Source organism: Anabrus simplex, chromosome 1 (genome assembly GCF_040414725.1).
Source record: "Anabrus simplex isolate iqAnaSimp1 chromosome 1, ASM4041472v1, whole genome shotgun sequence".
NCBI lineage: Eukaryota > Metazoa > Arthropoda > Insecta > Orthoptera > Tettigoniidae > Anabrus > Anabrus simplex.
The window spans coordinates 682,903,928-682,976,016 of record NC_090265.1 but is presented as its reverse complement, the minus strand read 5'-3'; the positions used below and the strand labels follow the sequence as shown (position 1 = coordinate 682,976,016).

Below are 72,089 nucleotides of genomic sequence, written 5' to 3'. Positions count from 1 at the left end.
AAAATATTTGTATTGCTATACATTGAAGTTTCAGCAAGGTGCAGTGATCTCGTTTTTCTTTCTTGACGTTTAAGGATGCTGTCCTTTATGATGTAACTTTTGTGAGTATGGTAAACAAAGTGAAAATTTCTTACTCAGAAAAGCACATAACCTAATAATTCTACCCTGGACAGCCATATATAATTTAAAACTTTAACTTTAGATCAAGAGTTCATTAGTACAAAAGACTGAAAAATGTGATCAGCATTTGTAAAAATATGAATGAGAATGATTTAGGCTTCAGCTTGGAAACTGTTGTAGAAAAGAAATTCAGAACATTTGAAATATGCATAGTAATTTTATTAATGTGAAAATACAGTGAAACCTGTCAAGAAGTCTATTTCAAAGAAGTTTTAAAAATCTGTAAGGACAATTTATCTACCTCCTCACCTGATCAGAAGCCGGTCATTTCCAAGATCATCCTGTCTTAAAGAGACCAGTTATTGATAGAAATTTATACAGTGTCATTCACCTCTATCAGGGTAAAACTATATATAGGGAGCCCTATCATGAATGATTTTGAAAGGTAAATCATTATCATTATTACTCCAACCCGGCGGTCAAGATTTTCACACCCACGCAACGACTGTAGTTTGACTTTAACACCCGCGGAACGATTGTCGTTTGTTTACACGCTCGCAGCCTTCTCGGGGAGGATGTTGTCAAACAGTGCTCAGTGCTGACAACATCTGTACTTAGGAACAAATGAGCGAGTGGTGCTTCGATAGGTGGAGGGGCAAGCAAAGGGGTTCTGGGGCCCCTACTTTCGTGTGGAAACACGATTGGTCTGGACTGGTTCTTGCCGTGCGGATGGTTAGGATAGGACCTGGACAAGAGCACTGGTCAGGTTTGGTAATGGATTATGATTAATATTATTGACGGGAACGAGTTCACGTGCCACTTCATATTGGTCAATAGAAACGTAAGTAGGTACTTCAGAAATGAAATTGGCATATAACAGTCTTCATTAGGTTATGAAAGTAAATGTACTTCTTTGGGCGGGATGGTGGGTTCCTGGGCATCGCAGTGAACACATCTCTCCTCTGAAATGCTCTCCAAGTAAGATTTCATTAATTTCCACTTAATATAACATTACAAATAAGATGACAGCCAGGCTGGAATCTTGCCTCATATTACTTTTAGAAGAGTAATGTGTTCATTGCCTAGACTTGGGACCCACCACCCCGTTATTAGAAACGTTTTTACTTAAATAAGAAAATATTATACATCGTGCAACATTGGTTTTCATTCCACCTGTGTCAAGAGTCTGTGTCATTGGCTGAAATTTATATCAGAATGGTGCCACTTGCTGAATTCAATAGGGATGGGTGTGATGTGAAACTGGGATTACTGGATTGGTCAAGACATTCAAATGAAGCATGGCTCTCAGTTGCCAGGGTGACTCTTAGTATGCACCCGTAACCATTTAGGCCAATGGAATGTTACGGTACTACAAGCCAAGTCTGTCCAGGTCAATTGAGTAGCCATCTCGTCAACAGTTTGTATTGTGACTTGTAATCTGAAGCTATTATTTGTATTGTGACTCTTAATCAGATGCTATTAAGTAAGCTGCTAGATACAGAACAACATCGAGCTGTGGGACTTTGCAGTACTCTCGGTGGAACTTTGTATTGTATAGTTCAGCCTTTAAGAGTTCTAGGTTATACTGATACTTGAAAAAAGATCATTATGTTGAGGTTAAATAAATGAAGTCCTTAACTACATTCTTTGAAAAGATAAGGTCTGGGTAAAACTTTACTATTTTGGGTGCAAAGGAGAGGTTAGGAATCCAACATGCTGCAGGTCACAAGACAACACTACACAATGCTGCCAATTTAGGTGCAGCTAGTGACAAGACCATTGGTTAGGTTTGATTAGGTTAGACCTATTGGTTAGGGACAATAACATTGGTGTTGATTGGTTAGGCTAGTTAGGCCCACAGGCCTCTAGTATTCCCTGCAGTATTGACCAGCGACAAAAACGTGAGATCACCACATTCTATTTTCCACAGTGGACGAAACAATTCATGAATACTGACTTGCCCTCAATGGTGGGGGATAAAATATGTTCACTGCTAGTAGAAATTCAACTTCGGTCTGTGTGTAGCCTTCTTGACCAAGCGCTTGAACTTGCAGGGAGGTTTCTGGCACATGATTTAATATACTTCGCTACATCCAGACACTTTACTAACCTGTGACTAACTAAAGAATTGGTGTATTTCACTTGTTACGGATACTGCATCTGACACACTCCTTGACAAGCCGCTTTCATAAATATGTGTCTACATTATTTTCACGGAATGTGGCAGCTGTGAGCCGTACATGATGCAAGCATTTATCAGAACACAGAAAGTGGTCGCATTTCATAGATTGACATAGTCTCTGTTTTAATTTTTCGATACAAGTATTGATACTTCTAAGAGTAGGTTTGTGGGTCCCTGGCGAGCATAAAGGAAGGATCTCTCCTCTCTGCTACTTAAGGTGCAAGTTTTACATGATTTTCTCCTTCCTTAATATGCACTCCTCCAGTAGTACATGGTAACCAAGGTATGCATCTAGTTTCAATTACTAATTACTAAAGAATGTAATAAGCCGTTCAGGATTTTCTTCCATCTAAGTATGACGGGTACTACACTCAGGAAGGAGACTCGTTGGTCCTATAAAATCATCAATTTACGGTGATCATGTTAGTGCATTCCACGTCAGAGTAGTTTCAATACTTCTCGTGCATTGAAAATAAAGTAGTGGAAAAATTAAATGTGGAAGAGCGCTCATCAGTTCAGATTTTAAAATCTGAAAGTACACTCATGAGCAGGTAAATTAGAGACACCTGGCTAGCAGCATGTAGCACCTGCTTTTGCCTTGATGGCAGCAGTGATGCACGCGGCATGGACTCCTGAAGATACCAGAAGTGTACTGGAGCCATTCTAATCCATAATCGTTACAATCTACAAAGATTGATCGAAGCAGGGTCCAGGGCACACACATACCTCTCGGCAGCATCCCAGGTGTACTTACTGAGATGGAGATCAGGGCTCCTTGGCACAAGGCAAGCATTGTCATATCTGTGGAGTGCTCATTGAACCAGTCTGCCACAATTTGGGAGCGATAGGCTAGAGCAGTCATTGTCTTGCTGTAGGTAACTGTTGCCTGCCGGGTGTTGCAAGCGAATAAAGGGGTGAACATAACCTGCCAGCAGGTTCCTTAACGTTCCGGCCTCCACCGGGATCCATTGCCTCGTGGTTGACAGTGAACTCGTACCAGGTCATCAGCATGTATCAAATGGTACCTAGACTCATCTGTGCAGGCAACCTTTTTCCATGCTTCAAGTGTCCAATAGTGGTGTTCCTTTTGCACATGTTAGCAGTTGTGTCTAGTGACTGGTTTTGGACAGGGGTATCCTTGTTTCTGTCACCCATTGCGAGAAGATGGTTTTGGGCAGAGGTATCCTCGTTTCTGTCACCCATCGCGAGAAGATGGTTTTAGATGGTATGGCTGTTCACACGTCGTTCAGCATTGAATTTTGACGAGTGTTCTTCTGCACTGTGGCGTGTCCATCCGCTCTTACAAACCGAGCTAGCCGACAGCGACCCCTCTCAACAATATGACAGTTGACCATGGCATCGGTGGCTTTGCCCGAGTCTAATTTTTCATGATGCACTCTGATATGTGGCCCTTGGAAAGCCCAGTGACTGCAAGACTTGAGATGGAATGGCCAATACATACAGTGCTGATAATTTGGCTAGAATGAAATGTGCGGAGGTCTCTTGTCTCCTGTCGTCAACTGTTACTCATTCAATCTGTAGGAGTTCTGATGTCCTCACTGCTACATGCCACACTCTATTACATTTGCTGGTCTGGACAGAGTATAGCATAGCAACATTTCTCCATTATGCCAGCTATCTCTAATTCAGGTGCTCCTGAGTGTATTATAAGCAAATAAAATTCTGGTCTTAACTCATGTTTGTGTATTTACTTTCTATTAGAGTCCACCTTCTAAAATCAGTGGTTGTTTAATACAGGTTTCACTGTTTATGTGAAGAAAACTCAACTTCAACCTATATGAAGACTTGATTTAAGAGAACAAAGGTATTCTTCTTTGAACCAGTATAAAATTAAAATTATACTTCTGTTGTAGAAGCTTCTTTGTAAGTAACTCCCAGTAATTTATATTACTTGTGAAGCTCTCAAAATATGTATAGCCCCTAATTTATTAATGTTTCTGTACCTAGTATGAGCTCTGTATGTGTTGGGCATTGTTGAATGACTTGGACAATCAATAATGGTCAAGTTATTTCTGTGATCAAAATGAAGACTACAAATTAGGTAGAGAACAGAAAGCAGAGTCAACGGGGTCAGAAGGAAAGTTGAAACATGACATGGCTTTGCGTTTTGTGATTGCCATCCATATACTTGCTAGTGATGAGTCTCCTAGAGGTATTTTAAGACAGAAAATGTTTAATTTGTATGTATTGAAGTCTTTTGAATGCTCTCTGTGATATCTTCACTAATTTAGGTAAAACTTCCGTACAAGAGGGCCAGCATAACAGTGTGAAATGAGACAGCATTTGTTGTTCCTTTACAACCATTGCAAACAACAATGTTCACCAGAGTCTGTTGCAGACCTTTGGTGATAAATTAAAACCCAGTGCCTCAGAGACTGATGTTGAGTTAAGAAAAGGGCCATGAAAAGGTGAAATGAAAGGCTTTCAAAGCCTCAGATTCCGACAGAGAAAGAGAGTCGCCCAGAGTGATTAAACTAAAATGATGTATTTGACAGTAGGTAGTAAGTATTCAAGCTTATGTATGTAAATAAGGTAAATGTTTCTACTGAGATACTTCCAGCCTTCTTTTCTTGAAGGATCATTTTATTTCACATTCTCTTTAGTTATTTCTTCCTATGGTATGTTTGTCTTTGAACATCACAGAGATGGATCTGCTGTAGTTTTCATCTCATCTTTTATAACTCTGGCAATGTAGGATTTTAGTTAGGAATTTTAAATTATTAAATCCCATTCCACTACCCTGGCTGAATCTTGTGTACTACTCCATAGCTCAAGTCGTGCCCTAAGGAGATATGCCCTAATATTTGTGATCTACAATACCTCTGAAAATTATTTTTTACACATATTTTATTTCACACTTTTGTTGTTTCCTGTTGGAGAGGTGAGGATATTTTGGTTAACACACCTGGGTAATTTGGATCTATGATTGTGCTTACAGTCTGTGTGTTTAAATTATGGCACTATTCCATCATATCCCTGGAGTTGGTAGGATAGAGAGATAATTATGATGGTGGTGGTGATGATTATTATTATTTATAAGGGGAATTACAAGATAACCATCCCCTCATTCTGAGCAGCTGTTATTGATTTGCTTATAGCTGGACTATGAAAGCAAGGTGCTTATATTAAGCACATCAGTATATTGAATGGGCAATTTATAAGTCAGTAGAACAGTAGCAGAACTGAGTGTTGAACTTGTTCTATATTGTGTGGCTGCTGTGACTTGGTTTTCTAAACTATTTTTTTGTAATTAACTTGGACATCTGGTTGTGAAATGGATGTGAAGTGTGTTTGAAAATATTAAAACTGTTATGCTAGACAGTTTTTTCATTCATAAACTAGTGTTTCAAAAATAATAGATATCTAACATTTGATATATTGTATTAAATAGGCCTGTCTGTCCTTGTAAAAAAACAGTGTGTTTTATATGAAATATTTATAACTAGTCAGTTTTTGCTGGTATTATTTAGTTTGTTTTTAGGAAAAAGTCTTAAATGTTGTGGAAGTTCTGATTCTTTATCAGACAGTATACAATACACAGACATGCCCAAAGTCATGGCTTACCTGTATTTGTTGGGCGGGCCCTTTTTATTCTTAAGTGCAGCAACTTGACAAGACCTGTGGAAAGACGTTTAAAAGTAATTCCCACAGTTCCCTGGCTTTCGTTGGTGCAAGATCTATGTCTTGGCAAATTATTGCCCTTGCCATTCATTTGTTTGAATTCCTCACATTGATCTTCAAATCAGTTCTGGACAGCCTCAACCCTACAAGGCTATATCATCCCATTGGAAGACCTTGCCACTCTTGGCAAACATGACTGCATAAAGGGTTGTAAATCGCCACAACAAAAGACTTCTTAGCGGTCGCCATGTGACAAGAATATTTGACGGACCAATAGACCCAACCCACATGATGAACAAACTGCACACCAGTGTGACCTCATTGGGTTTTTGGCAAACCCAAATCGTGATACCAGACTGTAACAGCTTTTATCTTAACTGGGTTGCCAGCCTGAGTGTCTCAAGATGGTTGAGGCGCTGGCCTTCTGACCCCAATTTGGCAGGTTCAGTCCTGGCTCAGTCCATTGGTATTTGAAGATGCTCAAAAACATCAGCCTTGTGTCAGATTTATTGGCACATAAAATAACTCCTGCAGGACTAAATTCCAGCACCTCAGCATCTCCAAAAACCACAAAAGTAGTAAAGCAACTAACATTATCTCGATTGAGCAAACCATGCTGCTAATTTTCAGTGCCCTAGTCTTAATCAGTTATGTCACAGGCCAGGTGGAGTATATTTCCTAGTATTATATTAACAGGTGCTACTTTGGGTCTTCCCCTAAAGTGCATGTATCTACTTAATATACATTGAGCCAGAGTTGCTGTTCTGGTATCACTGATACACTGATGATCATGATCATTTAAGCAAGTGTGGATAGCCACTGTGCTCTCCATGGTGTATTGTAGTGCCTTAAGTGAGGTATTCCTTGAACTCAGATAACTCATTTTGCTTGGTTGTGAGCAACATGTTGATGTTCAGCTTGCACAATATGATACCTCTTCAACTGAAAAAGGTTTGGTCATTTCAAGGTTGATGTGGCACGGTTGGTCACTCGACTGCTACTCCAGGACTTTGTCATGTCGGTGTATATCCCTGGCTTATAGATTTTGTTTTGATACAAAAACGGGTTGTTCTCATGGCTTTGAATTTAATTTAACAGCTGCTGTAATGTTAGTATTATATGTATTTAATATAATTGACTGAACAGCAGGAATTCTCTATTCTTCTTTATAAGAAGTCTCTTTGGGATCCAGCACATGAAAAAAAATCACCACACTTGTTGCTGTTTATACTCGATGAATTTAACTTCTCTTCAAGCAATTCAAAAGAAAGTGCACATTCATTTATCAATGCAAAATTAATATATCTATATAATAAGTGATAGCTGTTAAGTACAAACATTGGTCAGTTGGTAAATATGACCAGTATCTTCTTAAGACAGCGACTGGTGATACAATAATACTGAATTGTGATTTTAAATAAGGTAGACTAGTAGATTTGATACAGAAAGCATCTGTCACTGTGCAAACGAGTTTTTTGTGAGAGTATTGTAAGGTCATTCAAATGCTCCTGGATTGCTTGAAGTTAAGTTGTTGTTGTTGTTGTTAATACTAGACTGTTTTAAGATATAAAATTGTCAGTTATGGCTCTTTGAATAAAATATGAATTTTATTCTTGAGTGTTATTGATTGCACCTATCTTTATAATTGTTGGAGCTCTTGATTTTTCAGTTATACAGCAGAGAAAACTCTCTGCAAGCATTTCTTCAATTGGGCTAATAAGTGCCATGTCCATGCATACTCGTGCAAGGGTTTTTAATGTGTTGCATGCATAAAAAGCTTGTTCTAAATCATTTCCCAGTATGTATTTTTCGAGCCGTCCTTATGCTAACAAACCTACATGGATCTATTTTGTCTTGAAATTACTAATCAAGAGTATTTTTGAATAGTACATTATCTCTTATATTATGCAAGAATATTTGTGGACATCCATGGTGCTGATAAACCTAGACGACTAGCCCCTTAAAACCACAAACTTGTTATAAAACCTCTAGCAGTGTTACATTGACATAAATAGTCTGAAATGTAGAGAACAAATAGTGTTAGGTAGAAGGGAAAAAATTGCATCATCAAAGTTAACACAGTCATGAAAACTTAAATTTTTATTGATATCTCTGCACATCCATATTCTTTTCATTGATTTTGGTATATGTATCCTCACCCAACATTGCCAAGGCTTTGACTTCATGCAGTATATTCTTTACTACCTACTTGTAAAAAAAAAAAAAAAAAAAATAGTGTAGGATAGACATTTTAAGATGATTGATATTGGTTGTATAGGTTTTCACCCTAAAACGAATAGCAGACCAGAAAAATAACTGCTAAGTCTTCTTGTATACATCTAGTCTATTTTGTGATTCAAAACTACAGTTCGGAAAGCACCACACAATATTTCACTGGTGTAAAAAGGAAAACTTTTACACAGGAAAACAGTGGAAGATTTACCTTTGGGTGGTGCAAAAAGCTCCTGTCTCTAAATAGGAAGTTAATTACAGATAAGAGATCCATTTCACAAATTGGTTAAAACCCACAAAATAATGTGGGGAAATTTTAATGCGATCAAAAAAGCTCACTACATCTAAACTAAAAGTGAACTAATTTGCTGTGGCCAACTATTACTCCTGCAGCAGCATTCAGTATGGATCAACATATACTGCTGTCAGTTTTCTGGGTTGCACAATTCAGCTTTCCTGCAGGCTCAAGCTAAACTATTCAATGGGTGGTCCCGGTTGGCCTGTTCATTATGCAACATAAAGGCAACCTGATTGCTGAAATATCTCTTTCGATACATTCTACTAAGTAATTGAACTGTTACAACTGGCTTGACATTTAGCAAATTACAGGGTGCAAAAAAATTAATTTCACCTGTGAATACCATATTTGCTTAGTATTCCCCTTAGACAAAATCAGACAATTACGAATTGTTTTCATTTAATCCTTTTCCATCAAGTTCAGACACCCTGGAAAGAATCCTGAACAACCTTCGACTATCATGAAGTGCCAGTGGAAACGTGTAATTTGGTGGTAAGTGTAAATATTAATACAGCTGACTATTAACATATTTTTTTTTTCCTTTATACTAATATGTAAATTAGAAATTAAGACTACATCAGCCTAGATCAATTCAAGTAACTTGACAAGACAGAAAAGCAAGTCTGAACTTGTATCAGTGAATGCTCATACAGCAGAAGTGGTTGCACAAATTTACAACATTTTTCAGAGGGAATATATATATATATGTTTTTGCTATTTGCTTTACCGTCACACCGACACAGATAGGTCTTACGGCGACGATGGGACAGGAATGGCAAGGAAGCGGCCGTGGCCTTAATTAAGGTACAGCCCCGGCATTTGCCTGGTGTGAAAATGGGAAACCACGGAAAACCATCTTCCAAGGCTGCCGACAGTGGGATTCGAACCCACCATCTCTCGGATGTGAGCTCACAGCTGTGTGCCCCTAAACGCACGGCCAACTCGCCCGATCAGAGGGAATGAAGAAGCCTATATTAGTAATGCGATACATTTCAAATACTTTATGTTAATATTTGTCACAACTTGATAATGCTAATCATTTATCAATTGTCAAAACCCAAGGATCTTGTTAATAAGAACAGACAAATTTATGAGAATTGCTGGGCATATACACAGTTCAAAAAAAATTAGGGGAGCATGATTTGTAACATCTGGTATGTGAACGTTAATTTGGTAGATGGGGTCCTAATGGTCTCACAGTATACCTTGAGACCTTAGCTACTCAGGGTATGTCAGATCGAAGTTGTACTCCATCTGTAGGCGTAGCCATGCATGAAACTGTCGGGTGACTCCTCAAAACAAAGTGAATAGCGGTGCGTCCGTGTGTTGTGAGGTACACAAACTACTGCGGTCATTTGAGCACATACGTAAACCAGCACATCCCATGAGACATCTTAACAAGGTTGAAGTCGCAAGGGCAGTCACTTTGATCTAGCAAGGATGAACTTTTCGTCATGTTGCTGTGGATCTCGGTGTTCCTCCGTCAGTTATTCAACGTTTGTGGAATTGCTACAGTGAGACTGGCCAGTTCACAAGGAGGGTTGGACAACGTTGTGGACGCATGGCAATCCCATAGGATGACCGATATCTGACCATCTGTGCGTTGCGGCGTCGTTCAGCAACTGCCAAAGAACTGCAAGACCTCAGGAGGGTCACTGGAGTCACGGTGTCGGACCAGACAGTAAGGAACAGGTTAAGAGAAGTGTCCTTACGACCCAGATGTACTGTTCGAGTGCCCTGTTTAATGCAGCAACATCGCGCAGCTCGCCTTCTGTTCGCCCGTACCCATGTCAACTGGCAACTTCGCCAATGAAGACCTGTGTTGTTCACAGACTAGTCCAGATTTCGCGACACAGCATGATGGACGTCAACGTGTATGGAGACGTTGTGGTAAGCAGTACATGCCAAATGTTGTCCAGGAAGGCGACCGATTTGTACAAGGCTCTGTGATAGTGTGGGGTGGCATCAGTATTGATGGCCGTACGGATCTTGTCGTCCATGGTAATCTTACAACTGCGGGGTACATCGAGCAGATATTGCTACAGCATGTGTTGGTTGCTGCATACGGTGTTGGCCCTGAATTTGTACTCGTGCACGACAATGCCAGAGCTGTCTTGCGAGAAGTGGACATTCAAGAGTTAGAATGGCCAGCAGTGAGTCCCGACCTTAATCCCATCGAGCAGGTGTGGGATAGGCTTGACAGAAATGTTCGTAGGCGTCCTGTTCCATCACACTCTCTCCAAGACCTTGAACAGGCTCTCATTGAAGAATGGGACCTGATACCGCAACGTAACCTCCATCAACTTATATGGAGCATGCCACTTAGGTGCCAAGCTGTGATAAATGCTTATGGAGGACATACACCATACTGAAGTTCTCCAACTGTGATAAAAATCCACCTTGGAGGACTGTTATCACTTTGTTTTTTCTCCTACAAATTGGACATTTTCGTTTATGTTCTTAAAATGAACACAAATTCATCTATGTTCTTTGAATTTTAACACTTTCTTTGGGCTGAGCTCATGAAATGGACTGAAAAGGATTTTTTTTTTACTCTATTCTTTACCTGGTTCAGATATTAAAAGGTAATTGACAAACACAGAGAAATTGGGCCAAACACACTCCTACATTAAACTGACACCTCTTTTCATGGACATAATTTGAAAGAACCACTATAATGTACTAGACATAAAATACTCCTCGTTCAAGTGGATTCCTCAAACCCCAGACAGTGAACACCCTGAATTATAGGGATGGTAAATGAGAGCTCATGTCTCAAAAACTTCTCAGTGTCTTGCAAAGTAGATGCATCTCGTGGTACTCTTGAAAAAAAAAACCAGACGTATGAAGAAAGTTGGTCTGATTTACCCAAGTCAATGCACGATGCGGTTAGCAGAACGTAATTTTGTTTGTGTCCGAGCTTTTGATTTATGGTGGGTGGGAAAGATTGTGCCCTTCTATTTGTAATTTGAATGCAATATTTTAAGCGCATAATTATGCCTAAGAGGAGGAAGTCATGGACTTGGGAGTATTTCACAGAAGTTTCAGAAAATAAAGTGCAATGCAATATTTGTTCTTGGTTTCAAAAGTAAAAGTAGTGATGGGCAACGCTCTCGCTCGAGAATCTCGAGACCGATCCTCCTGTAGCGCAAGCTGTGCGACGTACCAGTAACTACGACTGTAAACTTGATAGTATATCATTGGCAGTCATTGCGTGAAATAACGCGCTCATATGAAAACGTGTGAGCCAATATATTTTTTCAAAAGCCTGGAAAAGTGCTGCATGTACAACTATGAACCCTTTAATACCATTAACTAAAGTGGAAACAGAATGTTCACGACTTATTTGGGGTGGACACCTTAGGTGAATAACATGTGTAATGGGGGTTGCGTATGTAGCAAAGCACATCTTTCCCGTCTCAGGTTCGAATAATGCACGCCTCTAGTATTCAAGTAGGTGTTTCTGAATAACTGTAGATAGGATGGGCTTTCCTAGGATTTTGACCAAATTTATCGTCACACACGTTTCCATGTGAGAACTGCTGATGATAACTATCAAGCTTACACTCGTAGTTACTGGGACGTCGCACAGCTCGCAGCACACGAGAATCGGTCTCCAGAGCGTTGCCCATCACCCCTGCTGAAAGAATTTGAGAAAAGTCGGGCATTTTAGATTACACGTTCCACTCATGTGTAATGGGGGTTGCGTATGTAGCAAAGCAAGTTTACCGCCTATAATCTCAGCCACCCTACCGCAACAATGACTTTTTTTCAACTAATCATAAGGATATTGGAACATTATACTTCATCTTTGGTGCTTGAGCTCCTTAATACCATTAACGAAAGTGAATACAGAATGCCAGTATATTAAACAATTCACAAGTTATGTCAGGTGGACTTCTTAGCTGAATAACCTGTATAATTTGTTAATTGTTATTAGGATATAAACCTACCTGAATGTCTCACAATCGTTGTCGGCAGGGTAGTTCCTTGTGATTCAGACCGAGCCGGCGGTGTTCTGTGACGATTCCTCTTCATTGATGTTATGCGTTTGTAAGTGCCGGATCATCCCAGAAGTATGTCTGCCGATGTATTTTAATTCTTTTGAATAAGCAACACAGTGGGCTGTGCTATGTGACATCTCTTAAAAATAACCGACATCCACGACTTACGTTGCGTTTCGGACATCGTCTTCAAGTTGTCGCGTACAATTAGACGCCGTTCACATTGCACCGTCATATATCGAAGTACCTACTTAATTATGACGCGAATACTCTATAGCATTGTAAGTAATTATTTCCTTCGTCACCAAAATATCGGTAAACACACGCAGTAGTCATATGTTATTGAATGCGGGGTCTGATAACGATGTACACCTGCCTGTCGGAAGAATTGGAGCAAACTGAAGCAATTTAGATTGCACATTCCACTCATGCGTAATGGTGGATGCATATGTAGTAAGGCGCATCTTGGCTCGTCCCGAGTTCGAATAATGCACGCCTCTGGTATCCAGTTACGTGTACCTACAGTAGCCGTCAGGTTCTGTACTTACCACCACTCATTCGTGTACCTACCAGTGCATACAATGCCCGAATGCGTATCCTTTATAATTATACTGCGTCAAAATAGACCTCGGTAGAAATGAACGCCCTAGTCGCTTGTTGAAACGTATTAATGAAAATGAGAAGGCCCGTGGTTGGCTATTCGCACATTCAGAACAAACAACATTCAGCTCCGACTACCTGTAGGCTGGCCGCACAATGTGGGGAGAACTCTCTCGAGATTTCTCGCGAGAAATAATGCCTGCGCTAGTCTCGAGAAATCTCGAGACCTCGTCTCAGACTGCCCATCACTAAGTAAAAACACAAGTCATATTTCAAGGTAGTCAAGCATAAGCTAGTGCTCTTCTACTTTGCAGGCGGCATTGTATGCATTTCTTGTAAACAAGTAGCTGTAATTTTATGGTTAAATATGAAAAGAACAACTCTAAATTTTGATTGAACTGTAAACAATATTTTGTCATAGTTACTAAACTGGGTTTTATTCTATTTAATTTCTTTCTACAAATAAACAGTTTAACTAAGACATTCCAATTGTGGTATTCCGAGGGCAAGAAATCGAACACCGGGCGAGTTGGCCGTCCGATTAGGAGCGCTCAGCTGTGAGCTTGCATCCGGGAGATAGTGGGTTCAAAACCCACTGTCGGCAGCCCTGAAGATGGTTTTCCGTAGTTTCCCATTTTCACATCAGGCAAATGCTGGGGCTGTACCTTCACTAAGACCATGGCCGTTTACTTTTACATCATTTTAAGTTTATATGTATTCTTTGCATACTTTTACACTTGTTTTTTTTCTTTTTCTTATTGTACAGTTAATGTCAACAGGGCTACATTTTAAACTCATTTTAACGACACATTTCTGTGGAATTAAATTTAAATTGTAACACTGATGATGGGACCTTAGTGTCCGAAAACCGGTTATCTTTTAAAAAAGTGTGCGCTGATATCATCCTCCGTATAGCTTCCGCACTCGAAAAAGCATTTAGGTGGTCAGCGCCATGACTATGATGACCTAAAAACGACCATGTTGCAGTGGCTGGCACATTAGGCGACAGATTTCTATGAAGATGGAATTCAGAAGCTGGTTTCACGGTATGACAAGTGCCTTAATATGCTTGGAAGGCAGTGGCTGGCTGGTGTGAAAATGGGGAAACCAAGGAAAACCATCTTCAGGACTGCCAACAGTGTGATTCGAACCCACCATCTCCCGAATGCAAGCTCACAGCTATTATTATTATTATTATTTCTACTTTGCTGTGGAACATTAAAATAATCTTAAATTGACAAAGAAGTATCATTCACTTCTTCATACCGTGAAAGCCTAAATGCGAATGTACTGTTTTGTTACAGATAAGAAAACATATCATATATATATATATAAAATAAGAATTTTGTTGCTCAGAATTTAAAAAGAATGGTATTTCTGTGTCAGTCGTGTCCATAGTAACAAGGAAATGCACTTCTTAATTTTCAGTCATCTCTGTATGCATGCACATCACGAGAATATGGCTGAAGAGAATTTAATGAAATTCAGTATGTAAAGTCGGGGAATGAGCCACTACAGTCTAGGCTATAAATACTTTTATTCACGCTGAATAAAATGGTAGTTTAGGCGAAGGCCTAAAATTTAATTCTCAAATATTTATGTTATTAGCGGTCCTATTGATAAATACTACTTAACTAACGTTGTATAGAATTAAATTTCCGATCATTTATGTCTTATACATTTTTACCGTACCAGCTATAACAGAGGTTATCATTCATGAATTTGTATTTTTGTTGCTAAGTCCATGTCAGTGCCTAGCCACGAGAGAATGGGTACACAGAATTTAATGTAAATTGGTATGCAGAGTCAGGTAATAAAGAACTATAGTCTAGGCTGTAAATAATTTTATTGAACCTGTATGAAATGGTAGTTTAGGGGAAGGTGCCTAAAATTAAATTTTTAAATACTTAGGTTACTGATTCTATCGAGAAATACTATATAACAAATTTATAGAGAATACAATTTCTGATCATTTATGTCTTCAGTTGTACTGTACTGACAAGTATAAGAGTGGTATCACAGAGTTGGAAGAAAACTAAATGTGAAGGCCTACAATAACGAAAGCTTGTAAAACTGATCATCAATAACATTACATTGACCATTGTTTGTTGCAATATTCTATGCCTCTACTGTTGCCACTCATCTTCGATAGATGGGATTATTGCTGCGTACCAAGTGTAACAGCCTGTGTGAATACTGGCAGGAAGTAACTGGGGAGTTGGAGAACTTTCTTCTTTAGCATGCCATTCCTAGGGACGTTCCGATCAGTGGCGTATACTGAGGGCTACCAAGGCTATCAGTGAAGCCCAAACCTCAGATGCGAATGATTGAAATCTAAAGCACATTATAATGTAAGCATATGACACAACTTTCCAAATACAAACCTTGAAAGCAATGAGAAAAAAACGTCACACATATTTCTGAGAACAAGGCTTCGGAGACTGATATTGCATCCCAGACTCTCGTACCTCTCCCCTTGACTCCCTCATGCCGCTTGCTGCTGTATGCCTGATAGGTGCGGAGACCGGAGGGGATTGGTGTGCTAGGCTTCAATCTGTCAGATTGCCACTGCTAACTATTGATGCGTCACTCATCGTTTATACTTACTCACCTCATCCTTCTGACTTGTTTATATAGATAACAGAGTGCTGGTATTTCACTCCCGTTTACTTCTACATCCTTGTAGGAAGACACCGCAGGGCTGCTGTTATAGGAGTAATATAGTTTTATTTTTATAGGTAGATGTGCTAAAATGATATGCAATCTTTCAGGTTTAGTGTTCTCTTTTGTTGGTTTGAATCAAACCCGTGATCATGGGTCGGATACCACCACTGATTTCCCGAGGAAGCTAATTAACCAGTGAACAATGGGTACGACCACTGTAAAATTCAGCCTTTTTATTTAATAATAATAATAATAATAATAATAATAATAATAATAATAATAATAATGGTGCACGGTATCAGTGTAGGCTTGGTGGTGACCTAATGAGGATAAAATGAATGGCGAATAAGTCAAACACCCAGTCCCCAAGCCAGGGAAATTAACAGTATGAGGGGATTGATTCTGAAAATTGAACCAGGGCCATTGGATCAAAGGCAAGCATTCTATCCATTTAGCCACAAAGCTGGAGTTCAAATTGCTAAACCTTAAGCTGCCATTTCCACTGATCAGGTGCTGAATATTGGCAGAGGCCAGGGCGCTAGCTTGTGAAGCAGCCTTGACAACACAGCAGGCTTCTCCGTTGGCTATTGGCTGCAGCTCAAAAAGCTTAAAGGCTTGACGTTCACTAAACCAACTATCGAAAAGGGGTAACCTAAGTCTAGTGGTAGCCCATGTCTTGATCCCAGCATGTGCCACTGGTTCTGATATACTGATATATCGATATCAATTGATATATTTTCCAAAACAAGTAAGGATTTTATATTATAAAGTACCGTACATCAAATCTGGGATCACAGGAGTTCCACGAAATACAAAATAATTAATATAATCAAATACAAAATAAAGCACACTGAGGTTATACTTTTTATCCTGATTAAAAATATAATTGGATTTCGGCATGCAAAACATGAACAAACAAAAACACTTGGAACTTCACTGTAGCCTACTATTTAGAAAAATATGCCTAATTAAATCTTACAATGAGGCTCAAGGGAGATATGGTCACCTTCCCTATTCCTCCACTTGAGTAATTGCTGTCTGGCACGTCCACGTCGCGGGGGTGGGCACCCTACACTTCAGTAGGCTGGAGTGATAGGATGGCTGAGTTCAGTCGAGGACCCAGTCCTGTGGGGTATAACACAGAACCCAAGCCCAGGGATACGGGTGAAGACCTCAACGGCAGTGAAGGCGGAAGTGAAAATTACTGGTACGGCGGATCTGGCAATATCTGAGATCTGACTCAGGGCCTTCTGCCTTGCAGGTTGATAGGGGACTATTAAAGGCTAAGGGAGATAACCCCGACAGAAAAATCTTCAGAAGTGATAGGCCCAGCAAGCCAGCTTCTGAATAATTTGGAATTGCTTTCAAAACTAAACGAGGCCTCTGATGGAAATATTGTAATCACCAGAATAATGACTCTAGTTCCCTCATTGGTAATGATATTAATGACGGTTCAATACCCGATGCTCTATCACACACAAAACTCGATATGAGACTGAAATCAAAATTGCCACGCTAAACATTCTGACACTAACTGGAAAAATAGAGGAATGTGTAGACTTAATGAAAACAAGGAACATAAACATACTGGGACTCAGTGAAACCAAGTGGAAGGGAAAAGGATCAAAGGAACTCAGAGAGGGATACCATTTATTTTGGTCAGGTGGAGAGCAAGCAAAAAATGGAGTTGGTGTTGTTATGGATCATGAAAGATCATGTAGTAGAAGTAAAATATGTTTCTGATCGGATTTTTCACATAATGCTGGAATTGGATTCTTCCCAGAACATCAAAATCATTCAGTGCTATGCACCACAGACTGGTTGTGAAGATGAAGAAAAAGAATATTTTGAAGAAGACATAGAGGAAAGAAGAGGAGATGGAACAATTATCATAGGTGATATGAATGCTCAAGTAGGAACTGTGAGAGATGGATATGAAAGTATTCTAGGAGCACATGGATGGGGTCCACGAAACCCAGAAGGAACTAGACTACTTGACCTCTGCCTGAGGAACAACCTTATAATAGGGAACTCATGGTATCAAAAACAAAAAAAGCCATAAGCCACAAGATATGGATGGGATGGAAAAAGTGAATATCTTATAGATTACTTTTTGATCGAGAAACAACTACAAAATAGACTGTTAGATGTAAAAGTGATTCCTAGTGTCTCCTTGGAAAGTGATCATAGACTCCTCATTGGACACTTAAAAGTTTAACAAGTTAAAAGAAGTAAGAACCACACAGGTAAAGAAACGCAAGACCTGGAAGCTGAAGGACAATGATTAGAATAATAGAGTTCCAAGAAAACATCAAAACAGTGATACCAAAGACAGATGAAAGAACAGTTGAGGAGGAATGGAAGGATCTGAAAGAAAATCTACTAATGATAACTGAGAAGGTTTGTGGACAAACCAGTGGCACAAGAAGATGGAAGGAAACTCCATGGTGGAATGACAGAACAAGAACTGCTCTGCTGTCCTGAACAAGAACAACATATTCAGAAAATATTTCAAGAACTGGACTGTTCATAATAAGGAACTATACAGGGTTGCTAAAAAACAAGCAAACAAAGTTGTTACAGAAGAACGAGAGAAGTGGTTGAACAAGTGGAGCGATGAAAAAGGATGTTAATGGTAATAAGAAAATGTTATATGGGATGATGAAAAATAGAAAAAGAGATAAAGAACACTCCAAATACCTAAGAGATGATAATGAAAATCTGATCACTGAAGATGAGAAGATCAAAGAGACTTGGAGGACTTACTTTGATGAATTACTAAATGTGAATTGCATGCAGCCTACACAAAAAGACAGTACCGGTACTACCTCCTGCAAGTCTACCTCTGACAACAGGTTAGAATTAACATGGAATGATGTAGAATATGCCTGGGAATACATCAAAACTGGAAAATCAGCAGGGACTGATGAAATTAATGGAGAAATGATCAAGGCAATGGACATTTCTGGAAAACATTGGATCTACAGACTCTTTCATAAGATCTGGAAAGAAGGGGACATACCAGTCGATTGGAAAACAGGCATCATAATTACAATCTTCAAGAAAGGAGACAGAAAGAAATGTTCCAACTATAGAGGCATCACTTTAACATCTCAAGTTGGTAAACTATATGAAAGAATTGTAGAGCGTAAAATCAGACCCCTTATTGAAGAGAACCTCTTCGAAGAACAGTATGGATTCAGGAAGGGGAGATCAACTGATTTAATCTTTACAGTCCGTCAGTTAATGGAAAAATACTATGAACACAACTGAGATTTGTGGTTAGCCTTTCTGGATATCAAGAAAGCATTTGATGCAGTGAATAGAGAGAAGGTGTGGGAAGCACTGAAGAAAATTGGAATACAGGATGACATGATACACCGGATCAAGAATTTGTATGAAGATACCCGAAGTAAAGTCAAAACACCTGTAGGAATGACTGAAACCTTTGATATAAAATCTGGGTTAAGACAGGGTGGTGTTCTGTCTCCTCTTCTTTTCATCACTGTGATGAACGAGATTCAGAGAAAAGTTCACCAAACCATTGGAGGTAAGAAAATGAGTTATATTGTTCGCGGATGATATATACTTATGGGGAGACTCTAAAGAAGATCTTCAAGGACAAATAAACTCCTGGGCAGAATCTGCTAAAGAATATGGACTCATCTTCAGCCAAGAGAAAAGTGAGGTTATGGTCATGAAGAGATACGGGCAACCAATGGGACACATTGAAATGGAGGGGAAACAGCTACAGATGAACCATAAATTCAAATATCTTGGAAGTGTTCTCTGATACTGGTTCTATAGATAAGGAAATTTCCCACAGAATTCAGGCAGGTAGCAACCTTTACAAAATAGTTAGACATAATATGGAACAAGAAAATACCAACAAAATGTAAGAGAGTCATATCTGAAACTTATTACGTACCAATCCTGACCTATGGTTGCGAAACATGGACCATGAGAAACAAAGATGTTAGTAGAATCCAGGCAGCAGAAATGAAATTTGTCCGTAGCATGATCGGCAAAACACGGAGGGACAGAGTCCGTAATGAGGAAATCCGCAAGCAGGCTCAAGTTGTAAGGCTGCAGGACAAAATAACAGTGCAGCGACTGAGATGGTATGGACATATGCGACGCATGGGTGATAACAGATTACCAAAAAAAAATGTACGATCTAAAACAAAAGACCAAGAGGGCGACCAAGACTCGGGTACAAGGACATGGTGAAGATTGACATTCAACAGAGAGGACATACTTTGGAAAGCACTGAAGGAGAGAAGTTCAGGGACCGCAACTGGTGGAGAAGCCTCGTTTGCCGACCCATCGCTTAAGATGGAACGACGTGGGATATGTATGTATGCCTAATTAAATGCCTTTGCTGGCAAGATGTAGTGTTTACAGTGCACTATGTCTTCTGGTATGGGCTATATCAAATTTGTTACTTTCATTGACCTGTCTCAGTCTCATCCTTGGCTTTGACAATATGAAAGTGACTGAGGTATGAGTGATGCTAGTAATACCATTCCTTACGCAGCCAGTCCCTGTTATGAATGGTGTGAAAATATCACTCATAGGGTCGGTTGTTACACAGCATATGGAGGAAGAGAAATGAACATGATGTTATTTGCAGATGATATTGCGATTTGGGGAGAAGACAGGAAGGTTCAAGAACAGTTGAATGTGGTGAATGGGAAGATCGAAGAATGTGGATTGAAAATAATTGTAGAAAAGAGTAAAACTCTTGTTATGACTAGAGGGGAGAAAGAAGGGAAAGGTCAGATTAGACTTGCAGACAAGCCCCTGGAAGTAGTGGAAACATTTAAATACCTGGGGAGTGAATTAATGGAGAATGCTCGACTGGATGCTGAGATTAGTAAAAGGATTCAAGCTGGAAGTTGTTTCTATCATAGTGTAAGAAATATGTTATGGGACAAAGATGTGCCAATGGAAGCAAAGGATACTATGTACAAGATGTATTACGTACCCATAACAACTTACGGAGCAGAAACTTGGACAATGACAAAGAAGGATGAGAGTTAAATACAGGCGGCCGAAATGAAATTCTTGAGGAGTATGATACAGAAGAGTAGAAGAGACAAAATAAGGAATGAGAAAATCCAGGAAGAAATTGGAGTGGAAAAAATGAATGATAGAATAGAGAAGAGCCGACTAAGATGGTTTGGGCACATAAAGTGGATGAGCGACGAAAGAATGCCAAAAAAGGTGATGGAAATGCAAATCCAAGGAAGGCGAGGCCATGGACAACCACGATTGAGATGGAAGGATACCATCCAACGCAGCATTATAGAAAGAAACCTGGACTGGGACACAGTGTTGGAGGAGTGGTGGAAAGACCGAAGAAAGTGGAGAGGAACCATATTTGCCCCTACCCGGCTACAGCTGGATAAAGGAAAATAGCAACAGCTGGCTCGGTGAGGAAAGCAACGGGAAATGACCTCGTTTCCCTAGTACACCTCTTCAGTGACGCCTAGGCTATTTATGACAGCTGTTGGTGGAGTTGCAGAGGATCAAACCAGACTTCGGGCTGAATACCCAACATACAACATGCCTAATCATGGATAACTATAATAAAATACTAAATGAAGCATAATGATATGCTTTCATGTTGAATAACATACATTAGTAGACCTTTGATACTCAAAATATGAGCCAACTAAAACACTTGGAACCATTCATTGTCTGGTACATTACTTAGAAAAATAATCTTGTCCAAGTATTTTCGGGAGAGACTATTTCGCAATGGAGTGATCGCAGCACCAGCCTTCGAGAACAGGCATTCATTGCAAGTGACTAATCTCATGTTTTAATCCGTATTGAAATCTGTTGATATACAATAATAAAGTTTTATTTTGAATCCACCTGTTCAATACATTATAATGTTGTTACATTTAAAATAACTTCATTAGTTAAAAAGTTATATATGGGACATGTTTCGCTCCCTTACAGAGCATCATCAGCCAAATCTGAATCTCAAATAATTGTTATTTACGTAAATAAAGACTTAAGAACTATTAGAACATTTTTGACAAACTTAAAACTTATTCTATTAGAAAAATCATAAAATATAAAATCTTTGTATACATGGTTTAATTACATGTGCTTAATAGGAAGATACATTAAAATTATGGAAGAGAGAGTACTAAAATATAAAATAAATAATATATATATTATGTCACAAAATCCTAGAAAGATGTGAAAAACAATCTTAGGAGCTAAATTTGAGGATTTTCTTGGCAATGAGATCTGGTAAAAAAAAGTTATTTATCCCTTGTGGATAAGAGTCTATAAAGATTCAAATTTATCGTCAATTTGATGATTGAACTTATAACAGGATAAATGTTGGTATTCAAGAAATTTAAATGCTTGTTGTCATGTGACCTCGGCGAATGCTGTTGAAAAGATATGTTCTTATAGATGTCGAGGACCGTTCGTTGAACTAATGGATTTGATAAGGATGATTGAAAGGGACGTAAATCAACGTTTGTATTGAAAGCTGCTGCTTGGTTTATCTTGTTGAATGTCTCAAGAGAGTTTTCCTGCGATGACTCTGGCTCGGTTAACTCTGATTTAACTTCTTCTTTCAGAGCTATCACTTCTGATACATGTTCAAAATTTTCAAGTGATGCAGTTGTTTTTCCTTCAAGCCAGGCTGGTTCCTCTTTGATTTTTGCTTCTAGGTCCATTTTGCACTGCAAACTGAAGTAGTTAGAAGGTACTGGGAAGGTTGATTACTTCCACTGACCTTACATTAATAAGCTGTAGAATTGGCTAATACGCGCCTTATATAACGACATCCAGCCACTTCGAAACAAAACCAGGTATTTGAATGTTGTTTAATCACTTAAAACAAACTCTTGAAGAACAAATTTGATTTGTAACAGTCAGTAAAACAGGCTGAATTTAGGAAAGGATGTATTACTAGTGATCTTGTCTTGTCTTGCGGATATTTATTTGGGATTCAATAAAGTCTTTCCCAGTCACGAGACCATTAATATATTACACTTATATCACAAAAGCACACGATTACATCACTAATGCCTGATTTTAGCATGATCACACGTAGATAGATGCACTTAAAGAAGCAATATTATATCGGGTATAAGTAGGTTCATGGAAGTATTACATGCGGTACTGAGCAGAGACACAAATAACTTAGTAAGCTGGAATAGGAGTAACGTGTTACACTGTACAAGATCGGAAAGTAATTTAATGTAATTAAGCCATGTATACAAAGATTTTATATTTTATGATTTTTCTAATAGAATAAGTTTGTCAAAAATGTTCTAATAGTTCTTAAGTGTTTATTTACGTAAATAACAATTATTTGAGATTCAGATTTGGCTGATGATGCTCTGTAAGGGAGCGAAACATGTCCCATATATAACTTTTTAACTAATGAAGTTATTTTAAATGTAACAACATTATAATGTATTGAACAGGTGGATTCATAATAAAACTTTATTACTGTATATCAACAGGCATTCACACGGTACTGACGTAGTCACTGAACGAGCCTGCTTGTAGAGTCCTGGGAAGATGGTTTTCACATCTTCCCATTGCATTAGAGAATTGCTGTTCAAGGAACGTACAGGATTAGACAAGAAAACAGAGTTCATAATTCAACAACTGCAATGTTTTCTGACCGTACCATGAGCTAATTGTTTATGAGCATTCCGAAAGTCATAACCAGTGGTATTTGTTGTATCTTCTTCTGATTCACTTGAACATGAGCCTGCAGAAGATAGTCTTCCTTTATAGCAGCTCAAATTTTCGTCATGGTTTTGGCACTTACACCAGGATCTTGCAAATGTATGTTTTTTAATCCAGGATCGAAGATGGTGGAGATCGCAACAATGGACAAAATGTTCAATTTGACTGAATCGTTTTTTTAAAGTCCTTTAGGAAACAGTCCTTCATGGATTGGATACCTGGTATTTTAATTGAAAAGTCAATCTGTGATGATAAACAATTGGGCATACAAATGACCTTTGAAAGGGTCACATACTGCTCCCCTGAAATTTTTCTCGTTACAAACGGTTTAAGGAGATGGAGTTGTTTTAAAATTTCTATCTCTGATGACAACAGCATTTCAGGACTCGAAGCATCATCAATTAAGACTTCAGCAATGGTTGTCTGAAGTTCCAAAAATCTCTCAATCATACAGAACGTTAAGTTCCATCTCGTTTCGACATCGAGTATTAACTTTCTTAGGTCACCTTCTGCAATGTTGTTGCCGATTTGGATGCTCCTGACCCGCTCAGAGTCGTTTACACCATTCTTCATGAATTTCACAATGTCTCTTACTTTGGATATCGACACACTAATGCGTCATGGATGTAGCCCCTTCTGTATCCAAATTTAGGGTATGAGCCAAACGTGGAAGCCGACGATTTTCGAACGACTTCTTCATACCTGCCACCATATTAGAACCGTTATGTCACAACACTCATGATTGTCCCGTATAAAACCCCAGTCCTTCAACATAGACAAAAGAGCATTGTTTGTATTCTCAGAGGTATGCGGTGACTGCATGTGTTGTTTTGAAATATCAATGGAGAGAAACTGAGTACCCTCTATAAAATGCACAGTAACACCAAGGAAACTTCTCTCGGCCATAGTTACTGTCCACAAGCCACAAGTTAGGCACAGATTAGGGGCCGCTGCGATCCTTAACTTGAAAATTGTTTTAGAGAAGTTCATAATTCAAATGTAATTGCTTTTTGAAATAAGAAACACAAGGCACTTTGAATTAAAGAGCCAGAAGTTTCATCAATCGTTTGAACCCCTTTCCCTTATTATTGCAGTATGTCTGAGTCCTCCTACAAAATACTGAGATGCTTTTTTCAAATGTTTGGGTAATTGTGGAGAATGATTTCTTTAGTTGAAGATCGGTGCCACTGTCAGCATTACTTTTATAATAGAAGGATAAAACCTTGAAGTGGATGGTGATAAAGATAACGAAGGTTCATTTGACTGTGTGAAGTACAATGCCACATTTTTCCTGTCTGTTTTGCACAACATGGCCAAAGCTGGGTGATGATAAGATAGGTGCTTGAACAAGTTTGTCGTATTTCCACCAAATTTTGCGTGTTTAGAACATTGTTTACATTGTGTCACTTTACTGTCTTTTTTTTAAAAGTACATCCACACTGTACTGGTCGGTGGAGCCATCTTCACAATTGAAAGTACCTTTCACGAGAAAACCAATGCAGAAACGTTACGTGCGAATAAAAATTCACATTTATTCACAAAGTACAGAATGTCAACAATATGCAACAGGCCAACAGTACTAACGCAAGGCACACGCATAAAAATGAATGGATAGCCAACAATATAAGGAGAATAATATCCTCGTTACCAGATAAATTTTCTGATACTACTGGTTCATGGCTGTCTGCGGCCTGGTCATTCCAACTCCGGAACAATGGACTGTTAGATCGGCAGCATAGCACTGTTCTTTTTAAAAGTGAGAAAAAGTGTGGTTTTTTTATTTGATAAAGTATTTCATATGATAGCACTGCTTTTAATTGCGACATTCCTGCTGGTCGTTATAATAACCTATGTTGATTTCAGTTGGGAAAAACTAAGAAAGTATTTCCAAGGATGTAAAAAGGCAGGTGAAGAGGGAGTGTCTGCCATTACAATGGAAGTTCCCTCACTCACCATTCAAAATAAGGCCCATATTTCTTCTTTATCTTAGCTACAATCATTGTTTTGAGGGACGTGCTTCCCTTTAATTGATGTGGCTGCATGATGCTCCCGAAGGCAAGATGTTACATATGGCAGCGCGTTCCATTTAAGTATTTTTACAATTTGCTCTATGTAGCACCAACAATGATAGCGAAAGGAAAGGGCTAGGAGTGGGGAGGAATCAGCCACGACCTTGATTTATGTACAGCACCAGTTAAGTAAAGGGGGTTCATTTAAGTTAATGAACATCAAAGATGACAGATGTGAAAATGTCATTCTGTTCCATTTATCTGTTAAAATCTTGTTCACTGAACCAAATCCATGCTCGCATTCAGAGGAACCACACGGAAGTAAAATGATATAGTCCATCAGTGGCTTCAATTGAGTTGGGTATTTATTTCCACCGTTCTCTAAATACTCCTGGGTAACTCTTTGCTAAAAAAACTAGTCTACAGTTTAAAAACATTTCATTGTGGAAATTCAGATGCCAACACATGAAAATCCCTATTGTAACTACACTGCAATTTTAGCTCTTGCTGAGCCCAAACACAACTCAGTATTGACTGGTCTGTCCGATAATGTGTCTTGGTAAGGGTTACAACCTGACAATGATTACCCAATAGGTTGCCAGTCTGGTGTTTATTGCTACAAGCCTACACAGGGAAATCACTTGACCTGCAATATCCACATTCCTCTTCAGTTTGAGATAGAGAGCATAGTAAGTCACTTGATTGAATGTGTCTGAGCATAAATTATATTTTCACTTATCTAAAAGTGCCCTGGTACTGCCAGGACTGAAACACATCAATGGGTGCACAGCTATGTATATATTTTTCTGATTTTGGGATTCACAAATTCATTATTCCACCGTCCCCTCTTCCATTGCACTACAGGACGATCGGTCTCGAGAGTCTCGAGTAAGAGGGTTGCCCATCACTAGTGCTGGGAGTGTCTGAGGACATGTTCGGCTTGCCTGGTGCAGCCCTTGAAAGGCAGATCCTCAACTCTGGTGGGAGGCATCTACCGTGTATGGGAACTGCTTGTTTTTGTTTGTAGGATAGGGTGGTGGTCTATTCGCAGGAATGTTGGGGACAATACAAACCCAGTTCCTGAGCCAGGGGAAGTACCCGTTTAAGGTTAAAATCTCTGACCTGGCGGGGAATCAAACCCAGGGCGCTCTGAACCAAAGGCGACTACACTGTCCATTCAGCCAAGAAGGTGGACAAAGTATGGAATGACACAAACTAAAGGAGAACAATAAAACTTTGATTTCCACCTATTCAATACATTAAAATTTTAAAGTATTGAATAGGTGGAAATCAAAGTTTTATTGTTCTCCTTTAACTGACTTTCAATATGGAAAAATGAGGATAGTATCCTCCAATGACAAACTTGAAAATACTTATAGCCTTTTTTTTAAAAAAAGAAATGCTTTTAATCTCAATAACAGTTCAATTACAAAAATACAGCAGTGTTTCCAAAGCATTGTTCCCTGTATTTATTCAGTAGCTACATCCACCACCAATGTAACTAACTTGAAAGTAGAGGGCAGATTTATATGAACTGAAGTCACATTTATGCACTAAAAATGAAATTGGCACAAAGTAATTTGTTTTGCTGTGTGGTTTGTCTGGACATTTTCTGCTATTTATACATTTTTTTTTAGTAAGGAATATTTTTCAAACTTTTCCTACAGGGAGAAATTAATTTTGCTGTTGATTCACAGACAGAAATTTTATGTTTAAACTGCCTTTTAACATAGTCACTCAGATTTCTGAGAAAGTGTGCTGGATAATATCATGGTATGTAATGCCATAGATATTTGAAATAGAATACTATCTCATTTCAAGTGCACTGAGGAAAATCTCATAACTGTCTCAAAGCCTCCATGATCTAGGATCAATCACTCAACTGTCTTACCAAGTTTATCAAGAAATGTGGATCAAAAATAATTTCAGTAAGGGGAGGTTCTCAACACTTGAATTCACAAGACTGTAATAAGTGCTTTCTTAATTTTTAATTCTTCCAGACTTTCCCACTAGTACTTCACTGAAGAAATGATTTATGCCAGGGTTCTTTAGAGAGGGGCTGAGCTTTTATCTGGGTAAGAGCAGTTAAAGGATGTAACAACTATTTTAAATCATTCTTCCCCATTCTTTGTTCACACCTGTTAACTGATAATTTTAAGCCCTCTAGTAAAAACATTCTTCCTTTGGGCACTCTTCAAGAAAGAATGTATTGCAAATAGTGTAAAATTAACTACTGAATATAAGACAGAAAAGGTCAATGTAAAGTTTAAGAGATTGTTTTATATTTCTTAATAACTGTTAGGTTTTTCAGTCTGCTGAAACTGAAAAGAGATGGCTTCAGATATTACAAAGTTTAAGAGAAGCAAACCCTTTCAAAGTTGGTACTTACAGTGTCTGGAAATGATCATTCACAAAGGACAGAAAGGGGAAGAATGGAAATTTCTCTTTCTTAAAGAACTTATGGTCTAGTCTTTGGGATAGGTCAAATATCAACTTACTCCATATACATTTATAATAATTAATAACATTTTAATTATGAGGTTGGGAACTAAATGAGGTCACAAAGCTAGTTGCAAATAGAGGAAAATGGAGGTGGTTAGTTATTTCACAGAAACTTTGCACACTGGATGCTGAAAAGGCATAACAATCTGTAATTAAGATGTATTTAATGTATGTAAACTCTGAGGTTTCACTATAGCCAATCAAATTTTACTATGTGCATAGGATAAATCACGTAGATATACAACAATCTGCCCTCTACTTATAACACAGTCAACTGCTACCCTTATATATATTCTCTGAATGGACTGCACATAATAGTTTAATGCAATGTACAGAAATTGAAAAGTATTTTCTTTTTCAGTCAGTAACAGTTAAGTTCAATCAGCAAGAAAGAAGTAAATTTCTTATGGTACATATTTTCAAGTATACCTTCCAACTACTTCAGGGTGTTTCGAGATTTGCAGCAGCTTCGTCTAACGGGCCGGTTCTGAGAGAAATACAGTACAGTCTTTGATTAGTCCACACTTGTGTGAAGTTTTGTTGAATGGAGTAGAGTGACTTAATAGGTACTTAAAAAACACACATTAAAAAAATTATTGTGCTATGCTTCCAGAAGCTGCATCTTTCCTCTTCTTTTTAATACTTTGTTGAATGTACATTGTGGCTTACCATGTGATATAACTACTACACAAGGTGTATCAAACCTCAGGAATTAATTCTTCATACGGAGAGAAGAGTTAAAAAGGGTACGATAACATGGGTTCGGAAATACGAAACTGTACAGTTATCTGATCTTTGCTCTCCTGACTTAAACCCCAGGAATGTTTATATTTCTCTGTTGTGTTGATGAACCAACTCTTGCGACGCACGAAGTGGCAGCCTGTCAGAGATTATGTACTATAGCAGCATTTTTTGATTGTATTCGGCACTCAATGCAGAGAAGAGCAGAGGCATGTATTCAAGCAGGAGGAGGTCATTTTGAATATTTCACACTAACATTACTAAACTCTGCATTGATATTGGCTATGTAGCTCAGACTGGTAGAAGTTTTACTATCAGGTATCAAGGACACCTTAATGCCAAGAAATATAGTAAATTTTCTGCCATGAGTACCCACGACACATTTTAACCATTCTTTTTCTTCCCTATGTTAGGAACTCAGCATTTTATGCATCAAAAACAAGGGCAAACTTTTAAACATTTATGAAAATATTTTTATTCATTTTGATCAAAGATTCAACTCGAGAAATCTGAATCAAATTTCAGAAAAATCATAACATCCTTTTTGATGAATTATTTGAAATCATTAAGAAGAAAGATATGAATTCTAATGCAAATATTACCACAAAAACTACTAGCTCTACTCTTGCCCTGCCTACAGCAGTCCCTCTCTCCTCCTTCCCGGTTACACAGCTATCAGTTGAGCACAAGCGGTACAGCAGGGAACAGTGCATCCAAAGGGGCAAGCGGGGAGTAAGCAGTTAATTTTTGCATCGTTTAATTTAATCTTTCTTTGCAGTTCCTGTTTCAATATGTTCTTTCCTCTTCTTTTTTTAACTCCTTATTCAAGCCCGGTGAACACTGTTTCACATTTACCGGAGTTTAGTGTTTTTAGAACTGGGCCTTTCAATCCGTGCCATTATAAGATTATTCCAGAACTTTGCATACTTTCATTTATGAGAGATGTTCCCCACTAACTGGAACCTCGCATATTATAAGTCTGCACAATAATTGGCTATTTTAATGCGACTACCTGGCGAGGTGGCCATGCGGTTTGGGGCACACAGCTGTGGGCTTGCATCCGGGAGATAGCAGGTTTCTGACCCCACTCTCGGCAGCCATTAAGATGGTTTTCCGCCGTTTCCCATTTTCACACTAGGCAAATGCTGGGGCTGTACCTTACTTAAAGCCAAGTCGATTCCTTCCCACTCCTACACCTTTCCTATCCCATTGTCACCATAAAAGCTATCAGTGTCAGTCCGACACTAAGCAAATTGTTAAAATTGAATGTGAATTTGACACAACATTAATAATCAATTGAATTTAAAAGTTTTTAAATGTGTTTACATAACTGTAACAGTACTGCATTTTATTGAGGATTTTTTTTACAATTTGTTTCTTGTTGCACCGACACAGATTGGTCTTGTGGCGACGATGGGATGGGAAGGGCCTGGGAGTTGGAAGGAAGCAGTCGTGGCCTTAAGGTGTGAAAATGGGAAACCACAGAAAACCATCTTCAGGGCTGCCGACAGTAGGGTTCGAACCCACTATCTCTCGGATGCAAACTCTCAGCTGCGCGCCCATAACCGCATGGCCAACTTGCCCGGTTTATTGAGGATTGTCGAACATATTGTTACTCAATGTTTTTAAGACTACAGAGAGTTTCTTAATTACCCACTTCAATCAAACAATCAATCAATCCATCCATCTATCCAACACTGGTCTGCATTTAGGGCTATCACCCAGGTGGCCGATTACCCATCTGTTGTTTCCCTAATCTTTATTTACATGATTGCAAAGAATTTGGTAATTTATTGAATAACTCCCTTGGTAAATGATTCCACCAATCCCTAACTCCTTTTCCTATAACCAGATATTTGCCCCAATTTGTCCACTTGAATATCAAATTTATCTTCTTTCCTACTTTTAAGAACACCGCTCAAACTTATTCATCTACGAATGTCATTACATGTCATCTCTCCACTGACAGCTCTGAACATACCACTAAGTCAAGCAGCTTGTCTCCTTTCTCCTAAGTCTTTCCAGTCCAAATTTTGCAACATCTTCATAACTCTACTCTTGTCGGAAATCACTCAGAACAAATCGAGCTGCTTTTCTTTGGATTTTTTCAGTTCTCAAATCAAATAATCCTGGTTAGGGTCCCATACACTGTAGCCATACTCTAGTTGGGGTCTTTTAATGTGTTCATTTAATTATTTATTTTCAGGACTTATATGTGTATGCAGGACCACGCGGTCCCATTCACTGTATGGAGTGGCAGCATTTAATGATATACTAACAATTTGTTGGTTATTTTGATCCACCTTTTCAATACAAATTACAGTTTGTGTTGCTAAGTTGTAATGTTACAACACTAATTTACCGGGACATGTTTCGCTTTTATTCACAAGCATCATCAGCCTATACTATTGCCTCAAGGTTTGTCATTTTGGGTTGTTACAAATTTCATTACATTGAATGTAAATCTGATTTCAGTGATAACAATATTTAAAACAAGAATAATATACACATTAAAAATTATGACAATATGATTTGAAATGTTAAAATGGATTAACTCTTAATTCTAAAACACATTGACGTCCAAAACACAGTTTTTAAATTTGGCTAAAAATTGTTTGCAATGTTAAAATAAAATTGATTCAACTATAATTTGGCATTAAAAATTGAGTCATAAATATAAATATAAATATTGGATGTTAATATATAGGAGCCATAGTTTCTGAAGTGCGTTGGTTTCTAGAATACAGTAACATTTCAGTATTGAGAATTATAGTTAAGAATTGTGCTCTCTAAATAATGTTATTTAAAAAGACTGTAATTTTGCATTATGCGTGATTAGTCATGATGATAATCTAGAATTGAAGTCTTGAGTTCGTTGGAAAATGGCTTCTAGATTTGATGAGGCTTGCTGCTGCAGTTTGGCAATTTGATCAGAGGAAGTATTGACATATTTAATTCTTGTTTGTAGCGACCAGACTCTCCGTTGGAAGTTGATTGTTTTGATGTAAGTTATGGTTAAAAGGTGCTTCAATCCAAATTTTGAGTACTAGTATCTGATTATGTTTCTTTCGATTTATGGAATGGAAGAAGCATCTGGAACAAATGGAAATGAACTTAAGCAATATTGTGTGTGTTGTGCTTATAATGTGAGTGTTGATGTTGCATTATCACTTGCCCCTTTGTCTGCTGCTACAGAATCTTGTGGGCCTTATTGCGTTACAGACAACAGTCACAGTACTAAATCTCAATCAGATGAATGGGTTTCCTTGTTAGTGATCCAATGTATCACAATTTGTACTGAAAAGGTTCTTTTAATACACCTCTTAATAAGTGAATAACGATCACATAACTAATTACCTTTGCATTTCTGGACACATGCTGTCATACCCTCTTTTTTTTTTTTCCTGGATGAAAAATCCATTCCTGAAGTTCTGCTATTGAGTTCTGATACATCCTGTATAAGCTCTCAAGGGCTGGAAGTACAGTAGTAAATTTAAGAGAAGCAAACCTTCATAGCCTACAATAACTTTCTCACTTGCTTTCAGTTAAGAAAGTAACAATATTATTCTAAAAACTTACAACCAAATAAACCAGTCTATTAACCAAAAGACATGAGAAATGATCCCGTTTCTAGAGATTTTATGCTACCAAAGGCACTTTTACTGATACATTATGTTGGCAAAGGTGAAGGTTAGTACTTTTTCCTCATTTTTTTCCTCTTCAGACCCCAGGTCCACAAATACATTTTATTCTGTGACTAACAATGAAATTTGAATTTCCCTCCAATCAGGGTGTGTTCTCAAAGACTCTATAATGTTCACTGTTTCTCAACATTTGATGTAACCTCCTTGGTAACATTACACAAGATGGCAGGAAATGAAGAAATGGATATCACGTACGACAGCCAACTTTCAGGAAAATACGTGTTTATACTTAATTTATGGGCTTGTCTGATAAACTCTTAGTTTTTTGTACTCAAATACCCAAACTAATGAATAATGCAGAAATACATTGGTGTTTATATTTAGTGTCTCATATGTGCATGCAAATTATTTTGTCAATGCTTGTGGACATTACGTCTCTATAGCAATAGCTGGGTATTTGGTCTTACCAGCAATAAGTTGCTCAAGGTAAATACAGAGACCATGTTGCCACAGCACCTAATTTAACTAAATCTACATTAATCTAGACCACACAGAAGCTCTCATAAATAAATATACCTTTTTATTTACACAATCAGTTATGTTCCTAGATTTATCAGTGAGGCAACAACTAAGAACTGAAGGACTTTGTTGAAGAAGGGCCTATCCATCGAAAGGATGTTTTTTAAAGTTAGCAGCTGACACCATCTAGTGTTTTCCAAAAGTTCTTGGTTATAGGATAGGCTCAACCTAATTATTTTTCTAATCCAGGAAGTGAAAAACCAATTCACCATTCATGTCTTGGTGGAAGAAGGCTCTATCCCACATTAGCAACACTGAATTTTGTAAGTGGGAAATAGGCTCAATATGACTGGCTGAAAGGATGTCATCTTTCCGCTTAGCTCCAATTATACTTTTACTTGTTCACATGTTCCAATAAATAAACACAGCTGACTCAGAAAGTGATCCTGTGTGTCCTGGCAGAAATAACTTGGATAACAGTGATATAAGCAGCGTTTTGTGTGAATAGTCACAAAAAAGGCAGACATCCTGTGGAGTGGATGGGCAATAAAAGAAAAATGACACAAGCTGAAGGGAAACAGTACCAGTACACAAATAGAAAAGGTAAGACTGTACAGAAGTAGGTTTATAGTGAAAATGAACAGTGTTGTTCATTGGAATGGTGTGGATTCAAAACAATAACGAATGAAGAGAGGGAACATATATTCCAGGAGTACTGTAAACTTTGTGATCTTAACAGTCAGTTGTTTTGATTAACGAAGAAACAAATGTAAATGAGTGTATAGAAAGGAGAGGATTATAGCACACATATCTAGGCATACAAGAAGTCTCGATTACAATATTAGACATCCTAATAGTGGTTCAGATGCTAGGTTACACAAGACTGCATTTTGTAATATGTCTAATATTTCTGAAAAACTGGCGCTACATATTGCAAAAGGTTCAAATGATCTGTAACGCACTCCAAAAGTGGAAGGGGCAACCATACCAACAGAGTCCATGCAATTAAGGATGCTTAAGCAGTAGAACAACATTGTCACTGCATTGTCCTACACAAGTCTTGCAGTGGTGTCTCAACGGTGCACTAGCTGCGAACATCTTGGAAAGGTGTAGCAATCCAACTGATGAGCCCACTGCTACACTGGGGTGAAACGCGCTGGTGATTTCACGATTGATAAGACCTAAAGAGCTTAATTGTTAACATTTTCACCATTTATAAATTAATTTATCATAAATATAATTTTACTGGTCTTTTTATTGATTTAATTTCAGTATTTTTTATCCAGTTTACTTGAATATTTGTAGCCATGCAGATAGCCTGATATGTTAAGAACATGTTCCCAAAATATAAAATGTCTACGACGACTCAACATTTTCCTTCCCTAAAACTCAAGAAACTTTGCTTTTGTGCAGTTCATGTCGTAAACGCTGATGATATCACTGATCAAGAGAAACACTGGACAAACTTTGTAAAGTTAGACCTATTATCACAAGATTTCATGCTGGTATTTTGAAAATAACCAGGGAGAAGGACGTAAGCGTGGACGAACAAATTATACCATTTACAGGTCATGTAGCTATACAACCATATGTTCCATGAAAACCTGACTCCACAGGTATAAAGAATTATGTTCTGGAAGGGAAGGGAGGTAAAATTCTTGACTTTGAAGTGTACCAAGGAGAAACTACTAGACTTCCTAATGAAGTTCAAGGTAACCTTAAAACAACTGCACGGGGACGAGAAGTCCTTTGCCTAAGTGAAATGTGTCCTCTGGGAACAAATATGTATTTAGATAGCCTCTTCACGGGTACAGATTTATTGGACACATTAAAAAGCAAAGGGAATCTCAGAAACTGGAACTACCATAACTGCAAGATTTCCAAATGCTGGCTTAGACAGCTCCTAAATTCAGGGCGAGGATCCTACGACAATAAAGTATGCGAAGATGAGCACATCCTATTGATGCAGTGGGCTGACAAAGTAGTTAATGATGTCCTCGATAAACCACGGTATTGATCCTGTATGTTACGCTCGGAGGTATTCAAGAACAGAGAGGATGTGTTCTTATAGTGCACAAGTACAATGACTTTATGGGTGGGGTTGACCTATTGAAACTGCCTAACTGCCCATTACAGGTCGTATCACAAAAAAGGCCTGTATAATTTTTTTAAACATTTTCTGGACACAGTATGTGTAAATAGTTGGATCCAATACAGAGAAGATAATTTGGTCCAATGGGTAAAAAAATTCTGAAATTTTCAATCTGCATTACTTTAAGGTGCTACTTGCCCAACAACTTATTTACAGAACACAAACTCGTAAATGTTCCAAAGCCGAGTCCACCAATGAAGAAAATGAACAGGAGCCACCTGGAAAGAAACCAGTTGGATGACCAGGAAATGGTTTTACTCCCAATCACTGAAACAAGAAGAAACTCCACTGATCATCTTCTCCAAGGCATAGAGAGAGGCCAAAATCCTGGCTGCAAGGCAAAAAGTTGCATTCTTGGCATAAAATGCAAAATCTTCTGTATATTCTTAAAGCTACAAATTGTTTTATGCATTTACACAAGTAAAAAGACAGACAAAACTAACAGTATGTTATTAAAATAACAATTACTTTATGTTTCTTTTTACGTGTACCGGTCTTTTATAACACTCTATGTCACCTGATTCATATTAGTACAATACATTAACAATTTATCGAAGTTGACTAACTCATTATAACCCTTGAAATAATAGCGGATTTCATCATTATTCCATACATGTGAACATGAGGCACAGATGTAATACAGACCTAACTAATTATATTGAAATGTTTGCGACAGTATAAAATGACACACATTGTTCCATTTAGGAATATCCAACATCAGAAATATGAATTTCATTATGGCTGTCCACTTATACGGACGTTGGGTCTGAAGATTATGAGGAATCCATTCCTCAATTTTTGACACACACAGTATACACTCTCAAGGGCTGGAAGTACAGTAATAGGTTTGAAGGGAAGCAAACCTTCATAGCCTACAATCACTTTTTCACTTGCTTTCAGTTAGGAAACTAGCAATATTATTCTAAAGTTTTAACTATATAAACAGTCAATTCACCAAAAGACTAGACATTCTAAGGTACTGGATAAGAAGAAGTTCTACCAAAGGCACTGTTGTTGATACAGTAGGTTTGCAAAAGTAAAGAAAGGTTAGTACTTCTCTCCCCATTTTTTACTACTATATAGAAAAATAGTATTGCCAACATTCTGAATTATCTGACTGGAAAATATCTAAGGGGAGTACATAGAGGTTACTATTACTCAAATCTATAAGTGAGGATACCTTAACCCTTCTTTCATTTTTGGATTATACAGTAGCTTTCCTTCAATGTGGTATTCACCCTTGAAATCTTGACCTTTCAGTAATTGGTTCTAATTAAGATTTTGATCTAAAACACATCACAATTTGATAAAAACACATCACAATTTGATAAAAACACATCACAATTTGATAAAAACACATCACAATTTGATAAAAACACATCACATGCTTGTAGTGCCTCATTATGAATGAATTTGGAACATTTCCAAATGTCTGCACTTCACCCCAAAGAAATAGATCCTATCAAAGTAATAACACAAATACAATTTCTGCCACGATGAATACTTCTGTAACACACTTTATCTCAAAAACCCTAAGATCACAAGCATGGAGGGAAAATTTACCAACATAAGATTTTTAGCATACCTGTTTTCAAGTAGCACAAAATCTGAATGGAAGTTTTTAGTAGAAAATGCATCAAACTTCAACATATCAAGTCCTGCGAACACTCAAAATATCTCGACTTCTACCTTCAGACACTTGGCGTTCACAGCAATGTACAAACAGAGAAGACAGCTTGTAATAGAGTAGCCATTGAATGATCCATTTCACAGCACTAGTTTTCATCCTTCCGTGCAACAGAACATATCAGTTCTTCTTAAAGTAGAAAATACCTCCAAGAATAACTGCTAGGGCTGCCACAACACCAATACCTATGATAAGAGGAGTCTGCATCTGGAACAAAGTTTTGAGATGGAAGAGGGTTGATGGGACAGCCTTCTTGAAAGAATCTCGAAGCTGAACACGGCGGTAGTAATTTGACACATGAGGTTTCTTCCCTGAGCCCCAGAAGTAATTGTCTAATCCTAATCGATATAACCGATCCAGAAGAATGGTCAAGGCGATATCAGCAACAGTAAATCGGTCTGAGCACAGCCACCAATCACCTAAAACAAGAAAGCATAAGAAAATTACTGTACTCTTCATATGAAGATTAGGCAAGTCTCAGTTTTAACAAATGTTAACACATTAATGATGGGCTACGTTAATTAACGTAGTTTTGAGTTGGTGCGCGGGCGACCGGCTACGTAAATTTACGTTTTCTCACATTGCTTCATTCTTGTGTGATTTTATCCTTTCCGCCGTTTATTAATCGAAATATTTCATGTTGTTTACAAACTAAAGTCTTTGTTGATACGAATGTAGGTAGATATATTCTTTCCTTGACTATGCTTTCGGCATAGGAAGTGTGGTTTCATAATACTCAGTACCGCGTGCCCGAGTGTATTGTCAGGTGTCAGCATGGCGCACCGTAGCAAAGACAGCTTGAACGATGATGAAATATTTGGAGATTTGCATGGTGATAGTTTATCTGATGTCTCTATTGATCGCGAAAATGTATTAGTGATTGTGAAGATGTGTGTCCGTCAACATCAAAACATATGCACAGAAGTGAAAGTGCGACATTCAGTTCAGACGAGTCTGTTGACGGCGACGACAATACGAGTGAAGATGCCAGTGATAGTGACAGTGAGGTTGATGGATGGACAAATAAGGATGAAAACAGAGTCCTAGAACCATTTCTATGTTTTATAGGCCTCACTTATACGGCCAGTAAATCCGCGAGCATCCTGGAGGTATCCAGCTTCTTGTGGAACAACCAAATATCTATTAAGAACAAAATTCCAGGAAGTATTAAACCTCCCCCAAATCCCAGACATGTAAATATATAAATATGGTAGAAGGAAAAAGTACCTTCAGAAACCCTGCAGAGTACGCGCTGTGCACAAGGAACGCAAGGACACAAGGTACATCTGTTCGGCTTGTCAAGTTCCTTTGCACAAGTGCAGCTGCTTCACGCAATACCACACTAAAATCAAGTACTAGAATCACTGGTAAGTGCCCCCCCCACAGGTGATACTCGACACAGAGGTAGGCTGCATTTGTCACATTCACATTTTATCTGAATCCCTGCAAAAAATAATCACGTGATTTTGGAAGTGGAATGATGCCCATGCACATACGATTTTAATTCATCTTAATTCATTTTAATTCAAGTGTCTTCCCATTCTGTATCTGTTTTACCAGAATGTGCCTGTTTGAATGTTTCATTGATATACATGCAATAGGCTATGTCAATGAATATTCTGTCTCCTCCTAACATACGTAAAAACAATTGTTTCTCATAATACTCTCTCCGAATTACAGACAGGTTCAACATCATCCATATAATCATTCAGAGTAACGAAACGAAATGTTTGTTGTTACCTGAATTGCCGCGGTATCGAGTCCGAATTCTCGATATTCGTTTTCACTTATATCACTATTATCACTAAAATTTACTTCATTGATATGTTATTCACTCATTAAAAATTCACCTCCACCCCTACCGAACGATTCTGTATCACTCTCTTCGCCTATATTCAGCTCAGTTTCAATATCCGCAGTATTCAATCCCGCCAGGTTTACGAACGAAACAACTGAACCGCGCTTGCGTAAGTTCAAGCCCGTTGCCTAGGCAACGTCAAGACAGATAATCAGTCTTTTATTTCATAAGCCTTGTAGATTGTACTGCTTGTTCATAAATGCCTTATAAAAACATCACTACCGAAAAAAATTAAAAACTATTGCACAGATCGCAGGTGTGTGCAGATAATGCAGCCGGGCACTTTCGGGCGCTAAGGACCGGAAGGCTAAGTGAACAGTCGGGCGCTTTCGGGCACTAAGGGCCGAAAAGGGTTAAATAACTAGAAATTCAGACATTTTGGATAAAATTTGCAGATGCAAAGGATTTTGTCAATTAGAGTTTCTTTTTGTTTGTTGCTGTAAGGAGAGTTGGGTAATCTTATGCACATGTAATTTCTTCATTAGCCTGTCAGGAAAGCATTATAGCATCAAAATAATCATGATTATCATGTACATGGAAACTATTTGAATTAATTTCACAAGACTATCACTAACATAGTGTGTGTATGGTTTTAAAAGCAGTTCACCCTATAGTCCTATCCTTGATGTAACTCTTAATGGATCGGTTAAGGAACTCAGAATGGCATGACTCAAAAGCAGTGCTGATGATCTCATCTGAATTTTTAATTTTTTTTACAATTTGCTTTACGGTGCATCGACGCAGATAGCTCTTATGGCGACTATGGGATAGGAAAGGGCTAGGAGTGGAAAGAAGCCTTAATTACGGTACAGCCCCCAGGATTTGCCTGATGTGAAAATGGGAAACAGTGGAAAACCATCTTCAGGGCTGCTGACAGTGGGGCTCGAACCTATTATCTCCCAAATGCAAGCCAACAGTTATGCAACAATCCTTTTGCCACGACAGTGCCTTTATTGCTTACTTGATTTACACATGCATTACTCTGTTGAAGCTGATAGCTGACATTTGATTTGTTGACTGTGACCCAAAGAGATTAAATGCAAAAATAAAACAGTACCTAAGTTTCCGTGCTGAAAGTTTCGTTCTCTGTATAGGCTATAAATACCAATGTATTTGACTTTTTATATTTATACACTTTTATTATTATTTCATTTTGTTGTTATTCACTAGTCAAAATAAATACAGTAAGAGTAAGAAGGACAGCAAAACATTACTTCCCCCCTCATGGCCAAACAGCCCCGAAGAGCTTTGGCCTACCAAGCGACCGCTGCCCAGCCCGAAGGCCTGCATATTACGAGGTGTCTTGTGGTCAGCATGACGAATCCTCACGGCCATTATTCTTGGCTATCTAGACTGAGGCCACCATCTCACCCTCAGATAGCTCCTCAATTGTAATCTCACAGGCTGAGTGGACCTCGACCAAGCCCTTAGATCCAGGTAAAAGTCCCTGACCTGGCCGGGAATCGAACCTGGGGCCTCTGGGTAAGAGGCACCCATGCTACCCCTAATCCGCAGGGCCTGCTGCAAAACATTTCTGGTGCCACTTAACACGTTCACTGCGTATTAGCAGAGCGTGACATACCCGCCAACCTGAGCAAAATATTTGTGTGGGACTCTCTAAAAGTTGTAATTATCGAAGTTTTGTACGTTGGTAGGACAAGTTTTATCGAACTCGTGGACTTATCCCACTCGCGCCTGGTGCGTGACCCGCACGCCCCTGGTTGAAATCGAGAAGTAATACTGGTCACCAGACAGATTGGTAGATTACTGTGCATTCTTTACCACGGATAGCAAACAAATGCATAAAGTATGTTACAGACATAAATATATTCATATTTACACATCTCTATTACAGAATTTGACAAACAAAAATGAAATACTTTGGCTTATTGGGTGGGTCTCGTTATGTTGAAGGAACGACATTGTCGGCCATCAGAAAAAAATATAAATAAAATGATAACATAAGCATCACGACGCAGTCAAAAATGATTACTGCACGTTCTTTCAAGTTACTTATAAATGTGATGAGGAATAAATAACAATTAGAAGTTCCTTTGTGTTATACACATATATGATGCAAGAATAAACGACAGTTACAAGTTCAGTTCTTTTACTGAACATATTGCAGTAGTGGAAATTATTTATTTCCAAAGTGGAACCACTCGTAATTCTCCTGAAGAATTGAAAATGAAAATGCAGTGTCTTAGCCCGCACTGAAGTGGTCTTGCTGCTCAAAGATCGCATAAATGAATGATGACGTATGACGGCAACTCTGGAGAGGAAATACGCGAGAAACGGAATACGCATGCACAAATATGGCTACGGACGAATCTGCTAATAGACTGGACTTACACGATGTGCGGGATGACAATTAGAGCCTTTCTTACCATGCGGGAAACCTGTGATTTACATTTCCTAGCAACCGTCAGATGATGCGCTAGGCGCGTGCTCCGCACCTGCTTATAAAGTAGCGTCACGCGCCCAGTGCGTGATCCGCATTGAACGTGTTAATCAACCTCTAAAAGGAACCTGTATTTATACTACTAGTCATGTAAGCACGTACACACTCCTTCTATATTAATACTGAAGATAGTGATTTATAGTTATTTTCTAACTGTTGGGTTTGATTCAATATCACTAACCATACTATTTAGAAACCCTACTTGTGGATACGATATCTTACAGTTACCATTCATCTCGCATGTTGGCACTATGTAGTCATAATTGTCGTGACTTGCAAGATTATACATAATGCCCCTGCCATGTTGTGAAAAGTCACTGCTATTACACTTGCGAGAAGAAATAATGCACATTTTCTTTTTCTGTAGATTTTAAATAAATATGGATAATACCAGATAAACAGAACTATGGCATGTTCGAAAAATTCATTTAATAACGTAGTTGGTGTGAAATGATGAACACACAAATTTATGAATAATGGTCCTATTTTGTCCAGTTCCTGTGTAGAATTTAATTGCGTTATCCAAGCAGTAAGGAAAATCTGCAAGAACTTCTCTGAAAACAGAACAGACGTCATCTCGTTTACAAAACTCTCTTCAGAAGACTATCGTAAATATCTATGAGGAATTGAAAAAGGAAGACATAGCAAACAGACATATACTGCAGTGATAGGGCAATGATAACAAGAGTTGCAACATTATCAGAGGTAAGAATGTATTTTAAACTCATTTCTGTGATAAGTTTCTGACATGAGAATCAGTTGAAATGAAGGAAATTTCATTATGAACCTAACATAACCTAACCCAACCTTTTAATAACTTCATGATGTTACTGTTTGCAGAGTTAGTCTTTATGTAGTCTGACTTACAGCATACGCATATGTAAAATATATGCTTTGTTTATTATTACAGTGTGGTTTCACTTCAGTCCAAAGATTAATAAATTTGAAGAAGGAATCACCCACATACTACTAGAATCCGAATAAAAGCAGAAATACAAAGTTCAAAAAAGTAGGGAAACATTTTTTTGAATGTATACCATGCTCCACAAAAACAATACCTTGCACCCAGGTATATTACTAACTAAACCTTTATTCTTCACCGTTGCAGTATACAAAAGAACAATGATGGATTCGCGTTCTTCAGAACACAAACGGAAATGTCCAAATATGGGCGAAAACAAAGTGATAACAGTCCTCCAGGGTGGATTTTTATCACAGTTTAAGAGCTTCATTATGGTGTATGTCCTCAATGAGCATTTATCACAGCTTGGCACCTATGTGGCATGCTCCGTATAAGTTGACATAGGTCACATTGCGGTATCAGTTCCCGTTCTTCAATGAGAGCCTGTTCAAGGTCTTGGAGAGTCTGTGGTGGAACAGGACACCCACAAACACTTCTGTCAAGCCTATCCTATACATGCTCGATGGAATTAAGGTTGGGACTCACTGCTGGCCATTCCATCTCTTGAATGTCCAATTCTCGTAGGACAGCTCTGGTGATGCGCGCTACATGAGCCCTGGCATTGTCTTGCATGTGTACGAATTCAGGGCCAACACCGTATGCAGCGACTAACATGTGCTATAGGCACCGTGCAGATAGCTCGAAATGCTACTACTAGTGCTACACAATGGCCCGTTCTGAAACAAGAGGTGAGGCGCAGTGCGAGAGTCTCAGTACAACGTGTGTAACATTCGAACAAGTTGCGGGTTTAAAGCGATTCAGTTCGGGGATCAAAGTGAATCATCATGCAATAAAGGAAGAAACCTTGTTGTCAGTGGCCACGTGAACGGCGTTGAAGAGTTAATTTTGAATGGTTTCGGATATATCACTGGAAAAGTCACCCGACAAACGTCTGCCAATTTGCCGTCTTATATCGTGAAACTTGAGGTAGGCAAGGTGTAGTTAGGTAAAAATTTATATAGTTTATTTAGTAAGGATTAATTGACGCATGTTTGCTAAGTTGTATGCATTTTTATTTTGTGTTCAGGTTGACCAGAATCGTAATGCCTCTACCAGCGAATGTTCCTGTCCTGCCGGCGCCAGAAGAACTTGCAAACGCGTAGCTGCGGTAGTGTATTATAAAAATAATGAAAGTGTTGTCTCCAAAATAGACCGTCCGCAACAGTAGGGAAAACCGAGCCCGAAAACAATGTCAACAGAAAAATATAGAAAAGGCAAACGCGTAGAAGAACTGTTCGGTAAAAAGACTGTGAGGACATCTCTTCCCCCCTTCGAATTAACTGAGGATATTTTAAAACACATCTCTTTCAGTCTCGTACAAAGCATCGAGCAGAAGCAAGTACTGAAATCGAACAATCGTGCAGGGCCGTAGTCACCTCATTGATAGACATGGTAGTGAATGATGTGGAGAGAGAAGAATGTGAGGAAATTGTGACACAGCTATTACATTTACAAGTCTCTAACGACGTGCGCTTGCCAGACAAATACACCTTTCGCACTGTGAGCGACGAAATGTTTTTTACCAACAAAGTGCAGGTTGATACAGATCATATAATTAAAATCTCCCTGGACACTCTATCTCAATCAGGAAGCCCTCGATGGTTTCAAGAAAAACAGATAAGAATATCTGCTAGCACGAAAGCAAATCGGATCAAAACTAGGCGACATAACTTTGATACTTTTGCTCTCGCATTTCTAAATGAATCTCCAATTGGGGGAGCTGCTTTGAACATTCTTACGGAAGTGAAATGGAAAGTTAAGCAAAAGAATGCTATGGAAGTTCATTTGTTGTTCGTGTTATTCGATGAAGTTGCAAATTCATTAACACGCAACACATAGACGATGTCATCCACGTGTGGAAAAAGTTCTGTTACCGAACTCGATAGCTGCAGTCGCTTAAGTGCGGCCAGTATCCAGTATTCGGGAGATAGTAGGTTTGAATCCCACTGTCGGCAGCCCTGAAAATGGTTTTCCGTGGTTTCCCATTTTCACACCAGGCAAATGCTGGGGCTGTACCTTAATTAAGGCCACGGACGCTTCCTTCCCACTCCTAGGCCTTCCCTGTCCCATTGTCGCCGTAAGACCTATCTGTGTCGGTGCGACGTAAAGCAACTAGAAAAAAAAAGTTCTGTTAGCAATTTCTGTAATATATTGTATATTTTGATTCTTTGAATACACCTTTCTACGTGAATTCTAACACTCGCAATATTGTAAGTACTCTCAACTTCCTCAGCTGTTAATCTCCCGTCATGTAAGAACGGTGGTGTCACGATTATGATACTGCGGCCAGATAAGTTAGTTCTGATGCCTAAATCCTTTATCAGACATGACCTCATCGCCAGGTTGAAGGAAAGTAAACCACTGACGGCTGTTATGAATGAGTCGCTAGCTCTTCCACCGTAACATTTAGATTTAAAGCGATCATACCATTAGGCGTGATCGCAATTAAAAATTTTGTAGTGGAGCAACCCTTGTATTGAGAATAGAAATACAATCTCTTGATCTACTTGGGGAGGCTGTTCAACCCTAAATTCCATGCAGTCAATAATGACTCGACAATTACCGTAATTTCTTTTAAATGCTGGAGACATTGTTTCTTGAACATTTTCCTTACTAGGCCAGAATATGAAATGTTTCGTACGCAGTGCCAGTTGCATAAGCACGGTCGTAAAATACGTGGAATTGTTGTCCTGTGAACACTCTCAAAGCAGAATAGGACAGTCCGATTTTCATTTTCATTAGGAAAAGGAATAATCTGGTTTCTCTACATAATTTCGAAACGTTACAGTTTGGTAATAACGCAAGGCAAAGACGTCGAAGTTCACACCTGTTAAATCACGCATTTGTATATTGTTCCTTATGGAAGTGTATCCTTGGAAACTTGGACCCTGATCGTCTTCCGTTCCACACATTTTATCATGTTTCGTAATGTCCCCTCCCAGACCGAAATTAAGTGGAATACATGCTTGTGTATTTACGTCGTTTTCATTTATTGAACAAGAAAACATGAAGTCTGAACAATGAAATTCAGATACATCTGTTCCCACGTATGCATCCTTGGTTATGTTACTTGGGCAAACTGTACTTGAAAATTTTCCGTCTGATTCTTCCTTTTTTAATCGCTTGAGTTGTCAGTGCAAGCACTGTAAGCTGGGTCGCAGCCACACATTCCTCTTCTTGTACTCATCCGGAAATATTGTCGGAACATAGGCTGGACTTAGTGGGTGTCCAGATCTTTTGTTTCCGATGAAATGTGCACTACATATTCTTGAGTAAGTCGTAGGTTGCCAAAGTGATCCATCAGTGCTAAAAATTAAATTAAATCGGATCAACTGAACTTATTGCAAACATGTGCAGTACGTATGCGTAGGCCTACTTACTTCGTTCGGTTAACGCCTTGTATTATCCATCGCCTCCTTCGGTCCACATCTATCGGTCGTTTTGGAAAACAATTAATTTGTACTTCACTTCTCGCATTTGCGTAAGTATTGGAACATCTGACAACACAGCCATTACATTTCCTTGATCTCCTTTTTTCTGTCATTATCATCGAAGTAACTACACGGTCAATCATAACAGAACAGCTACTGCGAGTCTGGAGTCTGCCTCACGTGTTGTTCTCCGCCCGGCCGCTAGAGCGACGCGTACGGTGCCTATAGCAGTATCTGCTCGATGTACCCCGCAGCAGTAAGATTACCACGGACGACGACAAGATCTGTACGGCCATCAATACTGATACCACCCCACACCATCACAGAACATTGTCCGAATCAGTCGCATTTCTGGACAACATTTGGCATGTACTGCTCTCCATGGCATCTCCATACACGTTGACGTCCATCACGCTGTGTCAGGGGAAATCTGGACTCTTCTGTGAACAACACAGGTCTCCATTGGCGAAGTTGCCATGGGTACGGGCAAACAGAAGGCGAGCTGCGCGATATTGCTGCGTTAAACGGGGCACTCGAACAGGACGTCTGGTATAGTAGAGTCTCAGGGTGGAACATCCCTCAAATTCAATTATATTAGTTATACGTCAACACGGAAATGAAAATAACCTATGACAGGACATCTGGGTTGTAAGAACACTTCTCTTAACCTGTTCCTTACTGTCTGATCAGACACTGTGCCTCCAGTGACCCTCCTGAGGTCTAGTTGCAGTTCTCTGGCAGTTGCTGAACGATGCCGCAATGCACAGATGGTCAGATATCAGTCATCCTGTGGAGTTGTCATGCTTCCACAACCTTGTGCAACCCTCCTTGTGAACTATCCCGTCTCATTGTGGTGATTCCACAAGCATTGAATAACTGACAGAGACATTGAGATCCACAGCAACATGACGAAAAGTTCATCCTTCCTGGATCAAAGTGATGGCCCTTGCAGCTTGAACCCCATTAAGACACCTCATGGGATGTGCTGGTTTACGTACAACGTGCTCAAATGACCGCAGTAGTCTGTGTACCTCACGACACACGGACGCACCGCTATTCACTTTGTTTTGAGGGGTCACCTGACAGTTTAATGCATGGCTACATCTACAGATTGAGAACATTTCATCTACATGAATCTCTATAAGCTAATATGAGCTAAAAAGTGTTTTTGAAGAAAGGTAAGCCAGTAACTATGCAAATCAAGGCACCTGAAATATCGTCTCTGCCACTGGAGCCCCATCTACCAAATTAACGTTTACATACCAGATGTTACAAAACAAGTTCCCCTAATTTTTTAGAACTGTGTATATAACATTAAATTGAGTGTGAATGAGATTGTGTGTTTATTTTCTAAATACCTCACCAAATTTGGAAACCGACTTAACTATGAATATATTTATTTCATCTTTTATCATTTACTTGGGTAAGTAATGAGTCAAAAACAAAGATATTCGTTCTTTAGAGTACAGCCTTACGTGCCAAGTATTATAGACGAATGCATGTAGTATGTACGCACTTAACAAGGTAAAGTGTTTCAGAACGTTTCATCTACATTAATCTCTATCATGGACGTAGCAGCTGATGACCTGACTGTCAATATGAGAACGCGACTCTGATTCTGAAGACTATTCAGCCTCAGATCGCTCTTGTACAGATGCTAGTGAATGAAGTTCCAGTACGTAACATATTTCAATATTTTATTATTAGGTCATAGTTTTACCAGAAATAGTCATAATGTTAATGTTTGATTTAACTGTTTCAAGATGGTTACTTTTCTTAAATTTGTTTCCCTTGCTAAATAGAAATATGAAGTTTCCATTGAGATTTTTTTGTCCTACGATTGGCAGCATTACCTTAGAGACATGACATCTGTTTCCTCTCCCCGCACCTCCATAGCTTTGAGACGTCTTTAAAACATGAGTGTCCTATAGCATCATCATTCCCCAGTGGCCCTCCATTTATGGGATAACAATAACATAGCACTGATGGAAAAGCTTTGCCTTTGCTATGTAATCATGCAAAATATAAAATACAATATCAAAATACATGCCGAGTGCTAGGAAGACACGATTTCCAAATAAATATGAATACAAAAATAAAATTAACTAAGTCACAATTGGAGTTGCAAGATCTCAGGTAGTGTCCAATGACTCAGGAATCAAATTACAGTGGGAGAGTAAAAAGTGCTTTTGAAGAAAGGTAAACCAGTAACTATGCAAATCAAGGCACCTGAAATATCGTCTCTACAATTTATACAAACATAACAAAACATGAATAATAACCTATTTAAAAAAAATAAGCACACCAGATTTGATTTGATTCAATGTAATGCATTATCTTTCTAACACACGCTGTAACAATTTTGAACTAAAATTAGAACTTAACTCGCAGGTTGATTGCTGTTTCTCAACTCGACAATCTCATTCTAAAATGCTGAATGCTAGGTTTGATACTGTGTGCATGGGTTATTTCAAAATAACAACAAGTTTTATAAATACTGCAGCAGGTTATCAGGATCCTTGAAACTTAAATCATTATACAAAGAGGTAGCATGTTTTATGATCCACTAAATATACTGAACTACTATTTACAGTTAATTACAAGTTAATTGGTGTTTGAGGTTTCCACTCGACACAATGTTTACTCACAATTGCGGTTGAAAATACTACCGCATCAAACTCCTGTTCTCGACGTGGCTTCTTAGAGCGTGGTGTCATTCCAGAACAGTTCACAACTAACAAGCCTCATTGAACTCTGCATAGCCATCTGATGAACTCACTCCCGACGGATGACTTGTCGCGGACTAGCAACCACCCACTGATGCCCCGTCCACATTGTTGCCTCTGCACCAGCCCCACACCCCTGCATTCTCGGCCTTCATTACTACAACATTACATGCCGTATTTAAGCGAATTAAAAAAAAAAAAAAATTGAGGCATGAAATTGGGATACAGGTTTTATTTGTGTCAAGATTGGCAACACGCTCCTGGTTCACGTAGTTTTCGATGTTGGGTGTATAGTTATGCTTTGTGTAACCGCAGATGGAAGAAAACTGCCTCCATGTCATATTTAAACAGAAAACAATTCAGACTTTTAATTCAAAACTGCCTTTACATTTTTTTTTAAATATTATTTTACAGAGTAATTTAAATTCAAATTTTCTCGGCATCACGACAGAATACGTCTTCCGGAACTTTCGCTCGCTCGCTTCGGTGTGTCTACAGTGTTTCATAGTCGCTAAGTTTGAATGAAATCGTAATTTGTTTGTATTCAGCGTTTTAAGGAATGCCACAACATCACGTAGCAGGCAGTATGTGTAGAAGCAGAATCCCTGAACACTGGCGATGCCGACAGTTGGCGAAAAAGCGTGGCTCATAATTATAATCAATTCATACGGACCGAACAATATTGTCAATGCTGATGAAACTGCATTTTTTTTTCATGCCGAGACTCAATGGACTTATGGTTTTGAAGATCAGGTCACTGTACTGTGTTGCAATGCAGACAGAAGCGAAAGATTTCCTCCCCTCGTCATAAGAAAGTTCAATAAGCCACGATGTTTCCGTGCAAGTACAATGCATCTACAAATGCAAACATTACAGTAATCTAAAAAATAAGGCACATGCACAGGGGAGCCAGCATAATTTGCCCTTGTCTTTGAATATCTTTTTTTTCCCTTTCACTGCATGAGGTTATGTTTGCCAATCATTTATCCAAGTGCTTTATTTTAATAATATAAATTCACCTTGTTGGATACATTTTGGAAATAGTCTTTTTCTATGGCATTTGAAAGGTTTAAACTGTGAATCAATGTTAATTGCTTGCAGTTAATGGGTCTTAGAATATTTTGTGACGCGCCAAGGGTTGACATTTCTGAATTACAAGTTGGCGGTTAATTCGAAATCACACTTTTTCCGTCCCTACGATTTCCAATTAATGAGGTTTTACTGTATCGCAAAACTAACAAACGAGTTCGCAGGTGTGTCTGTTTCAAGTGTTTATATTGCACGAAAAGAATTACCCACCACTGGTCGTGTTACTATACAAGAAAAAAGAGACCGCGTGTGAGAAGTGTTTTAGACATGGAGTGTGACGAATTTATAAGTAATTTAAGAGAGGATTCTGGTGATGCAAGAGACAAAGAATCTTCCGATCTACAGTGAATTGAGCCTATTGCATGTTCAGATTAATGAAAAATCTGTCATGTACGAAGGCCTACCTGCTAATTTTCATGGCAAATATGTTCAAGCAAAGTAGCTATATCCGTCATGTTGATATTTGCATAAATACCACGTGGAACTCGAGGAGTGATATGAAATGTTTGTTTATGCGTATGTTACTCTTCCAATGGAAGGAATTTTAGTCCATTTCATTTTTTTCAAAATGGTCCTTCCTAAAATTAGGGTGCAGGGATTATTCACGCAAATACAGTATTTTAAATGCGACCAACTGTTTGCTCTCACTGATTAAGATCTGACTGAAGCTTTTGTATTGGATTTTCCAGATAAGACAAAGCTAAGTCACCATATCTGATGACACACATTCAGATTCTGCAGTATGTTGCCACACTACCAGCCTGTAGTGTGATGATGGAATGCAGGAGGACTTTTCTTGAGTGAATACTTGAATGAAACCAGTTCCTCACAACACCTAGGAAGGTTATGATTCAACGTTCTGGAAGAAATTAATTCCATAGCGTCCCCATGACAGCTTCTTATATGCTAATATCACTGACACATCCAAAATCCATGCCACACCAACACAGTTCCAAGAATCCTAACCCAAGCCAAGCTATCCAAACAGTTCCAAGAAATCCTATCCACCAATATGCTACAAATGGCAAGGAATAACCCCTTACACATTTCCCATCCTTGTCTTTTAACACTTTCTCTTTTTTTTTGGTATTTGCTTTACGTTGCACTGACACAGATATGTCTTATGGCGACGATGAGATAGGAAATGCCTAGGAAGTGGAAGGAAGCGGCCGTGACCTTAATTAAGGTACAGCCCCGGCATTTGCCTGGTGTGAAAATGGGAAACCACGGAAAACCATCTTCAGGGCTGCCGACAGTGGCGCTTGAACCCACTATCTCCCGATTACTGGATACTGGCCGCACTTAAGCGACTGCAGTTATCGAGCTCGGTTGTCTTTTAACACACATCATGTTACATTACTCTGAATACTACTACATATTATATGTTATACTGAATTAGTTTCGACAGACTGAAGAACCTCATACTTGTAAAACAGAGTTGTGGCACACTCACCTTCCTTATGTGAAGCCAGTTCATCTTCTACTTCACCAAGAACAGAGCTGACTTGATCTAGAACCTTTTTAAATTCTTCTTTGATCAACAACTTCTCATGCCTCACATCCTGAATCTTAGCTTTCTGCAGAAGAACGTCACGAAATTCACGATTATTTTCAGCATGTTTTCGAAGATTTGCGCTGCTATTTATCTCTGCAGCTGAAACAAAATTTGACTTTACATGGTTTTTCATTTAAACACCTTGCCAAATTAGTACAATTATTGAGAAAAATTAACAACACACAAAGTAAAAGAAGAAATTGAAGGAAAATTACTTTTAAGGAAAGGTAAGACTTTTAGTCCCAAACTGTAAAAGAATTACTGATGAGGCACACAGGAAGAATAACGACCTACCAGCCTTACTAGGCAAAACTGTTTTCCATCTTTTCCTACTCATCCCTCAGCAGCAACAGTTGTCCCTTAGTTCAGTATCCTGATATGGGATTGGGGACGAGGTGAGATGAATTTATATGACATGTTTTTATTGGCTGGATGCCCTTCCTGATGCCAGCCTCAGTTAAGGAGCTAATGATGGTGAATGAAACTGGGTAAGGAGATGGAAGGAATCAGCTGTGGCAGCTGGGGTTCAAACCCACTATCTCCCCACAACCCCTGCATTTGTCTGATGTGAAAATTAGGAAACCATGGAAAACCATCTTTAGGGCTGCCAACAGTGGGGTTCAAACCTACTATCTCCCGAATGCAAGCTGCAGCCAACCCGGTGACTGCACACTATCAACCCATTTAAATTCAGGTTATGGAAATAATTGCTATTCTAGTTGTGTAGTCAGCACAAATGAGTGTTCAGTCCTTGATCTCCATTTACTAGCTGTTTCACATATTGTAATCCATCCAATTTTAAAATTTTAACTATTACTAAAACTTTTTTTGAAATTTTTTTTTTTTTTTAATTTACAATTTGCTTTATGTTGCAATGACACAGATAGGTCTTATGGTGACAATGGGATGCAAAAGAGCTAGGAATGGGAAGGAGCAATGTGGCCTTAGTTAAGGTACAACCCCTGCATTTGTCTGATGTGAAAATTAGGAAACCATGGAAAACCATCTTTAGGGCTGCCAACAGTGGGGTTCAAACCTACTATCTCCCGAATGCAAGCTGCAGCCAACCCGGTGAGTGCAATATCAGTCGTACATGGTGCAGTTTTACAACAAGATGCTGTTCCTGGGGAGGAGTATTCACTACTGCACATTTCTGTGGTGGCTGATAGTGCATTGTATATGTATGAAGAGGTATATATTGCGAGAAACAAGTACACCCAGTCCCCAAGACAGAAAAATTAACCAGATACAGCTAAAATCTCTGACCCGTCCAGGAATCAAACGAGAGACCCTCTGAACCAAAGGCCACAATGCTGAACACATAGCCAAGGAGCTGACTAACATTTTCTATGCTTCAATATGAAGAATAAATATGTTTGCCTTAGATGTGAGAAATCAAGAGAAAAGTTGTCACAGTACAGAATGGAGTAGTTTTTTCTTGTTACATGACAGCTTCCCTCTTCCCAATATGAAACGGTACTTAGTCATTGTCCTGACATGCAAACTTTTAGGAAATTTGTCCTGATTAAACCTCTCAGTCTCATCCATCAGATCTTTTGAGAGATGAGATACAGTACACTGTATACGATACCATGAGAGGCACTTAATGTCTCTATGCTCAAAAGACAGAAAATTTGAATTCTTTGCAAACTTTGCAGACAAAGTCAATGATTTCCTTAAGACTGGTGTTCTGTAAAGTGATTGTAGTTGTAATTATACTAATTGCATGTTGAAAAAGTAATTTGTAATTTTAACTGAGTAAAATATTTCTCAGGTAACTGTAATTCAACTCAGTTAATTTAATTTTTTCTTGTATTTTTATTCATCACTGGTCAAATGCTAGTTTAAGAATTATAACCTCTAACATGTTTCCATTCATCCAGAACTTCTCTCCAGAAAAGATCAAGAGGTTGAAAGAAGATAATGCATCCTCCTTAAAGGGAAAAAACATGATGTAGCTTTACTCTGTACTATGGAGAAAAGAATCAAGTTAATGTCTTAGTTCCTTCCACCAAATAAGGTCCAACAATGATGTTGCATGAACAGCATTCCTTTAACCCGTCAAGAAATAAGCCACCTACCTTTATCGACCTGAAAAATGCACACAAAGAAGGAAAGGTTAAAATAAATTATATAATTTATATAAATAAAATCGTAACGACCCTGTCTATACATCGACTATTTTGGCAAAATTTGTGTACAGTTTCAGGTGTAATAATGACCATCTGCATATTTTTTAGCTTTGGTGTCTGTTTATTTGCCCGAGTTCTTATAACTTGAAAACTAATGGATATATTTCTACCAAACTTGATATTTGTAATCCACCTGTCCTTTAGTAGGTTTTAGAGCCAATATTATTTCTTAACCCTACAACTGGGGGTTTATACAGAACCAAAACTGTGATTTTGCACTCCCAAAAAAATATACCGTACGCAACCAAATTTAATGGAAATCTACCTGTCTTAATGTAAATTAATTTCTATAACTTTCTTCTCATATGCATCACTTCGATAGGAGGATTAATAAGGGAGATATCACTAACGGACAGTTTTTCAGTACAAGTCTCCGGTGGACTTAGCTCAAAAGCAGATGCGTGTAAAAATTATTTTTTTATAGGTGGAAAACTACTGGAGATATTTAAACCATACTTCACATTTAGCATCTAGCTGTCTATAGGTAGGTATTAAGGTTCATGTTTGTTTGTCCAGCCCTTGTCCCGTTTCCCTACGGGGTCGGGTATGAGGTGAGATGAATTTGTCGTGGCGGTTTTTTTTTATGACCGGATGCCCTTCCTGACGTCAACCTCATCAGGTTCATAACATTTCAAATTCTCACAAATGACCGGGGGTTTATACAATACCAAAACCATGATTTTGCACTCACAAAATTTACGTCCAAACTTAATGGACATCTACCTTCCTTACAGGAAATCAATTTCTAAACTTTTTTTCTCATGTGCATCATTTCAATAGGAACTGTACCAAGAGGAACTCTCCTTCGTCATGTACTTTTAAATTTACAATTCATACAGGTCGATCTGCATATATTATATCTTTGTAACATGTGTGTTTTTCCTATCTTAATAAAGTACAAATGTTGTCCCGTTCCCTTATGGCTCCAGGGAAATGCGAAATTATTTCCGCCCTGGTGGCACCCTCCAAATTGTGTTGGCAAGCCTTCCTCCGACCTGCGCACTTGTCGTGTTCTCTCTCCACCTTGCCCCCTCCTCGCCTCTGCCGAGGGATGGCACGGTGCTCGCAGTAAACTTCGTTCAGTTCGCTTGGAGCGAGCAAGCAGCTTGGTCATCTAGCCGCGAGCGTGGAGGTAGGAAAGCTTACCAACCAACGTTAGGCTTAGGGAGGGAGTTGCCTTATATTGAGAATGTAACGTGTTTGTTCTCTTGTTAATAGAGGCTAAAGCCTCAGTAAATAGTAAGAGGGTTTGCTTCTGTAAAGGTTTATGTGTTAACGGGGTTTCTTTTAATTCAACATGTTGTTACTAAAAGGAGTTTGTTAAGAATTGAGAATTGAGAGTTGTAATATTTGAATTGTTGGAGGGCAGGTCCCCCAATGAATACGGACTTTATTTTGCGCACTTATTATTGTAATAAATGTTCAGCATTACAACGACTCGGTTTTCGCTCACTGCGTTATGGCTCCCCTTGCTCGTCACTGGTATTCAGCCTTCGGTCTTAAAGCCCGCACCTTCCTTATTTCCACATCGCTGCCAATACTTGGTGCAGGAACATTAATAAGGGAGATATCATTAACGACCCTTTTTCAGTACAAGTCCCAGTGGAGTTAGCCCAGAAGCACATGCATTTGTAATCTACTACTTCAGGATAGTGTCATTAGGGCCATATATGACGTCAAGTTATTACCTGGCGTTACCTTTTACAAAAAAGTTTATTTTAGGTCTATCAAATGACTGTATATAACGAACATTTAAAGATATGTTATTTCCGTTATTTTATGCCGTAACTTATACTCATTTATTATTTGATGGTAAATAAGAGATGCTTACGAAAAATTGTATGTTTAGTCCAAGTCCCATGCAACTCTGTGAATTTCACTTCAAGGTGGGTTAACGGGATGAACTAAAGAACCATTTCACTCTTTTCGATAGAACAGATAATAAAGGAGGTTATCAATAGTGTATTTTCACGAGTCTTTCATGAGAGAAACAATATGTAACCAAGAAGCCTGGAGAATTTCGCGCAACCCAGGACCTGGAACTGTACCATACAATAAAAACTCTAATCATTCTAATTCTCCCCAGGACCTGGAACTGTACCATACAATAAACACTCTAATCATTCTAATTCTGTCTCGACTTTGCTGATGCCACAGGCATTCGTAGAAAAATGTAAGTTAACGTATTAAATGTTTTAATACAGGCACGTAAATTCACACATATTAATGAAGGTGAGAAGAACAAGTACAAATGCTAGTAATAATAGTAGTAATAAAATAAATAAATAAATAAATAAATAATAAAGCCTCAGCGTGAGCCATCTAGGCTCCCTGAACCTCAATTTTGACATTTTGTTTTACTTTACCAGAATGCAAAGAAACCAAAATTCTGTTGGGTGATCTTTGTTGGGGTGTAAACATCAAAGGTCACCAGAGATCTTCTACACGATGACATACGACTGGAATGTTGAATGGACTTTCGTCCATCCTTCAAAAAAACTGACCACCTCTAACGGGTTTGAACCTGCAATTTTTGGATCTACAAGCTGACACACTACCACTGATTCACAGAAAGTGCCTGTAGGCTGAATGGTGAAAGGAATCAGAACAATCTATAATGGAAATGTATGTATGTATGTATGTATGTATGTATGTATGTACATTATTTTTGTCCTCAGCTCTCTTCCCAAAATGACCTGTCATAGTGCTCATCTTACTGTGTGTTCCTTTTCAGGTTTATATCTTTCTATATTTTTAAACATACCTGATTTGTCACTGCAGAGAACACTACTGAATCAAAATTCTATACAAAAATACAGGCCCCATATTTAATGCATTACTTGTCCCCCCCCCCAGCATGAAGATAATGACGATACAGCAGACACCAATCGACTGTACCGAACAGTAATTATTTGTGAAATTGATATAACTTTCCCTTGAACATGAACATGATACCCAGCTACCAGACAGAAGGGTTACGACATTTAGGGCTGTCGTTCAGGCGACAGATCATAGGTAATAAATTTCATATTAATCCGTATTGAAGAGCAATATAGTGCAAAACAAAAGCTAAAGGTTTCCACCTATTCAACACTGTTTGTTGTAACCTTAAAAAAGTTGCATATGTTTGTTGAAACTAGTTTCGGTCTTACCAAAGACCATCATCAGTCAAAATAAATAAATAAATTAAATAAATAAATAAATAAATAAATAAATAAATAAATAAATAAAGCAAGCATGAAATTCAAGACAAGTAAAGATTTTAAAAACACTCATCACAATCGCATGTCCTTTACTTGTGTTGAATTTCATGCTTGCTTCACATATTTATTGATTTATTTCTTGCCTTTACTTTGATTTTGACTGATGATGGTCTCTGGTAAGACATTACAGTACATTAAGAAGCTCCACTCAAACTTATTAGTCTACTAGGCCCTAATGTCATTTCATGTGATCTCTCCACTGACAGATCAGAACATACCGCTTAATTGATCAGCCCATCTCCTTACTCCCAAGCCTTCCCAGCCCAAAGTTAGCAACATTTTCATAACACTACTCTTTAGACGGAAATCACCCACAATAAATCGTGCTGCTTTCCTTTGGACATTTTCCAGTTCTCGAATCAAGTAATCTTTGTGTGGGTCCCATACCCTAACTGCGGTCTTACCAGAGATTTATACATCCTTATTACAACACCTAAATACCCACATAACAATATGAAGAGATCTGTAATCATTATTTACAACCTCTTTAATCTGATTATGCCAATGAAGATCATCTTTACATTGACACCTAGTACTTACACTATTACTCATGAAGTACTATCACCTGATCAACACAGTAATTAAAACTGAGAGGACTTTTCCTCTTGGTGAAACTTACAACCCAACTTTTCATCACGTTTACAATCATACTGATAATTATTTCCTTCAATGCACATTTTACTTTTGGACTTTATACACAATTTTAATTAGAGTTCTAAATAAAGGCCATGAAGGCCCTTGGAGGAGTGGGAGGGAAATGTTTCCACTCTCCTTAACCTCTGCCACTTTATGGAGTAGAGTGATTAGCTCTATGCTCGGCCACCTTTTCTCCCATGAATTAACCTGGTACTCGTTTCTGGTGTAGGTTGACTGAACCTCAGGGCCATGTGCACCTCCGGAGGTGGAAATCTCGTTTCTTAAATTTTTCATCTTCCTGACTGGGAATCGAACCCACATCCTTCTGGGTAAACCGGGCACGCCTTTACCGTCTCAGCCAAGCAGCCCCTTTCCTGTCTACATGCCTCTGTAAATAAACCACCATAGATCACTAATAAAGCATCAGAATTAAACTTTAGGAAGCTCTAATATATTCTTTGTACTTCTCAGTCTGCATACAAGCTATGGAAACTTAAAGAGCTATTAGCTAGTCATACTACAGTTTTGTACCTCCACAGTGCTGTATCTGCTTATTTACAACACAGAAATTATGTAAAAAGACATTATCTTCCATACACTTTTAAAATGTGCAGAATTGGGAAATTGTAGCACAATACTCATAAAGAAAAGTGCCAAGCTTTACTTTAGATACAGCATAAGTTTCTTAAGCTTACATACTGCCCTAAAATATTTCCTGTTACTGAATGTCATCCCCTGGTAAAGGACGTATTAGATGTAAACATATACTTACCTTGCAACAATTTTATCACCGGTCGAATAAATGGAGGTTTTGGATTCTGACAAAATTCAGGATGGAAAAATGAACCCATTGTTATAACACCAGTAGGTAATTGATCTATTATGGTACGAAAATGTAGGACTTTCTGTTTGACTTCAGGGCCTTGGTCCAATGGTATAAGTCTGGGTGCATCACCTACAAAATAGATTTTATGCTATATTACAATGCACATTCAGGTCAAAGAAAATTTGCAAAAAATGTAGGAAACTATACATACCATTACTAAAATTATCTTCTAAGTACTCTAATATTCTTGAAGAGTCTGGAATGACTTTGAAACCATCTTTAAGGACTGGAACTTCTCCTCTAGGATTGATTTGAAGAAACCAAGGTTGAAACTGCTCCCCCTTAGTTAGATTGACAATGTGTGATTTGAAAGGCAACTTCTTTTCATGTAATGCCATGACCACCTATAAAGTTCAAGAAATTATTAAAATTTTTCTTGATTGGTAATGGAAGGCCTATAGTTCTTAAGATCACATTACTGTATTTAGTCTTAAAATTATACCAAAAATATAAACACAATGCTCCTCCTCCTCTCTGTTTTTTCCCCAAATTTACTGGGGTCGGCACTGACATGTATTTTGTCCTTTTTTCGGCTGGATGCCCTTGCTAATGCCAACCCTACGTGGAGGCTACAGGTCCTCATTATTTATCTTTCTACTGTTGGCCATTCTCTACACCTTTCCAACAGTTCACAATCAACACCGACAAAAAGTATAGGTATTATAGAGCTGTCCATTTTCTCTGTGAACAGCCATAAATTTCAGATTGTCTATTAATTTATTATTGAAAAATGCGCACATGCCGCGCAGAATACCATTACATTACATTTACATTACATACACATTACTTTTTTTTGCTATAAGCTACGATGGATTTCTGTCTATTCCTGCATTTTACAATATGGTATCTATCATAGAACTCCAAGCACAACTCACACACACATTCGTCATTTGGTTCGTGAAATAATTTGTTGCAGCACACCTTGTGGTGGAAACCATTGATCGCCAATCTCGTCGTCACGTGTCGCATATCATGATTAGCTTCCATCCAGGTCCTGTCTTGCATAGCAGATGTTGCATAGAAGTCCTCTGGTATGTTTTTCTTCTCATGCAGATCTTGTATAAGCTGTTTAAAGCTGGTACTAGCTTGAAGTATGAGCTCGCATCTCAGATCCTCTATTAAGAAGGTCTCCCTGGTAAGCTCATACACTAGCCTCGATCTTGCATTCTGCGGGACTCCTAAAATTCTCTTCAGGTATCTAGCCTTTACTCGCTCCAATTCTTCCAGCTGTTTGTACGCGAGGTATTCTGCCACTAATTCTAGGCCATACGTCAGAACAGGTAGTATCTTTAACCTAAACAAGTCCATAGCTGTGCTGATCGATAGTTGTGTGATGTTCCTGATTTCATTCATAGCCCTAGTGGCCGCCACTGCTCTAGATCTTACATGTAAACTGAAACTCTTTCCCGTTGTTTGAATTGTAATACCTAGATATTTAAAACTGTTAGCCCTCTTGAGTAGTTTGCCATTGCATTTGATGTTCTCTGCTTCAGTGAGTCTTCCTCCTTTCCTAAATACTACCAATTCCGTCTTCTCTTCGTTTATCTGGATGTCGTTTCTCTCTGCCCATTCACATAGTGTGTTTAGCGATACTTGCAGTTTATATCTGTTGCTGCGATGGCCATGTCATCAGCGTATACGTATGTGCTTGTTCCTGCCATTCCTTTGGTGACATCGTTCGTGAGAACATTAAACAGGATAGGGCTGAGTGGATCGCCTTGGAGGACACCGTTCGTCTGCGACAGCCAGTCAGATATGCCTATTCCATCATCTATCTGTATGTAGTTTTCTGCCAGTATATTCGATATCAGGGTCGTTGTGCTCGTTCTTCCAATTAGTTCCTCCAGTTTATCTATTAATACCTTTCTGTTGACCGTATCGAAGGCTTTTGAGTAATCAACAAAAACCACATATAGTTTTCATTTTGGTCTTTCTATCGTCTGTTTTATTTGTTCCAACAGGTTTTCTACTGCCAGAGCCGTGGACCTTCCCTTTCTAAAACCAAACTGTTCCTCTGGTAGAAGGGGTTCTAGGTTCTCTGCCAGCCTTTTGGTGAGGATTCCCGTTAGGAGTTTCAGTAATGTAGATTCCAACGCTATTCCTCTATACGCGTTTGGGTTCTCTGTGTCTCCTTTTCCCTTGTATAATAGCTTGATTGTTGACTTTCTCCATTCGTCTGGTATACTTCCTAATTCTAAACATTTATTTAGAAGGGAGGTCCATATCGGTAAGTGTTCTTGTGCTGTCTGCTTTAAATGTTCACTTCTTATTCCATCTACTCCTGGTACTCTGTTATTCCTCATTTTCTGTATCGCTTTCGCAATTTCATCCATGGTGAAGATCTCATCAGCTTGTGGAGCCATAGGTGTCTTAATCATGGGTCTTGTTTCTTTTGAGCAAATTACTATTCTTATATGATCTATCCATGTTTCCATAGGTATGTTGGGCTGTATTTTCTGCCCTTTTGGCCTCAGAGCTTGGTAGGGGTCTTCTTCTGCCTCCTCTACCATTTTCTTATGTTCTTTTTCCAGGTGTTGCTTTTTCTTTTTTATTAGGTCCTTGTATTTCTTTCATTCTCGTTGGTATTCTTCGGTGGTTGCGCTTGCCATTTGTCCTCTAGTTTTATGTAGTGTTTTCAGTGTCAATTTTCTTTGTTCATAACATCCTCTGTCGAACCATGGCCTTGCCTTCCTATTTGAATCTTGTGTGGTGGCCCCACTTATTATAGTTGATTTCAGCCATGTAGCGGCCTCATCAATATTTCCTGCTCTTATTGCTCTTTCAACCTTATCTTTCATTTTCCCTATTAATGACCCCATGATGCTGTAAGTGATTCTATTTTGTTTTTTGTCTAAATTTACAAATTATATTTCGTTAGCTTTATTAATTTCAATATCAATAAATTATAAATGATCTGCATTTAGGGGTGTCGCCTAGGTGGCCGATTCCCTACCAGTTGTTTACCTAGCCTTTTCTTACACATTTTCAAAGAACTTAAAAATTTATCGAACATTTCCCTTGATAAATTATTACAATCCCTTACGCCTCCTCCTATAAATGAATATTTCCCCCAATTTGTCCTCCTGAATTACAACTTTATGTTCATATTACAATCTTTCCTACTTTTAAAAGCTCCACTCAAGCTTGATAGTTTTCTAATGAAATTCCACGCCATCTCTCCACTGACAGTTTGGAACATACCACTTAGTCAAGCATCTCATCTCCTTACTCCCACGTCTTCCCAGCCCAAAGTTTGTAACATTTTCGTAACACTACTTTGTCAGAAATCACCCAGAACAAATTGTGCTGCTTTCTTTTGGATTTTCTCCAGTTTTCATATCAAGAAGTCTTCATGTGGGTCCTGTACACTGGAACCATACTCTAATTGGGTCTTACCTGAGAACTTTCACACCCTCTCCTTCACATCCCTGATACAACCAATGAAGAGCACTCCTTATTTTAACACCGAGGTACTAACAGTGTTTTCCACGAGTTACCTTCACCCCATCAACACAGCAATTAAAACCGAAAGGACGTTTCCTCTTGGTGAAACTTACAACCTGACTTTTCATCCTGTTTACCATCATACCATTGTCCGCTCTCAACCTCATAACATTGTCCAGGTCCCCCTGCAGTCGCTCATAATCCTCCAACTCACTTACTATGCAGCATAACATCATCTGCAAATAGCCTTATCTGTGATTGCAGTTCTTTACTCATATGATTTATAAGTTTATATATAAGAAAACATAAGTAGTCCTGGTTGGTATGTATTTTCAGTGTTACTCTGGCTTTTAGATATTGTGAATACATGTCAGAGCTTAATTCTAGTTTTCTAGACTTTGGAGCATTATGTGAATTAAAAGAGGATGAATACTGGATACAGTACTTGTGAAATCAATCTGTATAATAACATAATACAAAATACTTTTTAAAGTAAATTAATGGTTGGCATAGTGAGCTCCAGTTCAATACCCATCCGGGTTCAGTATTTTAACCGCACCTGGTAAATTCCTCTAGCTCAGGGGCTGGGTGTTCGTGGTCATCTTAATACACATCTTCAATTACATACAACACTACAAACCACCACAGAAACATGCAGTAGTGAATACATCCCTCCACATAGGGTTCACATCAGGAAATACATCAGACCATAAAACTGAGCTAAAACCATACACCTTCTTCAAACTCTTCGTACCAACAAAGCTACCAGTGCCGACACTATAGGTCCTCTTTTCCTAAAAAATACTGCCAGCACTCTTTGCCTCCCTCTCTCTAAATGATTTAACAGATGTTTTGCCACTGGCTATTTTCCTATTACCTGGAAATAGGCAAATATTGTTCCACTTCTCAAATCAGGCAACAAATTTAATGTTTCATCTTACTGACCAATTTCTATTCTCCCCACACTATCCTTTATCTTTGAAAAAATTATACACCAGCATCTCCTCGCATTCACTTTGCAACATATCTCAACCAAGCAGCATGGTTTTCTACCAGGTGACTCTTGTCTAACAAACCAGGCCACTCTGCATAGTTTTGCATCACATGCCATTGAAGCTAAATCACAGCTGGATATCTGCTACGTAGACATTTCAAAAGCTTTCAATTCTGTAGACCATACTCTGTTACTCCATAAATTCTCCGAATGATTTAATATATATGGCAGTCTTCTGACCCTTCTTGCTGGCTTCCTACATAACCGTTGGCATAGAGTGGTAATATCAGGCACTTCATCCTCATGGTTACCAGTCACCTCCGGTGTCCCACAAGGCAGTACTCTTGGCCCCTTGCTGTTTTCTTTGTTTATGGACGATCTGCCATCCGAACTCAACGAAACAGTGAATACCCTACTCTTTGCTGACGACTGCAATATGTTTAGGGAGATCAGGAATCCAGTAGATGCAGCTCTGCTACAGTCCTCAACGCCCTCTCGAACTGGTGCCGTACTTGGAAACTTACCCCCAATCCACAAAAATGCAGCCACATGACCATAACACTATGTAATCTTCTCTACCGACATCATATTACCTACCTGATAAGCCCATCACCGTAGTTACACAACAGTGTGACCTAGGTGTAATATTCAATACAAAATTACAATTTAAGACCCACATAGAAACATATACAACCAAGGCCATGAAATTACTAGGCATTCTATATCGCTTCACAGAAATTTCTGACCCCATTGCTCTTCGTCACTTCTTCCTCACGATCATTCAACCTCTCTTAAACTACTGCTCTCCGATTTGGACAACAGCCTTCCCCTCCAGTGGCTATGAACATGGACATTCTCATGGTTTTCGATTTGGACAGTTATTAGTAGGCTATGTACCTGATCTTGTTATATTTTGTTATGTTTGTTATATTTTATTATGAAAGTTTACGTTTGTTAAATAGTCTGTTGACAGTGCAAGTGAAATTTGCTCAGTGTAGCTGTATCTTGTGCTTCATGAATAAATAAATAAATAAATAAATAAATAAGTGCTGATTCTATGTAATTTTGGAAAAGTCCAGCAAGAAAAACAAAAGCAGTGTTTTCTTAAACTCGCCACTTAATATTCATATTAAAGCAGGAGACAAACAAATTTCAAACCAATTGGTTTATCAGATTTGTCTCAATTCAGTTCATTTATATGGAAGGATGTTTGAAATTATTCTTTGTGATTTTGTATTATTTATGTTGTAATACATGCATAGTAAATTAAAAGATTATTCATAAACATTTGCAATAAAATATAAACATTTTTTGCACTTGTAATTTAACATATCAAAGGTTTTCAGTGCCGCAAGGATGGGAAAGGGCTTAATTTAAGTACAGCTCCAGCATTTGCCTAGTGTGAAAATAGGAAACCACAGAAAACCATTTTTTAGGGCAGCTGATGGTGGGGTACAAACAAAATATATATGATGCCATTTATGATACCGGAAAGTAACATTATATGAGAGCTAAATCAGAAGCAGATGTAGACTATAGTAATATTCGAACAGCATCAGAGTTAAAATAGTGTAAAACCCCACTTAAACTTCGCTAAACTGAAAACTGGTTTAACTGAAATGATGGCAAAAACAAAAAATGCAATTAATAATTTGCAGGACTGGTGCTCAAAATTGAGCTGGCAAGCAAGTAACATTTTAGCACTGGTATCCTGATTACTATTAAACATTCCCCTCTACCACACGTTCCACTCATTTGCCATCACAAGTGCTACAGTAACTGTTCGGAAGTGTTACGAGAAGATAGTTTTAAAGAAAATTTCCGATTTTTTGAAATAGTGTGCCTAAATACTGTACTTTATATTTAAATAAGGTCTATTTTTAATTTAAATAATACTGCAGACACATAGTAGAATATCTGTAATGTAATCTACTGTAATTATTACAAACAGAAGATATGGTGGTGGTCATTATTATTTCATGAGGAAGTACAAATGGGCAACTATCCTATTAATAGTCATCAGAAGAGAAAAAGGAAAAGATCCAATCCTTCAAAGAGTGAAGGTATCACTGAAAGAAAGAAAAGGGCCATGATGGGCATAAAAATAAAGAGACTCCCTAAGCCTCATGAACCTAATACTGTCACAGTCAAAAGATGATAATGTTATCGATTTTATGTCCCACTACCTACCTTCACAGTTTTCAGAGGTGCCGAGAGGCCGGAATTCCCCCCCCCCCCCCATGAGTTCTTTTATATGCCAGTAAATTTATAGACATGAGGCTAATGTATTGATGTCTTTAAGCACCTTTAAATACCAACAGACTGAGCCAGGATCAAATCTGCCAAGGTGGGCTCAGAAAGCCAGTGCTCTACTGTCTGAGCTACTTAGCCTGGCACAGTCAAAAGAGAACAAGAGTTGACTACGGGTGGTGAAACAGTAAAGATGAAAGTGAGGAGCCTGACACAAGAGGAAGCAATGCCAATCTCAGCTAGGGCCCCTGTGGCCACCATATCATGCTCCCAAGTTGACAGACCTAGAGGTCCCCCTCCCTTTCAGCTGCCTTTCGTATCGTGCAGGATTTGATATAGATGTTGATTCTCATAGGGAATCAGAAATATTTGTCCTGAATGAGTAAATTTATAATACCAATATAAATGATCCGTTATTGGACATTTACTCATTCAGGACAAATATTTCTGATTCCCTATGGGAATCAACATCTATATCATCTGATGGCCAAGCAGGCATCAATTTCTGGTAATGAGACAAAGTCTCTTAGTGCATTGGCACTGCCAGTGGCTCCAGCTAGCCTACGCAGTGACCTCCACAGTATGCACTAGCCAACGTATTGGTAGGTGTGCTAGGTACCAACTGATGAGCCCACCCTAGCACACGAGGGCGAAATGCTGGCAACCAAGAATGAGTTAGCTGGAAAATTTATAATGTCCAATAACGGACCATTTATATTGGTATTATAAATTTACTCATTCAGGACAAATATTTCTGATCCCCTATGGGAATCAATATCTATATCATCTGATGGCCAAGCCGGCATCAATTTTTGGTAATGAGACGAAGTCTCTTAGTGCATTGGCACTGCCGGTGGCTCCAGCTAGCCTACGCAGTGGCCTCCACGGTATGCACTAGCCAGCGTATTGGTAGGTGTGCTAGGTACCAACTGATGAACCCACCCTAGCACACGAGGGCGAAACGCTGGCAACCAAGAATGAGTTAGCTGGAAAATTTATAATGTCCAATAACGGACCATTATATTGGTATCATGCAGGATTTACCGGTGACCACCCACAGGGGGTGCAAAAAGAAACATATATGCATCTCTTGAAGGTTTACATCATAATTATAGAATCCCTCCAGTGTGCCGGGTAGGATGGTATTGAACAAGTCTTTGCCATCACTGTCTGTCCAGAAATGTCTGCTCTCTCACTACTGACTCCCAATTCCGTCCTCTTCTCTCCAAATCCTTTTTCAGCTGGTGTAACCACCTCTTCCTAGGTCTTCCCACTGGCCTTCTTCCTTCGACCCTTCATTCTAGGCATGCATGTGATGTTCTTGTGCCAGGCATTCGCTTTACATGTCCATACCATGTTAGTCTCGAAGTCCTTACTTCTCTTCTATCGAGTCCACTTCCAGTTCCATTCTGATGTCATTGTTAACATAGACAAAAATATTACTTAGGGAATTATATTGTTTGCAAATGTTTTACATCAGAGTAATCAGAGAGGTTTCTTTTTAAAAAACACTTTGCTTCTTGTTGACCCAACACAGACACGTCTTATGGTGATGAAGGAATTGACCACTGCCTCGATTTGCCTGATGTGAAAATGGGAAACCACAAAAAACCATCCTCAGGGGTTTGAACCCACTACCTCCCAAATGCAAGCCAACATCTACATGCCTCAAAACATGTAGCCTACTTGCTCAGTGTGGAATTATAAAAGGATGACCCACATTATGACAGATGAACCTGCTAGGAGTAACATAAAGCAGAGAGAAGTGGACAGGTAACAGTGATGAATGAGGAGTGGTGGAAAGGTTGAGTAAAATGGCGAGAAACTGTATTTATCTCAACCCAGATGCATGTGGGTAACAAAAAATGAAAATGACGACGAACAAATAATTATAATAACGGTGATGACCAGGATCCTTCAAACAGTACGGAACTGGGAAACGAATAATATCCCTCCTTAAGGGCCTCTCTACTTGTGATCATGGGGAGATGATCACACTGTCCCTATGTAAACCTGGCACTGCCTCCAAATGCACAATGTTTCCAACTTCCATGTTTCACACCCAACTTTCTTTGGCTAGCTCTTGTTCTTCTCTAACCCAAACGGTATTAGGTGTGCAAGCCCTTAGGCATTTTCACGACTTTTGTCACCTTTCCTTTTCCTGTGCTGATACTTTCATTTTTAAGGTCGGACCTCTCCTGCTTTTCATCTGATTAAGAGTTAAGGTGGGGATGTTTACCTAGTTGCATTTCCTCTTTAAATGATCATATTGTCGACAAACGAGTTAATCTCCAGTTTAAAGAAAAGCCTTCTAAACTGAAGGATAATTAGAGGCTAAAACAATATAAAAAATTTAATGAATCAATTATTAGCTTCGGTAGAACAGACTTCCTTCTGAAAACCACAAAATGATGTTAAAAATGCAATGACAAATTTGTACTGTATAACAATAATATCTGAATTTTGTCCTACGAGAGATTTAATAACCCACGATCAGTGTGGAATTATAAAAGGATGACCCACATTATGACAGATGAACCTGCTAGGAGTAACATAAAGCAGAGAGAAGTGGACAGGTAACAGTGATGAATGAGGAGTGGTGGAAATGGTAATTTCTCTTGATTACAGCATGTCTTAAGTCCTCTCTGATACCACAGGGATTCAATCCCAGAACTGTGAACACAAAAGACAAGCACTTACGCACTTTGTCTATTTCATTCATTACTATTCATAAATTTCCTTCTAAATGCTATGGTTTCTCTACAAGATCTCAGCAAGTGAAATTATTCCATATTTCCATCATAGAGAAGGTTTCTTACTGTATCCTTTTCCCTAATTCATCCTATATTTTTATAAATTCCCATCATCTACCAGATCAAATCTCATGTTTCTCTTCTATTTATGTTCATACCCTGACTTCTATTTAATTGAGTCGCCCTGCTCCTACATTTAGACACCAACCACTGTCTTTGAATGTTATACAATAATTTTACTAGTTATACCTCAACCCTCTCAGGGTCAGTTTTCCCAATAATTTCCGAGTTTTCACATTTAAACAACCTCGAGGGCGACAGACCTCAACCGTGATCGAATCCGCTACCTTCGGATTGAAAGACCAACTTAAGTGCGCCATCAAAGTTGACAACTGACTAGACAGTCAAAGATGTATTATTGGTAGGCCTACACTAATTCTTGAAAATATTCTAATTACAGAACCAGCAAGACTTGTTGGACCAACAAAAGTATCCTAAAAAAAAAAATCCTAACAGCGTTTCATTAATCATCTTTCTTGAATAGAAGTCCCACTATAGGCTGCACTTAGAGAAAGATCTCAGATTCAATTTCGTTCATTAAGAAAGGGGTACACTTGAAAACATCATCACGGTTATTAGAAAACACAGTCTAACTAGACTGAATCATTCTCAAGGGTCTTACAAATTTTAGGTACAGGCTGGACCACAAAAAAGCCAATCGTTTAGCACTGGAGCAGTATAGTATACATAATTATGAGCGTTCAAGGGCACTTAGCACATTCGAACCAATCTAACAAATAAAAAACGTACCTAAAAAAATGTAAGTCTCAATCTGCTGAACATATTGTACAACGCGCGACATCGAAATTTCTGGCATTAAATTATTTTTGAACAAAGCTTACAATAAGAAACTAAACTTTTCCGACGTCCCGAAGGTTTAGGTTAATTAGCAGTCATCAAATTCAAAACGTGAAGGACATTACTGTAAATTAGAAATAACTGTACCTTTTGTGAATAAAATGAATATTGGTGGTAATACAACAGGAGTCCGTTGCCTTTGCCATTATCTGTAGAAGTTTGGCTAACTTCAGGCTCCGAAACAGCCGCTGCCATGTTTTGTCACTGTGTGCACTGGTGGCCCAGAACCAATCCTACGCGAGAATTAGCATGACGTAGAAAAAAATTACTTTTACGGTGCCAAGGAGGGTAAATTGTCCACAGGGCCACAGCATTCAGTATGCGAGAATACAAGTAATCCAACAGCCGAAAGTTCCCGGTATCTATATGAAGTTATTACAAAACATGTCTTCGCCTTTTGCTTACGGTAGCATGAAATACTATTAATAATTATCTATTTTTGTAGTTTAAATTGCACAGATACTCTCCATCACTAAACACCGAATAATGTTGTGCTTTAATAGGGAACCTTGAATTATCCTTGGAATGATCAAGCTCATTTTCACGGTGTAACAATACCGTCTACCTGTGTCTTGTGAAGTTTCACATAGGAGGGTCACGTTATGGTTTATAATTCTAAACTACATACTGTACATATTTACATGTGCAAGTATAAACATTAAAGACAATGTATCAGGACACACTTAGGCTTACTTTATCATTAATGTGAGAGCCACCTTTCTTCCTTCCTTTAACGGTAGTAAATCCGACGAGGATTTGCCCATTGAAACCTGGAATTCCAAGGACCATTCTGTCCATTCTCTTGTCTGTGGAGAGCATAATAAGCGGATATTTACCTCTCATTTGCAAGTGCATTTCAATGGAATGACTTTAATCTACAGTATTTAATGTGGAGAAACACCATTCTCCTTTCATAGCAGTCATTGGTGTGGTTATAATATTAATTGCAACAGTAGCACGTTCGGAAATACAAGACAATTTGTCAACGAACAGTGTAACTTTCCTTTTTTTCCACAGAATTACCTGCTATCCTTTTCTGTCACAGTTTGCTTGTTACCGTGGCTTTCTCGTTACAGATGCATCTTCTGCCCGAAACATAGACAAATTTTAAAGACCATATACTTTAAGCATTGCTCTCCGGGCATAAGAGGATTGTGATCAGGAGCTGATATATACGATATTACGCTTTGTCCTGAAGTGATATTTCGCAGTTTACTAGTTACCTTCCGAATGAGCTTAAAACCTACGTATAATTTATTAGGAAATAAAAAAATTATGTAATTACCGTATGTTTATTGGGAGGGCACGTGACTCTGCGACTTTATGGGCCGGGAGCATAACGTATTAATAAGGCTACAAAGAATGTAAACCCTAAAAGCTGGTGTGTTATATAATTCGTATCTTTAAACCGAAATATTATCTTGTCTCCAATTCTGTACCGGGAAGAGATCAATTTTAATTAATGTATAATGATAAAATTTAATTGAATTTCACAATATCCGAAATCTAGCTGTTTAAATCTTTTGGAACGCGTGGCACTGATCGTTTTATTATTTTATTTTTGAGAGCTGCAAAGGCAAGTACGATACACAATTGCAACGAGTTAGAAAAAGTATTTAAGAGTGGCTGTTGCACCGCCATATTTGAATACTTTTTACGCCTCGCCCGTCGTATTCTAAGGGGCTAAATGAAGAGGGAATGGTGAAGGAGAACGCAAAGTGCGAATATAAAGAATATGTCACGATTTTCCTAAGTAGGAAAGCACAAGAAGGAGCATAGTGTCGTCATGAAAGGGCATTGAAATTCAGCATTCACAGGATTACTTATCATAAGGGAGGACAATCAACATTTCCTGTAATTTATTTTCCTGCTTTATCCGTTTACTCTCCAGGGTTGGTTCCTACCCTCGGACTCAATGAGGGATCCCACCTCTACGGCCTCAAGGGCAGTGTCCTGGAGTGTGAGATTTTGGGCCAGGTATACAGCTGGGGAGAACAACCAGTACCTCGCCCTCGCGGCCTCACCTGCTATGCTGAAAAGGGGCCTTTGGTGATGGGAAGAATGGAAGGGATAGACAAGGAAGAGGGAATGTATTGGCCGTGGCCTTAAGTTAGGTACCATCCCGACATTTGCCTGGAAGAGAAGTGGGAAACCACGGAAAACCAAGTTGAGGATGTCTGAGGTGGAAATAGACCCCTCCCCTATCTACATAGTTGACCTCTGAGGCTGAGTGGACCCGGTTCCAGCCCTCGTAACACTTTTCAAATTTCGTGGCCTCCAGGAGTGGCAGCTAATCACACTAAACACTACATCACAGAGGCGAACATTCCCTGTAATTACAAAAGTGGATCAGAATTCAATGCCATTATATACATTCGACATTACAATACATATAGAGAATGAAGATAATAGAAAATGAAATACTGAACAATAATGACACAGTGGAGAAGAATAATGTTATTAATATTATTGATATATAATATTATTAATATTATAAATAATAATATTCGTTACGGGATATTCGTGGTTCAGAAAGGTGTAAGAAGATGCTGGGGTAAATGGGTGGACAATGAAATGATCAGAGTATTAGTTAAAGCACTAAATTTTGAAATTTTATTTCTTTCCTTCTTTTCGAGTTTACAACTTGATAGATACTCTGAATAGGCAACAAAAACAACATTTAACAATGAGATCGTTAGCTCCCACAATAACAATGACTTAAGTCAAAAATCAGGTACAAGAGAGAAAATAATCACTTGCAAGTGCTGAGCAATCTTGCTCGAAACAGGTACACTTTTACAAGAGCATGTTTGCTCCACTCATTTTCATCCTAGGAAACTGCGCTCCAAAAGTTACTACAGTCGAGCCTCTCAGAGGCACAAGCTTCTAAAAGCATTACACCTTATAAACTTCAAAAATTGTATTTACTGTCATTTCTGCTCGACAGTCGTTTACACACTCGTCTATAAATGATGACAATTTAAGCAAGGGCAATAAATGCCCATTCTAAATGGCATTAACGTACAAAATACAAGGTTTAAGAAGATTGGCCATAAACAAGATGCTAGGAGGCGAAACTCTTGCATTCCTTTTGGAAAACACTTAAAATCCTAAATGGGCCTATGGCCCTAAGTTGTAGAGGCTACGCCTATTCAACGAGACAGAGGGGTGACTAGATGCGAAATTTAAGTACCAAAAGCAGTGTGGAAAATTTAAAGGTTTAGAAAATCTTAGTCACGATATACCAAGTTGAATGGGAATTAACAGAGGGTGAACCCTCTTTATTCCCTTAAATTACATGTTTCCCAGCAGGGGCATTAGGATTGCCCAAAATTTACATTTAAACAGAGACCTTAGGATTTTAAACTCATAAAATAAGTTCGAAACCTTCCTCTCAAGTTATCTGCCTTGGAGCTATCACATATTAAAATATGTCTGCCATTACCTTGAGTTATTGGGCCTCCCGACGACGGCAAGGCTACCCGTGCCTCATAAATACGCCGTACACACACACTAGACCGGGATATTGAAGATGACAATACGGCCCTAAAGCGCCCAGCTTTTTTAGCACCACACAGGGAAAAGTTCCAGAACTCTTGAGCTAGGCAGAATGCGTGTATACACCCCCAATTTTAATTGGCTAGAGAAAAATACACAAAAATTCCTGATTGGTTAATAACTTAACGAAGAAGGAAGTCGTAGAAGAATTGGCACAAAAAGGCCAATCTAAGAACACTTAAGGATTACAAACATTGAAAATTCCCTTAAAGGTTAATTGTCCGTAAACCCAGGTATAATAATAATAATAACAATAATAATAATAAAAATAATAATAATAATAATAAGTATGGCCTCTAACTCCGTCATAGCCAGTCCCAAGCGCGGTTGAGAAAGGAGGAAGGAGTCTGTTTACACCCTGTAGAGATATAAATTGACAACAGC

At 38.6% G+C, this 72,089-nt stretch overlaps 2 protein-coding genes across 2 annotated transcripts in view; one reads left to right on the top strand and one right to left on the bottom strand.

Moving 5' to 3' along the window:
- Fitm (acyl-coenzyme A diphosphatase Fitm) overlaps nt 1-7,554 on the top strand; it is an 8,992-nt gene extending 1,438 nt beyond the window's left edge. Inside the window, exon 1 of the mRNA XM_067135891.2 lies at nt 1-7,554. This exon is cut by the window's left edge and continues 1,438 nt beyond it. The gene's annotated coding sequence lies outside the window, so the exon portion shown is untranslated.
- A 28,836-nt stretch (nt 7,555-36,390) lies between these two features.
- On the bottom strand, nt 36,391-68,379 carry Gdap1 (ganglioside induced differentiation associated protein 1). The gene is made up of 5 exons (XM_067135890.2): nt 68,235-68,379; nt 57,940-58,132; nt 57,675-57,857; nt 50,710-50,910; nt 36,391-37,149 (listed from the first exon to the last, which is right to left on the bottom strand). The coding sequence occupies exons 1-5, from the start codon at nt 68,340-68,342 to the stop codon at nt 36,851-36,853; spliced, it is 984 nt and encodes a 327-aa protein (XP_066991991.2). The 5' UTR covers nt 68,343-68,379; the 3' UTR covers nt 36,391-36,850.
- Nucleotides 68,380-72,089: the final 3,710 nt, after the last annotated feature.

What these genes read in the sequence shown, in the direction of transcription:
- Gdap1 (XM_067135890.2), bottom strand. Translation starts at nt 68,342, where the DNA reads ATGGCAGCGGCTGTTTCGGAGCCTGAAGTTAGCCAAACTTCTACAGAT. An exon ending in ATTCATTTTATTCACAAAAG is followed by an intron (nt 58,133 to 68,234) that starts GTACAGTTATTT and finishes TGAACTTTATAG; the next exon opens with GTGGTCATGGCATTACATGA. An exon ending in AGAAGATAATTTTAGTAATG is followed by an intron (nt 57,858 to 57,939) that starts GTATGTATAGTT and finishes TCTATTTTGTAG; the next exon opens with GTGATGCACCCAGACTTATA.